General features: G+C 35.8%; 1 long non-coding RNA gene across 1 annotated transcript; it reads right to left on the bottom strand.

Moving 5' to 3' along the window:
• Positions 1 to 35,293: 35,293 nt before the first annotated feature.
• LOC109249329 (uncharacterized) lies at positions 35,294 to 59,619 on the bottom strand. Its single transcript, XR_008421673.1, has 3 exons — positions 59,497 to 59,619; positions 52,813 to 53,010; positions 35,294 to 37,351 (listed from the first exon to the last, which is right to left on the bottom strand). It is a non-coding gene; the product is annotated as an uncharacterized LOC109249329 (long non-coding RNA).
• Positions 59,620 to 72,089: the final 12,470 nt, after the last annotated feature.

Below are 72,089 nucleotides of genomic sequence, written 5' to 3'. Positions count from 1 at the left end.
TCCCTTTCATTTTGCAAGCCAATGGCTTTGGGGAAATGTTTTCCCTATGTATTCCCCTGTGTGCTCCCCTCTCTGGCCCTTCTCTTGAGACCACAGCTCCCTATGGACCATGGCACCTGGGATCCGCTTTTCCCTTAAATCTTGTCTCCACACTTCCTACCTTCTTTGAGGTGACCTCTTCTTTCTTCTTAGTTGTGGAGTTTGTACTGCCAGTTTTCAGGCCTATTTCTGGGGTATTTAGAATGATTCAATAGTTATCTAGCTGTGTTCAGGGATGAGAACCTACAGTCATTCTACTTTGCCTCCATCTTTCATAAATGTGAACATAGAGTAAGAAAAGTAAAAAGTACTAAAATTTAGTTCCTTTGGTTTCCTAAAATCTCTTTGAATTTAATATTAGGTAAAGATATAATAAATATGGCAAGCTTAAGCTTCTTTTTTAACCTGATTAAAAACCTTTGGAGTGGTTCAATCAGTACAAGGAAAAAGTTTAATAAGGTGTTTTTATTTTTTCCATAGACCTACTTAATTTTAATTGTGCACTAATGTGTTGAATAACAAGACCTGGAACTTATGAAAAGTAAATTTGAATTTAGCTTGAAAGAAGCTTTTAACACATGAAATATATACTATAATAAATACATAGAATTTTTGAAGCAGTCACTTAAAAAATCATTAATTTACACATGTGGAAATGTGTAAATATGGCTAGCATTACATAGCATGACTATTATTCTTTGAACAACCATGAAGCGATAGGTTCGAAAGAACAGATACTTTGGTGATATATTTAAGCTGATATCCTAATTTTTAACGAAATGAGCCCTATACACTTTGTGAGTGTTTGTGTTTTATTTTTCCTTCCAAGAAAATATTAAAGAAGATGAAAACCAATAGATCATTTCAATATTAACTCTGGTTTGTGAAATATGTAAAAAAATAAACAAGGAATGAATGAAAACTCATTATTTTGTCAGATTTCTCTGACTTCTCTAGATTAGAGTTTTCACGATTGGATGTAGTTTAATAGCCAGATGAATGAGTGAATGTACTCTCCTCCTGAATCAATATAAACGTAATACATAATGCGAACTTTAAGGACTTATTTCTGAATTTTAGGTAGGCTTAGTGGATTAATGTGTGGTGCTTAGTAAAATAGTTAACCCCATTAATTTTCAAGACCAAATAATACATCCTCAAATGTGAATAGCTTAGTAAACATTTTATTTTTATTGATGAAAAAGTGAGTAGGAAAGTGTGTTCTATGTCAGTTTTCACTAGGAAAAATAAATTACTACAAAAAAGGGGGGGGTAATATTTTCAAAGAACATATTGAAACTATAGGGAAGGAAAACCTTTCCCTTCTTCCCTCTTATGTTCCTTTGCCTGCCTAATAATTACATTGATAGAAGCCGGATTAACAGGAAAAAGACAAATTTCATTTATAAAACAAAGAGGTTTGGACTTGGGTAATTAATTAGTGAAGAAGCAGCAAGGTTTGTTTATATAGCTCTCTCAGCCTTGAACTCCTATCTCTGGCAATAAGGGTGCCTTCTACTCTCCAGGCGCCTGAAGGATACTCTTCACATGGAGAATTTGTGTCCTTTTTTCAAGGGGACAAAGGTGGTTCAGAGTGTTCTTCTTGCACTGGTTGTTTCTTAAGTAACTTTAATTCAAAATAATCAATATGCGTATTTTGGAGTGGTGTATTATGACCATCCTCAGAACCATATAGATCTGAAAGATGAAGGATGTCTAAAATAAATTTTATGTATAGTGCAAGATGACAGAACAGCATGGAAGTTTTTTTGTATGTCTCCCGTCCTTGAAATACAGCCAGACCTAAAGCATCCTGCACACCTAGAAAACTGATCTGTGGATTAACACAACAATCTGTACAACCTGAACCACAGAATTCATCAGGTACACAGCACAGAGAGGTGAACTGAGGGAGAGAGAGCCATGGAGGGCAGGGAGCTGATTTTGCGTGTGGAGAGAGGACAGAGACGGGATGGGGGGAGAATATGGGAAAAGCACCCCCCCCCAAAGCAGCTGGAGAGAAAGTGAAAAATTGGAAACAGCTGTAGGGACTGAACTAAAAAGGGAGAAAGGTGAAAGGAGAAGGTTTGAATTCCATTAAGACTATAAATAGGGGAAGCACACAGTCTGAAACTCTGTAGCACAATACCTACCAGAGCTCTGGTGTGAAGGGTGAATCCCCAGGAGCAGAGTGGACTCCGGCAGTCTTCAGGACACGTGGGGAGAGGCGGTTCCACTGCTGGGAGGACACCTGGTAGAAGCTGTGTGGGTCCCCCAAAAGCAAGGCCACAGTGGACATGGGAGAACAACTACATTGGCTGGTGCTGGGAAAAGGTCATTAAGGATGAAGCATGGTGTCAGATATGTGTTGTGATTTTCCTTAATCCCTGAAATGCTGCTGCTACACTATCTCATAAACTTTTTCTGGGGGTACTGGCATCTAGCCACAGTCTTTGGGCATCAGCAGCAGCACAGACCCGCAAAAGTTCCTGGGTGTGGCCGGCACCTAGCCATTGCTCGCTGAGACCCTCCTGCAGAGGGGAAGAACAGGCCAAAGCCACAGTCCCTCTGAAGTAAGTCGGGAAAAACAGCTGCATCTGAGACAAAAATCAGGAGGGAGGTGCTGCCTGGAGCTTGGTCACAAACTGTGTAAAAACGGGGAGTGGATGGAAGCTGAAGACAAATGATGGGTGCCTGATCATGATTGCTGATCGGAGAAAACAAACTTCCATTACTAGAGACTGGTAGCCAGGTGACACCATTTTCTCTACTCCCACACATGTGCATATGCACCTACGAGTGCCACTACAATTCACCCCAGTAAGCTAAGCAGCACCATCTAGTAGAGGATGGGGCTGCTACACTAAGACCCGCCTAACCAGGCCAACCTTGCTCTTCAGGAACACAAGTCTCACTGCCTGCTTAGTTTATGGACTATAATGCACTTCATAGTTTGAATTCTAGGCGCAAATGAAGTAATTTCATGAGTATTTCAGTCTGTTTGCTGGTCCATCTATTCAATTTTCTTTCTTTTCTTTTCTATTTGTTTTTCTTTTTTCTCTTTTCTATTTTGTTTCTTTTTCTTGAATACAGAAGGAGAAAAAAATCATTTTATTTTCAATTTTTATTAAAAATATTTTCCTTATTTTTTTCAATTGTACTTTTTTACTTTTGTGTAATTTTTTTTCAAATTTATTTTACTTCTATCATTTCATTTTAGTCTATTTCAGTGTATTCATTTTTTCAAATGATTTCTTTTTTTTTCTTCTTCCCCATTTTTTCTCTAATCTATCAAGCCCCTTACAACACCCAGACCAAAACACACTTAGTACCTAGGATCATTTATTCAATTTTTTCTATGCGTGTGTTTTTGATTTTTAAATTTTAATATTTTTTAATTTATTTGATTTTATTTTTTTTACCTCATTAATTCCTTTTCTCCCTTCAAAATGACAAAATGAAGGAATTCAGCCCCAAAGAAAGAGATGGAAGAAACAACAGGCAGGAACTTAACCAATACAGATACAAGCAAGATGTCTGAACCAGAATTTACAATCACAATAATAAGAACACTAGCTGGAATAGAAAATAGTTTAGCATCCCTTTCTGCAGAGATAAAAGAAGTAAAAGCTAGTCAGGACAAAATAAAAAATGTTATAACTGAGCTGCAATCTCAAATGCATGCCATGGCAGCAAGGATGGATGAGGCAGAACAGAGAATAAGTGATACATAGGACCAACTTATGGAGAATAATGAAGCAGAGAGAAAGAGGGAGATTAAGGCAAAAGAGCACAATTTAAGAATTAGAGAAATCAGTGACTCATTAAAAAGGAACAGCATCAGAATCATAGGAGTCCCAGAAGAGGAAGAGAGAGAAATAGGGGTAGAAGGGTTATGTGAGCAAATCATAACAGAAAACTTTCCTAACCTGGGGAAACACAACAGACATCAAAATCGAGGAAGCACAGAGGACTCCCATTAGATTCAACAAAAACCGACCATCAACAAGGCATATCATAGTCAAATTCACAAAATACTCAGGCAAGGAGGGAATCATTGAAGCAGCAAGGGAAAAAAGTCCTTAACCTACAAGGGAAGACAGATCAGATCAGGTTTGCAGCAGACCTATCCACAGAAACTTGGCAGGCCAGAAAGGAAGGGCAGGATGTGTTCAATGTGCTGGATCAGAAAAAATGCAGCCAAGAATTCTTTACCCATCAAGGCTGTCATTCAGAAGAGAAGGAGAGGTAAAAAGTTTCCGAGGAAAACAAAAATTAAAGCAGTTTGTGACCACTAAGCCAGCCCTGCAAGAAATTTTAAGGGGGACTCTCTGAGGGTAGAAAAGATGAAAACAAACAAACAAACAAATAAAGACCAAAAGCAACAATGATAAGAAAGGACCAGAGAACCCCACCAGAAACTCCAACTCTACAATCATCATAATGGCAATAAATTCATATCTTTCAGTACTCACTCTAAATATCAATGGACTAATTGCTCCAATCAAAAGACATAGGGTAACAGAATGGATAAGAAAACAATATCCATCTATATGCTGTTTAAAAGAGACCCACTTTAGACCTAAAGACACCTTCAGATTGAAAATAAGGGGATGGAGAACCATCTATTATGCTAATGGTTAACAAAAGAAAGCTAGAGTAGCCATACATATATCAGACACTCTAGACTTTAAAATAAAGACTGTATCAAGAGATGAAGAAGGGTATTATATCATAGTTAAGGGGTCTATCCACCAAGAAGACCTAACAGTTATAAACGCTTATGCACCAAATGTGAGAGCACACAAATATATAAATCAATTTATCACAAACATAAAGAAACACATTGATGGCAATACCATAAGAATGGAGGACTTCAACACCCCACTCACAGCAGTGGACACATCATCCAATCAAAAAATCAACAATGAAACAATGAATGTGAATGACACACTGGACCAGATGGAATTAACAGATATATTCAGAACATTCCATCCTAAAGCAGTGGAATAACCATTCTTCTCCAGTGCACATGGGGAACGTTCTCCAGAATAGACCACATACTTGGAAAAAAATCAGCCCTCAACAAGTACAAAAGGATCATACCATGCATATTTTCAAATCAGAACTCTATGAAACTCAAAATCAACTACAAGAAAAAAATTGAGGGGTAGGTCCTGGGTGGCTCAGTCAGTTAAACATCCGACTTCAGCTCAGGTCATGATCTCGCGGTCTGTGAGTTCAAGCCCCGCATCGGGTTCTGTGCTGACTGCTCAGAGCCTGGAGCCTGTTTCGGATTCTGTGTCTCCCTCTCTCTCTGACCCTCCCCCATTCATGCTCTGTCTCTCTCTGTCTCAAAAATAAATAAACATTAAAAAATTTTTTTTTAAAAATTGGAAAGGTAACAAATACTTGGAGACTAAAGTATGAATGGGCTAACCAACAAGTTAAAAAGGAAATTAAAAAGTTCATGGAGGCCAATGAAAATGATAACACCACAACCCAAAACCTCTGGGATTCAGGAAACGTGGTCATAAGAGGAAAGTACATAGCAATCCAGGTCTTCCTCAAGAAGGAAGAAAGGTTTCAGATACACAATCTAACCTTATGCCTTAAAGAGTTGGAAAAAAAAAAAACAGCAAATAAAACCCAAAACCAGAAGAAGACAGGCAATAATAAAGATTAGAGCAGAAATTAATGTTATGGAAATGAAATAAAAACAGTAGAACAAATCAATGAAACCAGAAGCTGGTTCTTTGAAAGAATTAACAAAATTGATAAGCCCCTAACCAGTTTGATCAAAAATAAAAAGGAAAGGACCCAAATAAATAAAATCAAGAATGAAAGAGGAGAAATCACAACCAATACAGCATAAATAAAAACAATAATAAGAGAATATTATGGACAATTATACGCCAATAAAATGGGCAATCTGGAAGAAATGAACAAATTCCAAGAAACACATACACTACCAAACTGAAACTGGAAGACATAGAAAATTTGAACAGACCTATAACCAGTAAAGAAATCAAATTAGTAATCAAAAATCTCCCCCAAAAAACAAGAGTCCAGGACCAGATGACTTTCCAGGGCAATACTACCAAACATTTAAAGAAGAGTTAACACCTATTCTCTTGAAGCTGTTCCAAAAAATAGAAATGGAAGGAAAACTTGCAAACTCTTTCTATGAAGCCAGCATTACCTTGATTCCAAAACCAGACAGAGACCCCACTAAAAAGGAGAACTATAGACCAATTTCCCTGATGAACATGGATGCAAAAATCCTCAGCAAGATATTAGCCAACCGGCTCCAACAATACATTAAAGAAATTATTCACCACGACCAAGTGGGATTTATACCTGGGATGCAGGGCTGGTTCAATATCCGCAAAACAATTAACGTGATTCATCACATCAATAAAAGAAAGGACAAGAACCATATGATCCTCTCAATAGATGCAGAGAAAGCTTTTGACAAAATACAGCATCGTTTTTTGATAAAAACCCTCAAAAAGTAGGGATAGAAGGAGCATATCTTGAGATCAATAAAGCCATATATGTGCAACCCAACGCTAATATCATCTTCAACGGGGAAAAACTGAGAGCTTTTACCCTAAGGTCAGGAACAAGACAGGGGTGTCCACTCTTGCCACTCTTATTCAACATAGTATTGGAAGTCTTAGCCTCTACCATCAGACAACACAAAGAAATAAAAGCCTTCCAAATGAGCCAGGAGGAGGTCAAACTTCCACTCTTCAGAGATGACATGATACTCTATATGGAAAACCTAAAAGATTCCACCAAAAAACTGCTAGAATTGATTCATGAATTCAGCAAAGCTGCAGGATATAAAATCAATGCACAGAAATCGGTTACATTCTATATATCAACAATGAAGCAACAAAAAGATAAATCAAGGAATCAATCCCATTTACAGTTGCACCAAAAATGATAAATACCTAGGAATAAATCTAACCAAAGAGGTGAAAAATCTATACACTGAAAACTATAGAAAGCTAATGAAAGAAATTGAAGAAGACACAAAAAGATGTAAAAATATTTAATGCTCCTGGATAGGAAGAGCAAATATTGTTAAAATGTCAATACTACCCAAAGCAATCTACATATTCAATGCAATCCCTATCAATATAACCCCAGCATTCTTCACAGAGCTGGAAAAAATAATCCTAAAATTTATATGGAACCAGAAAAGACCCCGAATAGCCACAGAAATCTTGAAAAAGAAAACCAAAGCAAGAGCATTACAATCCTGGACTTCAAGCTATACTACAAAGCTGTAATCATCAAGACAGTGTGGTACTGGCCTAAAAACAGACACTCAGATCAATGAAATAGAATAGAGAACCCAGAAATGGACCCACAAATGTGTCGCCAACTAATCCTTGACAAAGCAGGAAAGAGTATCCAATGGAATAAAGACAGTCTCTTCATCAAGAGGTGCTGGGAAAACTAGACAGAGACATGCAGAAAAATGATCCTAGACCACTTTCTTACACCATGCACAAAAATAAACTCAAAATAGATGAAAGACCTAAATGGAAGACAGGAAGTCATCAAAATCCTAGAAGAGAAAGTAGGCAAAAACCTCTTTGATCTTGGCCGCAGCTATTTCTTACTCAACACATCTCCGTAGGCAAGGGAAACAAAAGCAAAAATGAACTACTGGGACCTCATCAAAATAAAAAGCTTCTGCACAGCGAAGGAAACAATCAGCAAAACTAAAAGGCAACCGACAGAATGGGGGAAGATATTTGCAAATGACATACCAGATAAAGGGTTAGTATCCAAAATCTATAAAGAACTTAGCAAGCTCAACATCCAAAAAACAAATAAACCAGTGAAGAAATGGGCAAAAGACATGAGTAGACACTTCTCCAAAGAAGACATCCAGATGGCCAACAGACACATGAAAAATGCTCAACATCACTCATCATCAAGGAAATACAAATCAATACAAACCACAATGAGATACCACCTCGCATCTCTCAGAATGGCTAACATGAACAACAGATGTTGGCAAGGATGTGGAGAAAGAGGATCCCTTTTGCATTGCTGCTGGGATTGCAAGCTGGTGCAGCCACTCTAGAAAACAGTACAGAGGTTCCTCAAAAAACTAAAAATAGAACTACTCTACAACTCAGCAATTGCACTACTAGGCATTTATCCATGGAATACAGGTATGCTGTTTCGAAGGGGCACTTCATGTTTATAGCAGCACTATCAACAATAGCCAAAGTATGGAAAGAGCCCAAATGTCCATCGATGGATGAATGGATGAAGAAGATGTGGTGTATATATACAATGGAGTATTACTTGGCAATCAAAAATAATAAAATCTTGCCATTTGCAACTACATGGATGGAACTAGATGGTATTATGCTAAGAGAAATTAGTCAGAGAAAGACAAGTATCATATGACTTCATTCATATGAGAACTTTAAGACACAGAACAGATGAACATAAGGGTGGGGAAGCAAAAATAATATAAAAACAGGGATGGGGACAAAACATAAGGGACTCTTAAATATGGAGGACAAAAAGAGGGTTATTGGAGGGGTTGTGGGAGGGAGAGTGGGCTAAAATGGGTAAGGAGCAGTAAGGAATCTACTCCTGAAATCATTGTTGGACTATAAGCTAACTAATTTGGATGTAAATTAAAGAAATGAAATGAAATGAATTTTATGTATTGCATGGAAATTTGGGTAATGGGGAAAAAAGTTCATTTTTATGAATTTTAACCTAGAGTTTTGTTATAGCAGTGACTCAGATCCTATGGATAGTGGCACCTGGGAGAACAGTTGATTCATTCATTGTTTCATTGAATATATATGATAAACAGCACAATTGTGTTGATAAAGTTTTGACATTGAGCTGCTCATCTGTTTTTGTAGGAAACAGATAAAAACATAGTTTTCCACAACATTGCCTAGGGGAAGTGCAACATCCAGTCATGGAGAGACAAATTCCTATAGAAACTGAAAGTCCAGCAGAAAGTTTTCTGATGCTGAGACCTGCAGTACTGGTGAAAATGGCCAAGCGAAGACTTGTGTGTGTGTGTGTGTGTGTGTGTGTGTGTGTGTGTGTTTGAGTTGTGTGACAGAGAAAGAGTTGACCTGAGCTGCAAGTTTTCAAAAGTGTTCTTTTTTGCTGAGGCACAGAATTATAGAGTAGGGTGAAAACTATTGTAAGAGTCCATGAACCTACATATATGTGCACCAACTACCCATAGAACAAACAATGTCTTTGGATCTTTTATATTTTCAAGTCTATATAATAAAATGTAAGTTTTAATGCTGAAATCAGAATTTCAAGTAGACACTAAAAGTTTAATGACTATGAGGGATAAGAACACATCATTTTGAAGGTAAGAATCTTTCTCTGTGTTGAAAATGTGGAGAATCTCTGATGGATAACATCAATCTGGTAAATTTAAAAATGTACTGGCAAGTTTAAATTTAAATCTAATAAATTTAAAAATGTACTGTAGTATCATTAACCGTTTTCCTAGGTTGTCTAAAAACCCCGACCATATCAAAGAACATGGTAAAATATACTTTTACACAAATTTGGACCATTTTCTACAGGTTAAGGAGTCCAAATATGTTAGATGGATATGTTATATATGTTAATATGTATATATTAGTAACTATGATATCAACATAATTAACAGTATTCTTTGAAATTCATTTTTATTTTCATATTTATGGACAAAATTATATTTATAGGATCAATCACAGCAAAGATAACGTGAATAGAGCATGGTGGTGGATAAGGTATCTAAAGAAGTGGAATTCAACATTTGTTTGGAAAAGATAAAATAGCATAACCATCTCTGGTGACTGAAGAAGGTAGAAGACAAATATGTTTTAGATGAGAAACCAAACCTGAGAAACTTGGACCATCAGGGTGGGCTGATTTTAAAGAAAGATCCCTGCCTGAGTTCCTGACAAATAGATAACAGAAAGGAAAAGAAAAATTGAAATGCGAACCAAGTTTCTGAATATGAGGAGAACTGCAGGAGGCATTTCCATCACAAAGCCATGTGTAGCAGGACCACTGGGAGGTGAATTTCAGCATTTGGGACATGAAGTTAGAAGACACTGAAAGAGGAATGGCAGGTAAAAAGTATTGGTATAGATGGACTCCTTTGACAGCCGTACTCCCTCACATTTTATTATTATTCTTTTCTTCTTCGGTGGATACCTTGGCCTGATTCACATGCTACCAGCTTTGCCTGCCCTTTCTCTGGGCTACTTGCTGCATGTTTCAGGACCACTTCAAAATAGTAAGCTTCAAACAATGGCTTTGGTGGGGCTAGTCTTCTAAGGGTTTTGTTGACACATATTGTAATCAGCTAAGCAATTTTAAGCCACACTGGGGAGAAAAAGTCATTGAGTACCCTGAAAAACTCCTTCCTGCATGGATCCTGCAGGGATCATAATAAGGAAGAGCATAGTGGTTTTTTTTTTTCCTTTCTTTGAGTAAGTTTTGGGTGAGCAGTTGTTAAAAATTAAAAGTTAACAATTGAGAATCTTGGAGTGAATTGAAAGGCCCCTTCTCAGTCAAGTAAGAACTAATCTGAAAGCCCATAGGGCCACTCATTATATACACATTTGCTTGTAGCACATCTTGGGAGACTTTACTTGCTATCCAGTGTAATAAAGTCAGAGATTATACAACATGCAATTGTGACTGACATGTGAAAATGTCTGCTGACCTCATTTTTGCAAGGTCCTAAATGACCCTTTTTAATGGTGTTGTTGTCCTGACATATCTGGGGTCCCAGCTTTGCTCAGGATGCAGCACATCTCTTGTGACTACTGAAGCTAGTAATAAGCAAAATATTCCCAGGTGGGACCAGAGATGCAGATCTAATCGTTTGAGAAGTATATTCCTCTCTTTGGTATGATTTTAATCTCTACCTTCTATGCAAAATCAGATTTATTTTAGGAAATAATAAGGATGTGGATTGCTCTGTGATTTGCAGTTTTCAAATTTAGGGAAGACAGTGATACTTGCATAGCCAAAGGGAAACAGTTTTGTCCTTCACATCCAGTATTATAAGTTGACATTTTTAAACATTATTTATAACCCCAAGATTTTTTTAAAGTGACTTTTTCAGTTATTACAAGAATTGAAGATTATTTCTCCATTAGAAAGACAATAGATTTATGCAGAACTATGGAGGGGCTGGATGAAAAGGAGGCCAATCATTGTCAGGTAATTAAAGGACTGGTAGCACCAAACTATGTCAATTAGATGGGTTTATTTATATTTTTATTTTATTTTAGAGAGAGAGCAATCAGGGGAGGGACAGAGAAAGAGGGAGACAGAAGATCTGAAGCAGGCTCCTCAGTGACAGCCACAAGCCCGATGCAGGGTTTGAACTCACAAACTGCGAGATCATGACCTGAACCTAAGTTGGACACTTAACCGACTGGGCCACGCAGGTGCCCCTTGATTAGATGGATTTTAACATAATTTTGGAACATAAACATTGATAACTTGACAATTTTCATTTAAGTGTTGTATTTTAATAAGTGCAAAGAAAATAAATATCATTGAAGTTTGGTTATGAATATACTCATAAAATTTGTTACTGCTGTTGTCTTACAGAAAACCGAGACATATTTTTAATATCCAAGAGTTTAAGCATTCTCCAAATTGTCTTGGGTTTTTTGAGGTCTTTCTAAATGGTCTTTATCCATCAATCCATGGCAAAGCTACACCTCTCAGTCTCAACCACATTTTCATCAGCTTGCAGGATGAAGTCATAACAGCCCTTGCATTGAAGAGTCTGGAGCAATAGTGACATCAATCCCATATTTCCTTCCAACTATTTTCATTGTTAAAAAAAAAAATAGCTGAAGGTTAAAAGGTGGCCATGCAATCTCTGAAGAACTCCATGTTAACAGCAGAGCAGAGTGGCATGCCATTTATGAACTGTGAGCCACGTAAGCATCAATACTCAGGGGTGTTGATGTCAACTGGGCTAAAGAGAGCCAGTTACTGCAAAACTGAGAAGTCAAGGGGTGCCTGGCCTGGGTGGCTCAGTCAGTTAAGCATCTGGCTTGGGCTCAGGTCATGAATGTACAATATGTGAGTTTGAGCCCCACATCAGGCTCTGTGCTGACAGCTCAGAGTCTGGAGCCTGCTTTGGATTCTGTGTCTCCCTCTTTCTCTGTCCCTCCCTTGCTCATGCTCTCTTTCTCTCTCTCTCTCTCAAAAATTAATAAACACTTAAAAAATAACTGAGAAGTCAAGTAAAAAAATTTAAAGTAAAAGGTGTATTCAGTTTTGTTCTCCCATCACTACTGCAGCCACTACTTTGCATTTATATAGGCCTTTTTACAGTATTTGTGATAATTTCATCACCATTAAGTAACCCTATCAGACTTTTGTAATTTTAGTCCACCATTCTTGTTTAACTTCGGGATAGAATACTTTTCAAAACATCTTCACTCTTGGGGTGCCTGGGTGGCTAAGTTGATTAAGCCTCCAGCTTTGGCTCAGGTTATAATCTCACGGTTCGTGGGCTCGAGCCCCGCATCAGGCTCTGTGCAGACAGCTCAGAGCCTGAAGCCTGCTTCAGATTCTGTGTCTCCCTCTCTCTCTGCCCCTTCCCCGTTTGTGCCCTGCCTGTCTCTCTCTCAAAAAAACATTAAAAACAAAAACAAAAATTTCACTCTTTTCAGTTTGCTTCTTTGTAGAAGGTTTTGGAAGGATATAGTAAGCAGACACAATTAATAACAGGTGATTACAAATTAAAATAGCATACATACAGCAAATTATTCCCTTCACTTAAGAGTGAGAACTAGAAAACTTTATTTTTGGTGTTATAAAATTCTTCAACAACCTAGGAATTTTCCAATCAATGTTATGATATCATATAGAATGAATAATCCAGTTTTATTTCACTCAGAAAATTCAGCATAATGTATCAATTTGCTATAATAGAAAAATATGATATCATTGAAGTTGAGTTGCCCTGAGTTTGGAATAAGAATATTAAGAGTAACAGGAGACACTTTAACCAGAGTAATGGTTAGCTATGTTTATTCTGCACGCCAGTGTGAAATTATTTCCTTTGGGATGTCTAGTATGTAACAAAGTTTGGTGGTTCTAATTTTTTCTGTATGATTACTCATTTAATCGTTAACAATGGTTTGAAGAAGAATGTCTCACTTTGATTTGGACCGTGCCATATAAAGCAGAGTTCTAAACAGAAACATCTCAGCATTTCAGTCAGAACTCCAATCAAACAGTGTAGAAAGATTACTTTAAAACAGCTTTATTCCTCAAATCCTTCATTCTTACCAATGTTTTTTCACATCAAAATCCATCCATATCAATATTATCGAAGGCTATGTTTTTAGGCATATAAATGAGTGTAGAATTTTTATATTTTATGCCATATTACTAAAATTCTAGGAGATTGCAAAACTTTTGGATAGTTCTTGAAATTCAACATATTTTTTTTTCTGAAACCCAACTTGAAAATTGTATATGTCATCACATTTTCTAGCTTTTGTACTCCAAAAGGTATTTATATCACTGTGAAAGTCAAAATTAAAAAGAAAAAAAAAGATAGAAAAAATCCCATTTATTAAGTACCTGTATATTCTTAATATTGCATTAAATATTGTATATATTTAAATGTTCAAATATAAATTATATATGCACAATTTAAATTATAATATATATGCATAATTTCAAATTTGATTCTCAGAAATATGTACTGAACTTAGTAAAACCTTTTCATCTTAGGCATAAAAAATTGCAGTTGAGAATGGCAAAATTATACAGCTGAGATCCTGAAGTATGAGTATTGCTTCTGCCTTTAATGTGAGAGAATAAAGGCTCAGAGAAGTTAAGTGACTTCCCCAAAAGGTCATACAGGTTTAGAACTGAAATTAGAAGTCTCCATCCTACCACACCACCCTGCTTACAAGAAATAAGAAAGTAAGACTTTTATTTATTGACAGCCAATTCTGAATCATTACTGGTCATCACAAAACTCTGTGAACTAAATGTCCTTTATCCTGTGTTTTGTTTAATTTGCTTTTTTTTTCTTTTCAAAGACGGACAGTGATATCTAGAAAAGTTAAATTACTTTACCTAAGGTCAAACAACCAAAACTTCAGATTTGTCTTCAATCCCTATTCTATACGCTTCTCAACTCACTCAATGCCTACTTCAGCAAATAGGACAACATCATGTATTTAGCATTCGCTATTGAGGAAATACTGGTAATATGCTCAAATATCAATTAACAAAACCTTAACATTTAGAGTCGCAAAGCACACGGCAGTGATTCACCTTTGTTGACTCTTTACAGGAGTTCAGAGAGAAGTGGATTGGGGAATTTTCTCATAGCCTTAATAATTTTTCAGAGAAAATGAGTCCTATTGGGTGTTTTGTTTTGTCTTTCCACTCCACAAAATAAACTGGTCAATATTTTGGTCAACTTATAATGGGAAACCATCAACAACCATATCTTTGGGTAGACAATGAACATATTTTTCTCTATATAAGAAAATTCCATTCATATCATATCCCAATTATTATAAATCTATAAACAAAACATATATGAGCAAACGTAAACAACAATAAAACCTATTAATTCCTTCTCTGAATACGTAATAGGTGCTTAATCGTCCTCATTCACACTCTATTTCATTCTAGGAGCAATACTTACGCGGGGAGAGCAAAGACTCATAACAATGATGTGAGGCATTGCAGCACCCCCAACTAAGTTTTACTCATCCCAAGTATAATTATATTCATCATTATTTTCCCTCTATGGAGGTTTTGTTGTATGATAATATTTGAAATTATATTTACACATACTTTTGTAGGCCAAACTATGTTGACCAAAATATTAAACAGGAATACTATACTTGCCCTATATTCGTCATCAATTGGTTTATACAGGTTACAAAATACTTCCTCCATAATGGCAAAGTCATTTTTCAAGCATAAGTAAAAATGCTTTTCAATTAACTTATTGCTGGTCAGGAGGTTTGAGGGTTATTCTCTAGCTCTCTGCTGGCATCCTCTATCTGAATTCTTTCTTCTACCTTCTTAAAAATTTTCTTGTTTCCAATCTCAACTTAATGATTTTGATACTGTGAGGACTTTCTGAATAAGTTAAGGGCTATAAGGTTGAGAGAAACAATAAAGAAATGTGTAGTCATTCTGCTTGTTTACTAAGGGCAGGGATTTGAATCATCTTAAGAGTCATTCATTTAGCTATGGTACTAGACCACACAAAGTAGCTCGAATTACCAGCGTATTACTCGAAAAGTCTGACCTTTCAAGGTATTATAATTGTGTTCAGTCTTCTATTTTTAGGATGTGCGCTCCTGCAGTTGTTTATAATTCCAAAATATGGATTGCTTAGAAAGAAAATTAAAGACCTTTCTCTCAAGTTTTTTTTTTAAGTTAAAACAAGAAAAACAGAAGTATCTACATATTTTGATGTAGGTTTCTAAGTGTAAACTGTTAAATATTAGTCATGTTATAATTTACAATCATAATAATAATTACTATTTAAAGGCATTGCTCAAAGGTTTTGCTTAGTGTTACAAAACTGCTCTGTGAAACTTTGTGTGTGTGTTTCTGTACGTTTGTGTGTGTTGTATGTATGCAAAACTATATTATGGTACACATACTCTTTGATATGCTCTTTTGCTTAACAGTGTATTATATTTTAGGTGTTTTATATGTGGTTTATTATTCTGCCACAAACTTTTTGATGCCCACACAACATTTTATCATATGTATCAATGGCTTCTCCTGCATAAAAATCATTTGGGAGACTGCTTTAAAAATATAGGTTTTCGGGTGCCTGGATGGCTCACTTGGTTAAGGGTCTGACTCTTGGTTTCGGCTCAGGTCATGATCTCATGGTTTGTGAGTTTGAGCCCCACGTCACGCTCTGAGCTAACAGAGTGGAGCCTGATTAGAACCTTCTCTCCCTCTGTCTCTGACTCTTCCAGGCTTGCTCTCTCATTATCTCAAAAAATAAATTAAAAAAAAAATAAAAATATAGGTTTTCAAGCTTTGCAAGGTGGCAGTATCACAGCTGATGAGGTGTATCCAAGGCATAATTAATTGCTAATCAAAAGTATAGATTTTTGAGATCCACCTCCAGAAACGCTATACATTTATTTTGAGTGAAATAGAAAAATCTATAGTTTTATCAAGCTCCTCAATTGATTTTGGTGGGCAGAATCTGAGGAGAACTCCTAGTATACTGGTACTGATGTGTTTTTAAATACATCTTTTATTTTCAGACACTTAAGCTCTCCAGTTTTTCAAAACTGAAAACTATAATCTTTTGTACACATGACTGGCTGTTCTCCTGAGTTAATTTCTACAAGTGGAATTGTTACACTATTTACTAGGTATTGCTAAATATTACTTCTTTTTTCTGTTACATAATCACCATGTACACTCAGTGACTAAAACAAATGTAAGTGTATGTTAGTTACTTTTAAATACTATTTCAGAGAATTTTTACTGATGTTATATTTATATTTTTACTTTTCCTCAGCATGATAGTTGACCGAATTTCAGTCCACTCAACAAAAAATTAACATTTTAAGATGATTCATACATTTGTGTGTTGTTTTCTGTCATATACATCAAGTGTCTATAAAGTCAGCAATTTCTGACTATGTTGTTTACTGCTATATCTCCAACACCATAAACAGTGTCTGATACATGATAGATATGCAAATCTGTTTGCTAAACAGATTTATAAATTATCTTCCCATACATCCTATGAGTAAATTTAAGAAATTTAAGTCATTACCTCCTGGATTCTTCCTTCTCAAATTCTCTTCTGTCCCATATTCAGTGAATTGGGAAATTCTGTTGCTTTTGTCCCAAACAATGGATTTTATCCTTCACAATGATTTCGCCATTTCTACTTCATGTTTTGAGTCTCCTGAGCATTTGTTTTTTTGTGTGAACAAATTTCTTCAGTCTCTACTTCCAATGCCATCCCATGCGCTACTGTGTAAGCCTTCAAATCTGATACTGAATGGCTGCAGCTTCCTATCTAAGTCTTATTACCAGCTACCCTCTCCTATCCATACATAGTAGGAAGACTCATATCAAACTGTTAGATAGAAACTAGATATGAACAGTGTAAGAAATGCTCCAAGGAAAAGTCCCAAGTTCTAGAGGGGGAAATGATAGACACATAAGCTGGAGGTAAGGAAGATGATAAATAGGCTACACATTAGAAGCAGGGTGGGGCGGGGGGGGGGGTTTGGGGAGGGAGAACAACATCCTGATCTTGTGGCTTCCAAGACCTTGGGGCTGACAGACAAAGAGTCACAGGTGCAAAAAATGGGCTCTCCTCTTCACCTCTGCCCCAGGGTAACCACTAGACTCAGCATAATGCATTTGCATTGCAGTCACAGCACCACCACCACCCCCAGCCTCCCCCCTGACCCAGTGGAGAAAAGCTGCCATGATGTCCCAGTGCAAACCTTTCAAGGTCTAACACTCCACCTCCCAAGCTCTGGGAGGGGTTTCCCAAATGATTGGAAACAGCCTCAGTTAGAGACGATCCCATTGTAGATCCTAGCCCCTCCCAGCCCAGAAAGACCCAATAACATCCAATTCCAAAACAACCTAGGGACAGGTTCCACCTAGTGGAATTTGCTCTCCCACCTTGAGAGTGTACTTTCCCTCAAATAAACTCTTTTGCGCTTACTACTTTTCTTACTGCTATCTTTACTGGAGCATATATCTTCATGTAAATCTTTTCATGGGGAATCCAAGAATGGGGACCTCCATTCACATAATGTAGACTGTTCCACTGGTAGCAAAACTTCTCATGGAGAATTAACCATCTATTTCTCTGTCTTCAAGTTCACTGAACTTTTCTTCTGCCATATCGAAATTTCTATGAAGCCCAGTTAATGACATTATTTAATTTAATTTTTAATTTTTAATTTTTTTCCATGATTTTCATTTCTCTATTTATATTTCTTTTCTATATATTCCTTTGATTGTATATTCTTTTAATTCAACCATATATTTATAACAGCTGATTTACAATGTCTTTATGCTAAATCTCAAACCTGGGCCATCTCATAGTTCTTTCTTTCTTTTTTTAAAAATTTTTTAAAGTTTATTTATTTTTGAGAGAGAGAAAGAGAACCAGTGGGGGAGGGGCAGAAAGAAAGGGATACAGAATCTGAAGCAGGTTTCATGTTCCTAGCTGTCAGCACCTGAGTCCGACTCACAAACCCTGAGTTTATGACCTGAACTGAAGTCTGACGCTTAACTGACAGCCACCCGGGTGCCCCTCTTTGCTTTTTTATTATTTTTTAAAGATTTATTTAAATTTTGGGAGAGTGCAAGTTGGGGAGGGGTGGGGAGAGGGGGACAGAGGATCTGAAGCGGACTCTTGTGCTGACAAGCTGACTGACAGTAGTGAGCCCCATGTGGAGCTTGAATTCACAAACTGGGAGATCACAACCCAAACCCAAATCCAAAATCAAACGCTCAACCAACTGCCCCACCCCACCCCGCTTTCTGTTTTTAAAAATAAATAAAACAAACAAAACAAACAAAACTTATGGCTCTCATTTTTCAGTTTTCTGCATGCCTAATAATGTGTTAATTGTAGTGGACATTATTAATGATACATTATAAGGAATCTATATTATGTTGCTTCCTCCTGAAAATATGCAGGGTTTTTTTTCAAATAATCTTATATAATCTTGGTTTTATGTTTGTTGGATAAATTTGTGGAAAGTCCAATATGTTCCCCCAAAGTCCTGAAAATTGTCAGAACTTAATTTCAAATACCTTCAGGTTGTTTTAGGGTTGGTTTTAGGCTTTTTTTTTTAAGGGTGGCATATAGTAGGTCTTATTCTGGGGCTTGGATTTTACTCCTATGACTCGTGACCTTTCTTGTATATCAGATACATGCAGGAATGTTAATGAGGAGTTAAGATGGTCTCTCTACTCTTGCCTATCAGGACTAATGCTCCCAGGACTACTCGATCCCTAGTGTTTCTGTTTACTTTTTAAAACTGTAGCATTTATTCTGTTGTGAGGTTCCTATAGTCTCACCCTGTAAATATGTAACACAGCTCTCCCTCAATTTCTCATAGAAAGCCACACACAGCATTTAGTGTCGCCTCTCTGCATGACTACTTTTTCTCCCATGCTCAGATCCAACTGATTTGAACTCTGATTTCTACTTCCTTAGCTCAGTAAAGCCACTGTGTTTTTCTTAATTCCTAGTTTAATACTCTGGTGTTGAAAAACAGTCCTTATCCCTAGAGGCGGGGATACCATGGAACTCACTGCGTAAGTTTCTATCTCTCAGGAATAAGTCTTAGATTCCCTATAGTCCAGTTTCTGAAAACAGTTGCTTCATGTTTTTTTTCTCCAGTTTTATGGTTATATGGTGGAAGAGATAGTCTGGTACTCATTACTAGGTCATAATCATGTGAAGCCCTCAAAGAAGCTCATCATTACTTATTTTTATTTAATCATTTAATTTTGTAGCCCATAATAATCTGTCAGTCAACATTTGCTGAAAAAGCGTGTGTGGGAATGTCTGAAAGGAATTTAATAGAAGCATGCTACAAAACCTCTAAGATGCCATTTAAGATTTAAAAATTATGCACATAAACTCTTCAGTATCTCAATGAATTTCCTTCATTGCAATCATAAAATTCCATCGTTAGCCAATTAATTTTTCATATAGCTCGATGACTGAGGTACATAATTTGCTGATAGAGCAGCATAGATCATTATAGCAGCTTGTTTTTTCAACTAAATCATCTGAAACTATCTATTGATGATCCAGTATTACAGTTTAATAAATAAGATTCCTTGCTCCTTTTTGCATATTTTGCTGTTTCAGTAAATTGTTTAATTATTATGCTTGCCAAATTTTACTGACTAAGCTATATACTTTAGCCCTTGATTTTACATATTTTATTGCTCACATTACGTATTTCACAGACTTATCTCATGCATATTCTAGATTGTTGACAATGTTGTATACATTGCCAATTATAAGGGTCAAGTTATCTATTGGATTTTGCTCATTTGCATAATATGTTAAGTGAGCTATATATTTAGTCAAAGTCTGACACCTGCAAAATAATATATATTATACAAATATATATTATTCATAAAGTTTATTAACTTATAGAAAAGTAGTCTTCCTATCATGTCTTTTATTTTATCATTGTACTTTAATATTATTTTGTTTGAAATTATTATGAAAAATAACTTCTTTGTTTAATTGTATTAGGGTCAAAATAATAGGGGAAATAAGCTGAAACATAAAATTCTAATATCTCAAATTATTTTTAATTATTTAGTGGAAAATTTATGTATTTTGTAGGAAACACGTTTCTGTTATTTATAGAAACAAATACTTTGTAAAAAGGACTTGTTAGATCTACTCTAATAAAATACCACTGACAAGGTAACTTAAAGAACAGAAATTTATTTTCTCATAGTTCTGGAGGCTACGTTCAAGATCAAGGTTTCAGCAGGTTTGGTGTCTCCCGAGGTCTCTTTACTTGGCTTTCAGATGGCCACGTTTTCTCTGAATACTCACATGTTCTTTCCTCAGTGTACACACAATCTTCGTGTTTCTCTCTGTGTCCTAATCTCTTCTTATTATAAATACATCAATCAGATTGGATTAGGACTTATCCTAATCATCTCGTTTTTACTTAATTATGACTTTAAAGGCCCTCTCTCCAAAGCTAGTCACAGTCTACATTCTGATGCATTGGAGGTTGGAGTTTCAAATATAAATCTTGCAGAGACACAATTCAGTCCATAACACTAACTTTATGATTAGCTACATGATTTTAATATTTCTTATGTACTTCAGAAGAATAATAGAAAATTATAAAAACTACTTGGCACTAGTTGTAATTATAGATCTTGTAACTATTGTTATATGGATCTATTTGATTATTCCACAACTATTCTCATTTTATAACATGCTATTTGACCCCACACCTAAAAAAATATTTAATGACATTTCAAAAGTGTTTTATATGTAAGTTGTATATTTTATACTATTTAATTCTTATATGAGTGAACTAAAAACCAAGAATGTTAAAGGTAGTTTATTTTTGTTATACCGTACTGGGAATCTCGTATAACTTTATATTCTAGAATTCCTCGAGGTTGTTTCACCTTCACTGTAAAATTAGTTAGAGGAATTTTGGGGAACCTAGTGGCTCAGTCAGTTAAGCCTCCAACTTCAGCACAGGTCATGATTTCGTGGTTTGTGAGTTTGATCCTCGTGTCAGGCTCATGTGCTGACAGCTCAGAGCCTGGAGCCTGCTTCAGATTCTGTGTTTCTCTCTCTCTCTGCCCCTCCCCTGCTCACACACTCTCTCTCTGCCTTTCAAAAATAAATAAACATATAAATAAATACATAAATAAATAAAAAAGTATGTTTTTTTTAGTTAGCTGAAAGAATTTTGATTGTTTGATTTTATAGCTTGAATACTTATATGAAACATTTGTGTGTAATTATTTACATATTCCTTCCCAGATTTTAAGTCTTAGATTTGAAATTAGAAACATGTTAAGAGAAAAATGTGTAAGGTGTGGAAAATACCTCAAGTTTTGGAATAATGAAACTTGTCATTTTAATAATTATAGAACTCTTTAATAATGATAATAAGCGATAGAACTCTTAATGGTAGATTTTAAGATGTCATTTGAGATTCCCATGTACAGGTTTAAATCAATCCATGGAAATTATCTGCAAAATTAGGGTTTGTATATATATGTTTGTTTTTTTCTTCTTTTTGGTGAGTCTCTAGAATTTATCCCATTAGCAAAAAGATTTGGGAAGAAGGATTAAATGCTCCTACCTAAATGTGAAGACAGCTTGTTTCTTTTATTTGAGGGTTATCAGGAAGCTGAAAATTTTGGGAAAAAAATTGCTTATTATAGTTAAATTTGGGGTTGGAGAGGAAGAAGAATAAAGGAAAGAGGATGGTTGCTGCTGGGAAAGTAACAACCCTTCAAGGCCTACAAGTGAGCAGTGTCAACTTCCAAGGTCCTCAAATAAGGCCAATTTCTGAAAAGTGGCCTTATCTGAAGAATAACAAAATTTTCAAAATACAGTATAAATATCATGAACCTCAGGATCTTTGCACATGCTATCTTTACTTCCTAGAATATACTTTTCTCTTTGCATGACTAGATCCTTTTTATCTTTCAGGTCTAAGCATATATTTACCTTCTCAGAGATCTCTCATAGACCAAGTAGGGGCTTGACCCATTGGTCCAACTCTCTTATTATTTTGTACCACATATATGTTTAATTCATGATAGTTTCACAATTAATAACCATTTATTTATATTCTTGTTTACTTATCAATTGAAAGTGATGATAATTAGTACATATTGAGTAATAAGAAAATATTCTATTTTATGAGGATTTGCATCTGGGTTAGCAAATGATATCTGCACTTGCAATCAATTATTTACAACATAACCTGAGATATCTTCCAAAGATATACATCTGATTTTTTCAGTGTCAGTGAAAACTATTTCAGACATTTTGACTAGGCTTTAGAATAAAGGAAACATCCTTGCCTTAGGATACAACACTTACAATTCATAGTCAGATGTTACAACTCTAAAAGTTGAGCCAGCCAGGGCACCTGGGTGGCTCAGTCCATTGAGCATCTGACTTTGGCTGGGTCAAGATCTCCCTGTTTATGGGTTTGAGCCCCATGGTGAGCGGGCTTTGTGCTGACAGCGCAGAGCCAGGAGCCAGCTTCAGGTTTTCTGTCTCCCTCTCTCTCTGCACCTCCCCTGCTCATTCTCTCTCTCTCTCTCTCTTTCTCTCTCTCTCTCTCTCTCAAAATTAAATAAATAATTTAAAAAATTAAAAACAATAAAAATATTAAAGGTTGATTCCCCCAGAGAGCACTAGACCTCTTTTTCCTGTAACCTGTTTATTCTCTGTACTCCAACTGCACCCTATGCATACCTCTAGGATAGCTTTTACTACACTGGAATTTTCTTGGAAGACACCCGTGCTTTTTTGCCTCTTGTTGCTAAGATCTGACACTTCTCATATAATAGTTACTTGTCATGGACTCTGAGGCTAAAGTTCTTTCTTGTCTAGCAAGAGACGGGACACAGGATTAAAAGGGAGAGATGGCTAATGGCCGGGAAAAGACAAGAGCCCAGAATAAGGGTCCTTGCCCCGTTCTTACTAGGATCAGAAGGCTTACAAACATGGAAATGGATATGCACAAAGAGACAATAAATCTGTGAACATTAACTCATGGATGTGAGGGAAAGGGGGTCTTGAAGATATTCTGGATTAGGGGTTTGGGTTCATACAAAACAAAATCCTGGCACCTGGCGGCCAGGCAGAAGGTTGTTTACAGCAGACATGAGGCATGTGTCTGTTTATCTTAGCTAGTCTAGGGAATGAGACAGAGAGAGCAAGCAACCTCAGGGTTAACAAGGCACCTTTTCTTTTGCTAATCAGCTCCTCTCTGGGCAGCTTCACCAGCAGCACAGCAGTCTATAGCTTGGACCAACTTGGTCCTTCCCTCCTATAAAAGCAGATTTCTGCTATTGTTATTTAATTGGGGCAAGTTTTTGCCCTGCATGCCTAATCTTCCTTACCTCATACACCTTTGTATTGGGGGCCTTCCCCCCTCTCTATTCTGGGGACTTTTCCCCTCCCTCTCGGTTCTGGGGGCCCTGGCCCCTTCCTACTTTATCTGGGGTCCTTGCCCCTCCCTACTTTATTCTGGGGGTCTTATCTTGTTTACCCAAGTTTGGGTGAGAGCATCCCAAGGCTTTGTAATTCTTTATACCTTGGTAACCCATTGGTGTAAGTCCAGGGAATTTCTAAGCTTATTCCCCGCAGTTACTCAATCACTTTCTGTAAAATAGATGAATTACTTACACCTATATTTCAAATGTGCTTCAAATACAAATTAACCATCTCACCCCTCACAAATCAGCTTTCTTCCACTCTTGCTATATTAAGGGCATTCTCCTTATCACTTCGAATGGAAATTTTGGAGTCATTTGTAGCTGATTTTTATCTCTCAACCTCCATTCAAACAAAAAGGCAATTATATTTCTAAACGATTTCTCTCATTATCTTGTTCTTCTTATATCTATTTACACTTCTGTAGTGCTACACCATGACAACCAGACATGTCCCCACTACGTCAGGTTGAAATAGATTTGAGAGTTGTGATCTTCATGTTAGTTTATATACTCCCAGGCTTATCACAAATAGCTTTATTTTACAGACCCTCCCCATATTCCCCACCTCCCACTCAATGTGTTTGCATTTGCTGACCTATTCTCCTCCACATCCATTTTATTAAATGTTTAAAAATCAGCTTAATTACTAAGCGCATGAAAATTATCTTTTCTTTCCCAGCTTAATCTTTTCAATTTAATCTCTCTCTTTAATTTAGAATTCTATAGTTGTCTGTTGTATCATTATTGCAATATATTTTGCTTTAGTTTAAGGGCTTTATTTTTTTCCTACTTTTTTTTCATATTTATACTTCCCCTTACAATGTTCTAATGCCATAAGGAAAGGAAATCCAGCATTTTTATCTGTCTGCCTATAAATTGTTGTCCTTGTCCATCATTGTTCGTTGCACATAGTAAGGTCTGAATAATGTTGCTCAAATAGATAAATGAGAATATTTACCTCAGATCTGACATATAGTCCTTTGTAAGAAGAAAGGAATGAAGGGGCACCTGGGTGGCTCAGTCAGTTGAGAGTTGGACTTTGGCTCAGTTCATGATCTTACCATTCCCAAGTTCCAGCACTGTGTCAGGCTGTGTACTGACAGCTCTGAGCCTGGAGCCTGTTTCAGATTCTGTGTCTCCCTTTCACTCTCTTTCTACCCCTCCCCTAATCAAATTCTGTCTCTCTCTCTCAAAAATAAATGAACATTATTTTTTTAAAGGAATGAAAACAGCAGCTATTTCTTTTTATATTTTTTAAGTTTATTTATTTTGAGAGAGAGAGAGAGACAGAGAGAGAACACCAAGAAGGCAGAGTCCAAGGTCGGTCTTGATCTCACAAACTATGAGATCATACCCTGAGCGGAGATCAAGAGCTAGACACTTAACCGACTGAACCACAAAGGAGCCCCTGAAAACAGCAGCTATTCTTCTTCTAACATAAACCCACTCAGTTATAAATATTTCCTGATCTTTATTTAAATAAAAGGCTTTAAATTATTGTCATGCAGATATGTATACTTTGGAACATAAAATGTTAAGTCAAATGACGTAATTCATTGCCAACATTTAAAATTGGTAGACCTTAATTTCCAAAGTCTTTTTAAAAGTAGGAAACATATCTGGCAGTACGGAGCAAATATTCATGTATAGCTGAAATTTGCTGGAGATGAGTGGCAACTGACCTATTTAGCAGAGGCTGCTGTGTTTCAGTTTTCCAGACTTCCAAATGACCTATTTACCTTAATTACATATCTCTCTCTCTCTCTCTCTCTCTCTTTCTCTCTCTCTCTTTGGTTAGGGAGAGATGTCAGTTGGTATAAATATTTAATTGGAACCTTTTCTCTTATATCCTTGACCTATATGCTTTACTAATAAATAATAAGATTTCAGGACTTGCGTTTAGAATCAGCGTTTAAATATATAAGTACACTGGCTATCCCACCCAACTGAACGGATGCAGAAAGAAATTGAAAACAGTGCATATAAGGAAGAAACAGAGAAAGCATGAAATAAGAAAAGAGCACGTGCTTATACATTGAAGAAGAAAAACAACAAACATCAAGAAAATGTCCCATACCCCAAACAAGAGACTTAGCATATATCATTGCATTACTTAATCTTCACTATAACTGTCTAAGAAATATTCTCTAGTTCTTTCCATTGAAAAGACCTGGAACCAGTAACACCGCCCTACCTCTACTGCTCAGGTCTCAATTCTAAATGCCATTTTCCACTAAAAGGAATTAGCGGTCTTTGGAGGAATGGCTGATTCCAAGGCTGGTGCAGGAAAATTTTCCACGCGAAACTGAAATGACTTGATCAGAAAAAGAGGGAGTGTTCACAGAATGATTGTATGTAACACAGGACTCAGAAGCCAGATTGAAGGGTTTCACTGTCTAAATCTAAAGCTATTTCAGTACCCAAACAAGTAATGAGAGTAGCATTATATCATACTGAACAAAATAGGGAAGGTTTAGTCCATATGGGTATCAATTTTGAAATTAACTATTTTAAAGCTCAATATGAAGCAGCATATTAGATGATTAGGTCCCAGCACCCCAAAATTTTTTTGAGTACAAGGGAGACTGATTGGATAAAAACCACAAATCCCACTGTCATAAGATCATCAAAATTAACATCACCATAATGGTGCAGATTAATATAGAACACCATTTAACAAATGCATCATGTAGAACAAATGTTCCTTATGATATTCCTGTGGAATCTAATCAAAAGAGAACACTAGAAAACTCTAAATTACAAAATTTCCAGACAACAATCCTTGAAATTGTCAAGGTCTTAAAAGTCAAGGGAAATTAAGATCCAGCTTTAAATTTAAGCAGACTGAAAAGATACGGAAACTAAATTCAACAGGTGATTTTAAACTGAACCATTTTGCTGTAAAGGACACTGTTGGGACAACTGGTGAAATTTGAAGAATTTGATAAAAAATGATAATTAAATAAAAATAATGACTTCTTGATTTTGATGGTTATACTGAAGTTTGATACAAAAATGTTATTGTTTGTAGAGCATCAGATTGGTAACTTACCTTCAAATGGTACAGGGAAATATACTCATTTCTGTTGTGCTTGAAAATTTTCTGTAAGTTCAAAATTATCTCAAATAATTTAAAAATATATTACATATATATTGCAAGCAAAAAATAATTCTTAGATTAAAATAACACACATATATCTTTATAGAAAGGAAGAATTTCTCTTTAATTGAAACAAAATCACTTGCTGATTTCACACTAGCAAACACAGAGCCATGACCATTGACTTTGTTCTTTCTCTTTCTGGTTTGGGATATAATATATATGAAAAGAGAAAAAAGCTAAGGATGTGTTAAGAGTATTTCTTTATATTTTTCCTAATTAAAAAAAAATGTCACTTAGTTGGATCTCAGTGCAGAGATAAAAAAAAAAAGACTATACTTAATTATTTCAAAACTGTTCTATTGTTTTATGGTGCACATGTGATTTCATGTTTCACACTTCAAGCAAAAGATCTGTTCCACTGAAGTATCTCCCAGAAGTTTGTTCAGGAAACCAGACTTTTGAGAATGAACAGGTAGTTTGTCTTATACTTTTCAGAGCTGACAGAGTAAGCTGTGATATCAAGAGGTAGCACAATACCTTGCAATTATAGGGAGCTAAAGTATTTTGTTGTTGAATCAAATAAATTGATGCAAGTAAAGTGGCAAAAGGCAGACGATGATACAAGGCACAGCCATGAACTTTTCAGCCTGACATATATGAGTTTTACTACTCATTCTCCATCATATTTATATATGAAATCATGGGCAAGTTGACAAACCATTCTGAGTCTTCACTTCATGTTTGGCAAAGCGGAAATATAATATGTCACAGAGCTGTGTTGAGATTAAGTGATATTATAAATGTTAAAGCTGCTGGCACAAGACTGTTTGATTTGTTGCTTTTCCTTTTTAAATGGATATGAATTATTGATTAAATTTCATTTCAATAATCTATTTGACAAATAGACTATACTTCCTCATGAATTACTAGGCTCTGGATCGGTGGGATGCCAAAACTGAAGATTATGTGAAGTGTGTCAGATAAATTATATACAGAATCTTTCTTGGTACTGGTGATTCAAATGCAGGACCTCGATGGCCCCGCCAACTTTGTAATAGGATGGTGCTAAACAAAACTGACAGCTAAATGGGTGCCATGCCAGTGCCAAGAAACGTCATTGCTGCCTTGTCTTACTCTCAGGGAATATACAGCTGATTTTATTTTTCATGGATTCTGTATTTGGAAAATCACCTATCACTAACACTTATAACCCCTAAATTAATACTTACGGTATTTGTGGTCGTTTGTGGCCATTCACAGTGCAGCAAAACCTTGGTCTCTCCCGCTATGTATGTTCCCAGTTGAGATCAAATGAGGCGAAGCTCTCCCTTCTTGTTTGAACTCTTATATTGTAAACAATTGTCTTTTTCATGGTCAATTTGGTGCCACCTTTTTTCCTTATATTTTGTGCTTTCTCTTGATTGTTTTGCTATTCAAAATGGCTCCCAAGGATAGTGAAATATCCCTCTACCTCACTCCTACACAGACACAGATCATTGGATTTAGGGCCTACTTGGATAATTCAGGATGATCTTCTCAAGATACTTAATTTAATTATATTTGTAAAAATTAATTCCAAAATAAGGTAAAATCACAGTTTCAAGGCATTAGTAGATAACCTTTTAAGGACCATCATTCAACCCGTTATCCTATTTCCTGGGGCTCCATTCCATGTGCAAGATATATCCATCCCATCCCAATATCCCCAGAGGTCTCAATTTATAAACTATAAATTATAAACTATAATTTTATTATATTAAGTTAAAAATGTATATAATAATTTCTAGATCAACTGCATAAAAATAAAACTATGTAAACAGCTATATACAAAAAATACTATGTATATATTAAAATTGAGTACTAAAAGAATTTTATCTTACCTTTAAGAAGTCAAGAAAAGGGAAAAGATCAAAATATGGGAGAAAAAAATGTGAAAAAATATTAAAATGAAGAATTTAATCCAACATATCAATAACTACATTGAATGAAAATGGTCTTAATATATCAACTTAAAGACCAAGATTGTCAAATTGGATGAAATGTTAAAATTCAATTATATGTGGTCCAAAAGAAAGTTACTTCTAATATAACAATACACATGTATTAAAATTAAAGTATAAAAATATATATACTATGTAAACACTAATCAAAAAAGCTGGAATGGCTCTATTCATATCAGACAAAGTAGACTTAAAAGCAAAACTATACAATGCAAGAGAATAAGAGGAAAATTACACACTTATATATAAATCTATTAGACAAGGTAACATGACAATCTTAAATTTGGATGCACCTAACAAGGTTTCAAAACACATGAAGCACGAAACTGAAATAACTGAAAGTAAACATATTCACAATTATAGTTGGGGACTTCAACATCCCTTCAGGAACTGATAGAACCACTAGACAAAATCAGTGAGTGTTTTATACTCACTTCGGGATGTAATGTCTATAGCATTGACACAAAAATGATGTAGGGAGAGTCCCATTTATCTGTCCCACACAGATAAATATAAGTGTGTACAATTATGTGTGTATATAAATGTCTGTATTCAGATAGAAAGATAAAGACGAAGTAAGGAAGGAAAGAAGGAAAAAAGAAAACTATAAAAGAAAGGTTTCTGAAAGCATAACTACTAAAATATTAAAAACTCTTAAGTCTAGAAAGTAGCATAATATTCATTTCATTCTCTATAAATTTTTTATTAGTTGAACTTTTTATGATAATCATATATTTACATAAATTCAGAATGGAGAGTAATGTTATTTCCAATTTGAAATGTATGACTGCTGAATTACCCTCTGATGACATTATTTGATACTACCATTCAAGTGTTGAAAGTATTTTCCTATCTTAAATTTTGAATAATAATTATTTTTGCAAAGAAAACAAAAAATTATACTAAATGAACCTTTGAACGAAAAGAGATATATATCACTCATATATTGTTTTATTCTCCCTCCTTGGAAACACATTTATTGATACAAAATTTACCATATAAGTTAAGTGTAGTATCAAGTGTTTTTCTGTGAAACATTTCATCCAATATGAAACATAATAATCTTTAAACAGTATAACATGGTTATTTTAAGCACCGGGTGTTTTTTTTTCCTTGTTTCTACTTTTGTCAATTTCTACAGAAATGAAAGTTAAAAGTTATTCAGTTTCTAAAAAGTTTGTTTTACTGTTGCCCATGATCACTGAACTAGAATGCACGTTTGATTATCAATGAAGATAATGTCTATTGAATAATTAAAGGATTATTAATCATGTCTTATGGACAAAAATGACTTGTTAGATCAGAGGCCAAAAAGAGAAGGTATAATACTAATTACACATAGGATATTTACAGTATTAAACAGCTTAAGAATTGCCAAGAGATAATCATGTTTGCAAATAAGTCCAGTTAAGACCATTGTATGGCAGATACCATTTTTTTAAATTAGTACATTTTATATTACTTGAAATTTTATAAGATTTTCTCCCGACTTAAAGTCAATCACGACGACATGGCTCATGTAACTCTTATGAAAATCAAGACAGGATTGTTCCATCACCTCAAATATCCCATATGCTACTATTTATAACCACAGAAACCCATCCCTTTCTTCAGACATGGCAACCACTAAAATGTCATTATTGGTAGACGCTAATAAGTTTTGTATATATAAAATAAAAAATCTAGAGCAATACTAAATGAGTGATACACTCAAACACGCTATAGATAAATATAATTCTAAAAAAAAAACCATTTAAGCAATCCACTCTAAGGCAAAAAAAAAAAAAATAAGAAGAAGAAATGAACACAGAGAGAACTAAGGAAAATAGGAAACAAAAAATATAAAAGCACACTTCAGCCCTAATATGTCACTAACTAAATTAAATGCAAATGGTCTAAATACATCATCTAAAAGAGACTGTCAGAGTGGGTAAAAAACAACGATTAACCAACTTCATACTATTTGTAAGAAACTCATTTCAGATATAACAGTAGAGGCAAATTGAAAATAAACAGGTATAAAGAGATATATTACACGTATACTACCAAAAGAAAACATGAGCAGCCATAATATTACCAGATAAACTGCAGAGCATAGGCAATTACCAGGAACATAAAGTGGCATTACATAGTGGTAAAAATAAGTCAATCAACTAAGAAGACATAGTGATCCTAAACATGTAAACATCAACCAGAAAATTTCAAAGCACTTAAAGCAAAAACCGAAAGAACTGAAAGAAGAAATTTTTAAAATCCACAATTATGGTTAAGAATATCAAATCATCTCACTCAGGAATTACTTAATAGAATATCAACAAGGATATAAAAGAATTTGACAACACTGCTAGCCAAGAGGATCTAACTTACATTTGTAGAACACTTAGCCCACCAATAGCAGAATTCAGTCTAGAAGTTCCACTGAAACAACTAATAAGATAGATGGCATCATGAATTCCAAACACCACAAAAAACTTAAAAGAGTTGAAAACATACAGACTATAAATCTGAATATAATGAAATCAACTGAGCCATCAATAATAGAAGGATAATGGAAAAATCTCCAAACACCTGGAAATTTAACAATAGACTTCTAAATAATCTTTGGATCAAAGAAAAAGTCTCGGTAGAAATGAAAGAAAAAATTAACTCAATAAAAATTTTAAAAAGTACAACCTGTCAAAATTAGTGATATGTAGTTACTGCAGTGCTGAGAAATGTATAGCACTGAATGTTTAAATTAGAAAGTAACGATGATATCAAATCAAGAATATAAGCTTCTACCTCTAAAAGCTAGGAAAAGAAGAGCAAGGCAAACCCATAGCAAGCAGAAGAAAGGAAATAAGATAAATCAATAAAATTGAGAACAGAAAAATAAGAGTAAAAATTAATCAACTCAAATGGATCATAAGTCCAAATGGAAAAAATTGGCGAATGGGTAAAATGCAGTTCATCCATACAATAAAATATTACTCAGTGAAAAAAGAAACAACTACTAATAAATGGTACACTTATGATGGAGCTCAATGGCCTTACACTGAAAGAACAAGCCAGTCTCAACATGTTACATATTGTTAAGATTTTTATACAGCATTCTTAAAATAACAAAATTAAATTACAGAGAACAGAGCAGTGATTCCTACCTAGGGTTAGGGGTATGATTATAAAGGGGGAGGATAGGTGGGGCAGAGTGTCTTCGGTGAGGTAGAACCGTTCTACATATTAGGTGTGAAGTTTATTATACAAACATTAACATATAAATCTAAACATATTTTAAAAATTCATAGAATTCCTACACCAAAAAGAGGCGCATGTCAACATTACTGAAATCTGAACAAAGTCCAAAGTTTATTTGATTGTATTGATCTAATGTCAATTCCTGGTTCTGGTAATTGTGCTAAGGTTATGTAAGATCTTTATCATTGGAGAAGTTGAGTAAAAAATATACAGGAACTCTCTGAACTGTTTTTTTTTCAACTTTTTAAAATAAAAATGATTCAACACACACACACACACACACACACACACACACACACACACATAAACACCATCCATATGTGTGGATGCAAAGACCCACACACAAAATACTATATGAAGATGAAGGCAGATCCTGGGATGATGCTTCTAGAAGCCAAAGACTATGAATCCCAAAGACTGTCAGCAAACTACCAGAAAATAGGTGAGAGGCATGGAAAAGATTCTCTTTCACACCCCTCAGAAAGAAACAATTCTGCTGACACTTTGGCCTTGGACTTCTAGTCTCCAGAACTGGGAGATGATAAGTTTTCATTGTTCAAGCCACCCAGTTTGTGGTAATTTGTTAAGGCAGCCATAGCAAACTAATACAGACTGAATGAGACGTTTAGAATTTTAGAGTATATACCATATATTCCATGCAAAAAAAACAAAAACCAAAAAACAACCTACACATGTATGTTCTGGTGATGGTAAAACAGAAAATCTTTTAATGATCTGTCTTAGTCTGTTTGGGTTACTGTATCAAAATACCATATACTGGGTGGCTTACCCAACAGAAATGCATTTTCTCACAGCTTCAGTGGCAGGAAATCTGAAATCAGTGACAACATGCTCAGGTTTTGGTGAAAGCTCTTCCTGGCTCTCAGATGATCACCTTCTTGATGTGTCTTCATGTGGCAGAGAGACTGAGAGAGAGCAGGAGAGAGTGCATTGATATGTCTTGTCATCAGGACACTGATCTCAACATGAGGGTCCCAACCTCATGATCTCCATCTAAACCTGATTATCTCCCAGAGACCCCATCACCATATACCCTTACATTGTGGCTAGGACTTCAACATATGAATTTTGGTGGAATCCAAATATTCTGTCCATGGCAGGTCTAATAGGCACAATTGAGTTGAACAGGACTATGTGGAATATTGGAAGACTAAGCAACCGTTTATTAAACTGAAAGAATTTACTCAGCACCACATTAATCCCCAAGGAGATTTTAACAATGTGTGACAGCCATAAACTTGATTCGATCCTTGCTGCCAGGCCAGAATTAATTGGCTCTCATATCTCAACTACCTTCTCAAATATATGTCCTATTATTTAAAGTCCTGAAACAGTTGACCTTTCCAGCCCTCAAGGCCTTTTCTTTCTTGCTCTGTTCTCTCTTATTCCAGGAAATTCTTCCCTGAGCTCATCTTTTTCATGTAAAATCTTGACAAAAGCAGTCAATAGCATCTAACACACACCACTAATGTCCACTTGTAACGTGATCTACTCCCTGAGTTACTGCTGGACAGTTTTATCGGATGTTTTGTCTCTATGTACCACACCCACCATTTTGCCAGCACCATTCTCCATCTACTATGGAGATACCACATATTTAGAAATTTGTTGGAATAGGACCATAACTCTACCTACCAATGTTCATTCATATCAGTCAGCATAGGCTAAGTTCTGCTGTGATAATATAACTCCCAAATCTTGGTGGCTTAACAATAACAACAAAAAGTTTAGTCTCGCACCTACTATATACAAAATGTGGTTGAGGTAAGGGTCTCAGCTTCCGACACTCACGGGCTGTGGCTAATAGAGGCCATTCTGTACCTGTAACATCTGGGACACTAGATCTACTCAGGACAGTTTTTAAAGTCACCGTTAGATCCTAGAGCAAACAAATCATATTCGGCATTTGTTTTCTATTTCCCACAGCACGAAGTAAATACTGGAGAGAATCACTGCTTGATTTAGCAATAAGAAAATAAAAATAAAATAAAAGATAAACATTGAAATCACTCCCTCCCAAAATGAAATCTATACTTAAGTTGCTTATATAGTATTAGATGAAAATATTTGCCTACATTTTTCCAAGAGAGAGTAGCAACTTTACTGTTCCTATTTTTTCTGCTTTGTTTAGACTAAATAAATGTATCTAAAAAGTTTGTCATCAGCGGATAATAAAACCACACATTGATCATCTGTTATTTCCTGATATTACATACTATATAGATGCCCACAGGAATTATACATATATGAAGGAAATAGAGGAGTATTACAACATGACTTCATAAGAGGAATAAAAAGAGAAATATATATACTATTCTCAAATTTCTAAAGACCTTAAATTATTACAAGTTCTGCTTGGTTTCTTAAGAAAATGGAGTACCTATAGAAAGCATGTAATTAATCTGTAATTTCAGGTATGGTTAAACTTAAGGAAAAAATCACTAAGTAAATAAAGGTTATCCTTGAATCATCTTTTCTCATTTTCCTTTGCTGAATACTCTTCTCTCTTTCTGCCCCATCTGTCTAGATTTCCCAGAACTATGACTGCTTGTCCCAGATATAATGTTAGGTATTACTTCCTTGTAGTAAACTGTTGTTTACTTTCTTTCTTTCTTTTTTTAAATTTTATTTATTTTTGAGAGAGAAAAAGGGAGTGCGAAAGTGGGGGAGGAGCGGAGAAAGAGGGAGACTGAGGATCTGAAGCAGGCTCTGTGCTGGATGCTCGGAACCCAATGCAGGGCTCGAACTCTTGGACCGTGAGATTATGACCTGAGCGGAAACCAAGAAACGTTCACTTAATGGACAGAGCCTCTCAGGCACTCCCACTGTTAACTTTCATTACTTCCACCAAAATATGCCAAGAAAAAATTCATAAAATAAAAAAAAAATTCATCACACAAATCCATAAGAATGCAAACAATGACAATGTGATGGCTGTGGAGTTGTTTATGTATTAATTTAAACAAAGACATTCCTATTATTAGAAGCAAATAAGTCAAACACAAAATAAATAAATGTATAAATAAGGTCTCTTAACCCAAATAAGTCATCAGGAGTTATGCATAGAAAAGTAGGGCAGACAATTTTGTCCAAGAAAGGCAGATGATAAGGAAACTGACTTTATTAAATACATATGTTTCAAATCCTGTGTTATGCTACTTTTATATGGATTCTCTCAATTCTGTATAGACATTGTCACCAAATAATAAAAGGGTAAGTAGAAGATTAGAAGTTTGTGTAACATAATTAACAGAGCTAACAAGCTGTATCGGTTGTTGAAAAGTTTTTAAGCTTTTATTTCTATTTTGTCATGCTATCCTTCAACTCCTTTAAAATCATGTTATATAGACAATTAAATAGAGGGCATTTTAGAGCGAGTAACCCAAGATCATATGTACCAATACCCTCTTAAAACTCCAGCTAGTAGGAAAAATATTTTCATATAAAAATTCACATAAGAAAAGCTGAGAAAACATTGTATTCGTTTTCTGTTGCTGTACCAAATTACTAAGCATTTCATCACTTAAAACAACATGAATTTATTTTTCACAGTTTTGTAGATCAGAAGTCCCATGTCCTCAGCTGGTCTCTCTGCTCATGTCTGACAAGGCCAAAATCAAGGTTTCGCCAGAGCTGTATTCCTCTCTGGAGATCCAAGGGGAAAATCTGTTTCCAGGCTCATTCAAGTTGTTGGCATGCAGCATAGGTCCTGTTTACTTGCTGGCTGTCACCCCAGCCCCACCTTAACTTCCAGAGGCCTCCTTCTTGGTAATGGTATATCTCAAAGCCAGCAAGAACAGGTGGAATACTTCTCACAATGTTATATCTCTTCTGCCTCCAGTTCCTCTGAGGCATCTCTCTCTAATCTCAGCAGGGAAAGTGTGTCACTTTCAAGGGCTCCTGTGATTAGACTGGGGCCACCAGATAGCTAAGATAAGTCAACCCATCTCAAATCCCATGGTCTTAATCACATCCGTGAAGTCCTTTTCTGACATATTACATGCAGTAGTCCTCCCCTTTCCACAATTTCAGTTACCCCATCAACCCTGGTCAGGAAGGAGATGATACTTGTGATGTGTTGTCAGAAGGTCAATAGTAGCTTAATGTTACCACACAATGCCAACATCATTTACCCTGCTTCATCTCATCATGGAGACATTTTATCATCACACATCATGACAAGAATAAGAAGGGTGAGTGAGGTACCATAAGACACTTTGAAAGAGACCATATTCACTTAACTTTTATTACTGCTATTTTTATGATTATTCTATTTTGTTATTACTATTGTTAATCTCTTACTATGCCCAATTTATAAAGCAAACTTCATCACATGTGTGTATGTATAGGAAAAAACATAGTATATAATATATATAGCTCAGTGGTATATACATAGTGTTTTCTGACAGGTACTATCAGTGGTTTCAGGCATCCACTGGGGGGTCTTGGAATGTATGTTCTGTCCATAAGGGGTATTATTCAGTCAAACAGAAACAACTTCATTAACAACCTAAAAGTCATAAAGTGGGAACAGGGAGGTTTTTTCACACTGAAAATAAAAAGCCATCATTTAGAATTACTTCAGTCCTCTCTGGGGGCACCTGGGTGGCTCAGTTGGTTAAGCATCTGACTTTGGCTCAGGTAATGATCTCATGATTCTTGAGTTCAAGCCCCTCGTCGGGCTCTGTGCTGACAGCTCTGAGCCTGGAGCCGACTTCAGATTCTGTGTCCCCCTCCCTTACTCACTCTCTGTCTCAAAAATAAACATTTAAAAAAAAAGGATTATTTCAGTCCCTTCTGGATAATAACATAGCATACTATTCTTGTTATCTTTGGATGATTCTTTTGAATTAGTTGTGATTACAACCTGAACTTATATAAGTGAATTCAAAAATAGTTTGGCAATTGCTAAAAATATTCAAAACAGACTTGGCTATATATTATTGCAATGAGTTCTTTAATTTGCTAATTTAAGGTCTGTGTCACAAATATTATAGAAGTTATTTTCTTTTCCTTCCAAGTGTTTTAGCCCTGATTTTCCATCCAACCATTTTAAAGGTAACAATTTGATTAGCAGTGTATTATGATTTCATTAAATGTAAATATTAAACATAATTTCCTTTCAGTCTGCTTGAGAGATGCATATGTCATGAAAGTTATCCATCTTCATTCTATAAATAAAACAGAATAGCACAACTATAATAGAATAAATGCCAGAAGATGTTGCTTTCAAAAACAGTAGATTACTAATTGACCTTTTCTGCATTTACCATACTCTTTATCATTTCAGCAGTTAGCTATCTTTCTGACAAGTGAATTCCTTAAAAATGTGTATGACATTTAACTGGATAGAGTTATTTGTCATTGAATAATTTAATGTCATTTCTTATTGCTTCAATTTAAATGGTTGATCTAATTTTTATTTGCAATGTACCATTTGGATGACTCATATTATATTGGTTAATGTCTAAATACTTTAAAAATTTAGATGAATGTGCTTTTCACTTGTCAACATAATCAAATGGGGCATATGGGATTTAAATTAAACAGTTGATTATATCCCATGATGGAATCCATTTACTTTATCCTCTCCCTTCCATTCTGCTTATTCACATCTCCTCTACATCTTTTCAAGAGTCTATTTTATGTCTCCAGATCTACAATAATCTCAAGAAATCATCATAGCTCCGTGATTGATGAGCTCCTTGCATTAACATCCCCATTTTCTTCTTTTCTTTATTCTAAGGTCCAGGGTGTATGTTTACCTTCTCCTTTGATCTTCTGTATTCAAATTACACCTCCTTTCCTAGATTGCACTGAAAATTAATTTCAGTCTTCTTCATAAAAGCCTTTACATAACACTTTCTTTTTTATTACCTTTTGCTTGCTACAGTATTTGTGGTTCATTAACACTTATACCTATTAATAGGTCACCTATTTATATCTATCGGCTTCTAGCAACATTAACTTCAATACTTTTTAGTAGTTTTTCATATACTTTTCTGAAGATAACATGTATTTTATCACCTTCCTGATGTATATTCCATTAAATACAGTTTTGAAAATTGTAGATAAATTGCCACTGTACTGAATGAGAGAGATAAAGAAAGAGCGGAACTACTAAATAAATCTGATTAATCAGTTTTGTCCTACACAGAGAGTGATGTGGTGAATTATGTCTCTACTAAATGTGATACTAATTCATTTATTTCCTCTTTCCTACTTTGCTTGCATCTAATAACATTCAGGCTAAATATAATCTGTCATGGCTCCATTACATTCGTCTTGGAAGATTGGCTTTCCCTGGCCACTTACTACAACACATCATTGGTTGCTAACATGAGCTTTGTCTTCAATTCCCAAAGCTGACCTTCCATTTTGTCTTTCCTCAGTCTTCAGCCCATCTCTTAGTCTGCGGCACAAGTAATCATATCCTACATTCAGGAAGAATTTTATTCTGGTTTCTCCTCAGAATCTCTGTCGTTCAGCCTCTCATTTCTTTCTTTATATCAGTGAGGCTATATAGTCACACTTATTGAGAAAAATGTTATTTTATAGGGCTTTATCTTCTTCTATAAAGGAATGGAAGTGGCTTGCAAAAAAAAAAAAAAGGTAAGTGTTTTATAAACCACAGATGCAAACAAATAGAAGTAGTCAGTTGGATCACAGGGAAGATAAATTGCTAAGGTCAAGTTGCAAATTTATTTCTGATTTCCTGAAAGTCCATACAAAAGAGAATATTCTATTAATTAGTGGCTATATAGTATAGTGGTTAAAAGTACACATTTGGTTTCCCAAAAATGTTCACTGATAGCCAATAAAGTTTTATCTTTTGTGTCATTAAAAACTCATGGACTTCGGTGGTGCCTGGGTGGCTCAGTCAGTTAAGCATCCAACTCTTTTTTTTTTTTTTTTTTTTTTTTTTTTAGTATACTTGCTGCCAAAGCGAGCACAAGCATCCAACTCTTGATATCTGCTCAGGTCATGATCTAATCGGGAGATCATGAGTTAGAGCTCTGCATCAACCTCTGTTTTGAACGTGGAACCGGCTTAAAAGTCTCTCTCTCCCTCATCCTCTCCCTCTCTTGTGCTCTCTCACTTTCTCTCTCTAAAAAAAAAAAAAAAAAAAAAAAAAAAACTCATGGACTTTGTATATATGATTGGGTAAAATCCATTTCAGTAATTATTCATTTTTATTTTGCTATAATTATCCCATTTTAGGCTGGCAGGAATAACATAAAATTTGGCATTTCTTTATCTTTCCTTGGTAATCGGGGTTTTCTTTGCAAATTTTTGTGTCACGTTTTGTTTTCTTTTTTGTAGACTCTCTTCACACATTAGGAATATCCAATCTTTTTGTGAAATATGGAAATATATTTTTCAGTTTGTCAATTTTTACTTTTGCTTTTGTGTACTTTTCTTAGAATGTCATTTCCTGTAGTAATGCCTTTCTTAGGTTCTATATTGTCAAATTTATCCATCTTTTCTTTAATTCCTTTAGGGGGGATAAAATTATGGGTAGAAAAATTCTCCCTACTCTTAATAAAAGTTGTAAAAACTTTCACTTTGTTATTATTATTTTAATACTTATATATTCGTTTTTAAAACCCTGACGCATTTGAAATTTATCTCAACAGATTTGGTGAGTAATGTATACTATTTTCTTTTTACCACGTGGCTACTTACTGCTTTCAAGACTATTTATTAGTGAAGCATTGGTCATAGCACCAGTTAGATAATAAGATCTAATAGGGTCTGAAACCTTTCTTAAAGGATGCACATATTTCTCTGAGTTGAGAACAATACATGATATCAATTTACCTTTAGTTGGAATACATAGGTCTGGGAACCAAGAGGTAGACAAAATAGTTCTCCCAACCTGTACTCAAAGACCCTTCACATTCATTTTTCCCTTGTTTTTAATTAAAAGTCTTTTAGTTTAGAGAGCTAGTCTAAGGGAGTGGTGTTTCTGTCCAGGTATACAATAGTTGTTCCATTTAGCTGCAAGTTAAGAATGCCATCTAGTCATTTGGGCCCTTTGAGTCTCTGAGCCAAGGGTCAGAGAAGTGTTTGCTCTACTGGCTTGGGTGACCGATCCTTACTATCAAGAGGAGTTAGCGTTTCTGCTACATAATGGGGGGAAGGACATGTGTGAATTCTAGAGAATTCTTTAGGGTATCTTTTGGGATCTTATATCCAAGGTTAAAGTTGGTGGAAAGCTACATCAACTTAATACAGGCAGGAGTACTGAAGCCCAACCTTTTCAGGGAGAATGTTTTTGACTTACCCTATCAAGCACAGATACCTGAGTTGACCTTTTAGATGAAAATAAAGGAAACTGTAGGGGTCAGTGAAAGGAGGAAGACATAAATAATCATGGTAAGATTAGAAGAGCCTCTGCAATGTATAAGCCCCAAGGCCCTATTCAGGCACCACTCACACTGAACTCATATAAAAGGCACATACTTGGAGCACAAAACTAGTCATAGAACACAGTGTCAAAGGAAACTCCTAAACTATGATTTCACAACTTAAAAAGACTGTGATGGGGAACCTGGGTGGCTCAGTCAGTTGAGTGTTCGACTTCAGCTCAGGTCATGACCTCACAGTTCGTGTGTTCGAGCCCCACGTCAGGCTCTGTGCTGACAGATCAGAGTCCGGAGTCTGCTTCGGATTCTGTGTCTCCTTCTGTCTGCTCCTCCCCCACTCATGTTCTGTCTCTCTCTCAAAAATAAGTAAACATTAAAAATTTTTAAAAAGGACTATGATAACGACACACTTATTTCCTTTGTTCAATATGCCATGGTGGTGGCAATAAAATTTAAATTTATAAGCTACAAGATATCAGGTTGAAATTGTACCTGAACCAGAGGAAGAATGATCATCACCAAATGATAAATGCATCTTTTGTAGGAGAGATGGTTGCACTATGTTAGGTAGGGGTATGTTAGTTATTCTCGCCATTTCTGCTGCCTCTGAAGTCTGTTTGTGGAGCTCCCTAATGGGTAAATTGGGGCAGAACCTGGGGAATGGTTCCTTCAAAGACAACTCCAACTCCCAGTAAGTATGCCTTCCAGCGTTGCAAATTCTGGAATGCTCGTCACTATTTTTCCCCGATTCACATGTAGCCAGGATCCTGGATAGAATTCAGATTCCACAAATCAGGTACTCTCATAGGGCATTTGGCTATGAAACACGGTGAAGCATGACGAGCAGGATGTGAAGCATTACTTTGCTGGCAAGGATAGTGGTAGAAGTGGCATGGTTTGCTCTCAACACATGTCAGGAGATTTCACACCTTCCTGCAGGGGTTGTGAAAGCTTTAACTACCTTACAGGGGCAGAGTGACACTGGCGCCTAAAAGCTATTTCTAGAAGCACAGGCTGTAGTCTACTATTCTGGCCTTCCAACAATTTCATGAGAGACCTAATATGTGACAATAAGTACCTGTAAGCTTAAACTACTAATTGCAATTTCTGGTGTGTGCAACTAAATCCGAAGTGAAACAGATAATATTCTTATGAAATTTATACAGCCCTTGCTAAAACCAATTTCTTACAGAGATACTATACCAAGCTTTACAATTAAGCAAAGAAAGGAAATATCACCTATTGAATTCTTATTTTCAAAAAAATAATAAAATATTGTAACTATTAGTAACTGGTATCTATAAAGAATGGCAATACGCAATAGATGCCCATTGAAACCGTGCCATAGTCACAATAAAAAATATTTTTATCAAAGCAAAGAATGTATTATTTATATGGCATATTATTGTTATTTTTCTAGGTGTAATATACTGAATAAGGCTATGCAGCAAGATTTTTGTTATAACTTATTAGTGTCCTTTTTTTCTTTCCCAAGGTCTTATGTTTACTCATTTCCCAAGCAGTCCCTAATTACTTGTTTCTCCCTCCATTGATTCCTAGTAGATATAACAGTTGATTGTATTATGACAACCTGGATAAACCTTGAGGGAATTATCTTAAGTGAAAAAAGTCCAACAGTGAAAGAACAAATACTGTATGATTTCACTTATATGTGTAACCTGAACAAAAACAAAAACAAACCCAAGTTCATAGATGTAGAGAACAGATTGGTGGTTGCCTGTGGGGGAGGTGGAGATGGGTAAAATGAGTAAGGGGGTCAAAAGGTGCAAACTTTCAGGTGTAAGATAATATGCCTTGGATATGTAATGTACAGCATGATGACTATAGTTAATAATACTGTATTGCATATTTGAAAGTTGCTAAGAGAGTAGAAAAGTTCCCATAAGAAAAAAATTCTGTGTGTATGGTGACAGATGTTAACCAGACTCATCGTGATGATTATTTCACAATATAGACGAATATCAAGTCATTATCTTGTACATGTGAAACTCATATAATGTTGTATGTCAATTATACCTCAATAAAAATAAAATAAAATAAAAACTTGGTTGTAAATTTGTACTATTTTTCCCCTTAACTGTTCTTTTATGAATTAGATTTTCCAAATGTAAAAGGCAAAATATTCTTATAAGGAAAAACAAGATCAAGGAACCAAATGTCTCCTAAAAATCATAGATCTTTGCCAGGTATTTATAATACGTTCATTGTACAAGTGGAACATTTTATACAGGCTGTAAAATGGTATTGTATATTAAAGACAACAACAACAACAAACACTTATTTGGGGGGAAATTGTTCATGCTTCCCAGAGATGATATTCAGACTCTATTCACCAGCACTAGCATTTATCCTAGGTACTAAGTGTTATATAAGTTATTATTTTGAATATTACCTTAATCTTTTCCAACTATAACAGAACCTATCTGCTCCAAGACTGAATAAACCTCATTTAAAATGCAGACAGGATGGGGCACCTGGGTGGTTCAGTCGGTTAAGCCTCAGACTTCGGCTCAGGTCATGATCTCACAGTTCGAGATCCACATCAGGCCCTGTGCCTACAGCTCACAGCGTGGAGCCTGCTTCGGATTGTACGTCTCCCTCTCTCTGCCCCTTCCTCACTTGTTCTCTCTCTGTCTCTGTCTCTCTCTCTCTCAAGAAAATAAATAAACATTAATTTTTTTTAAATAAAATGTGGACAGGAGGCCAGAAGGAGGAGCTCTCCCATCCTACCACTCTTGGTCAATTGCCAACCCCAAAAGGAAGAAACCTATTTTATTACTTCAGCAGGAGGATGGTAAAATTTCTCCTTGCCCAACAGGCTCAACCAATAAGAAAACACTGCAACTGAGCCAATGAGAAACTATCACCACCCTAACCTCTCATTTTCCTCCAGTGGACTTTGTTCAAAGCAGCTCCTTCCAATCTCCTCCTTTTCTCTATAAAGTAGCATTCTTCTTTTTTGATCTCCTGACCTGTCTATGGTTTTTCATACTTTAGATGTCCTGAATTGCAACTATTCTGCTATTCTTGAATAAACCCATTTTGGTGGTAAAATAACTGGCTATTTTACTTTTAAGGTTGACACTGCTACCCATGCCAACGCAGCCTAGTATGGCTACTCTTTATGATGTCATTTTTAACAAACTCATACTCCAGAGAAACTTAAATTCTGGAGTTCTCAAATATCCAAAACATTTCAATAGGCAAGGGTTTAAGGAGCTTCTTTTCAATCTTTATATAGGCTATTTTCAATCCTCCTCCAAGATTTCACCCCCTTGTTTACTCCATCAATTTCCAACAACTTAGTTCCCAATGCAGCTGCTGACCCCCCCACCCAGCAACATAAACAAAATAATCTTTAGGTAATATTCAGTAAAGATATCACTGCTGAAATTATGCACCTCTGCTCTTGACAACATAAAGCAGTTCATGACACCATTTACCAAGATTTTGGCCATCGTGTTCTGGTCACTAGCGAGCATGCTATACTCTCCAGTGCCCTAGAGGATATATTTTTATATGGCATTTTGGGTGATGTAAACTCATGACATATCCCAAACTGGCTGAACTTGTCAACACTCCTGGGCCTTGCCTAAGTCTCTTCAGGAATGTCATAGGTGTGGGCAGGTTATTGGCCTGTCTCAGGAACTGAGACCACCAGTCAATGACTTGCTGCACAGAGGGAAAGGAGGAGGATGATACTTTTCCTTTGACCTGAATTGCTATAGCCCTGGTTCTAGGGCTGAATTTCCTTTGACCTGAATTTCCGTTGACCTGAACTGCTATAGCCCTGGCTCTAGGAGGGCAGGGTGCGTACGGAGGTGCATGTCAGCAACACGAACAATAGCAACAGTCATTGGGTCCAGAACAATGCCATGGATCTTGCCACAGATCCCCCTGAGACCCATTCGACTCTCAACTTATTTTTTTGCCTGATGAAAACACCATAGTAGAGAAAAGGTAAAGGGAATTTTATTTATTTATTTATTTTTTTTTTTTTATTTATTTTTGGGACAGAGAGAGACAGAGCATGAACGGGGGAGGGGCAGAGAGAGAGGGAGACACAGAATCGGAAACAGGCTCCAGGCTCCGAGCCATCAGCCCAGAGCCTGACGCGGGGCTCGAACTCACGGACCGCGAGATCATGACCTGGCTGAAGTCGGACGCTTAACCGACTGCGCCACCCAGGCGCCCCGGTAAAGGGAATTTTAAAAGCTGCTAACTGTATATACTGTGAAGTAAGTTTACTATATAACAGCCAGAATTTAATATCACACATTTCTACTTATTTCAACCTCAACATATCACCTCATATCACCTCAACATGATGAGGATACATACATATCATATCACCTCAACATGATGAGGAAAAAAAAGAAAAAAGAAAACACAAAACAAAAATCACCCTACAAATTATCCAAACCATATCTAGCAAGATTAGTAGAGTTATTCATATTGGTTTAATTTATACGCACAAACCCAGAGGAATTCTCCAAAAATTGAGAACTTTTCAGAAACGTTTTCAAAAGGTATATTTTAAACTCTGAAATCTTTTCAAGTAGTTTCCTCCTCCATCCACAATGCAAGATAATGCCTCAGGATTCTACCATGCTGGTCACACTTTAGTTTTTCCTCCTTTAATCTCAAGAATTAAACAAGAGAAAAAACACTGAAGGCAGTGGACACACAAGTAGTCCAGAGAGTATTACTAGATTTACACTACATTTTGATGGACTTTTAGGGTGAAAGGTAAAAATCACAATTATTTTGAGCGAATGGTGAAAAGGCAACACTTAATGTGCAGACTCTGTCTTCCTTACCTCATCTCTGTGATTGTAGTCAAGCCATACACACACCTATGCTATATTGTTTATCTTTAATATGAGCTGAATACTCACACTGACTTCTCCAGAAGTGCTTTGGCGAATAATTAACAGAAAGGCCTCCCTGAAGATTAATGATGTGGCATAGGTTCCCAGCTAAAGCTACATAAACACTGCATAAAAGGAATGCATATAAATCTCTCATACATATTTTATACTGGACAACACAGCCATCTGGGAGGATGCAGGAGATTTATGGCTCCAGTGCCGCTGTTGTATGTAGTTCTCTCAGTGTTTTTCACATCTCAGTAGTTTTGTCTGGGAAGTTGTTTTAACCATAGTTTCTCATCCATTATCATTAGCAAATTTTTAAGCTATGACCTAAGTCATCTGCTTTAGCCATTTATTACATCATTCACTCAAGTTGTGGACAAGTTTTTTTTCTTCCTGCTTTGAAGTCTATCATGATAAAATTTATATAACGGCTTTAAGCTCCAAGTGTTTTATTTATATTCATTCATTAATCTGCTCAGTACTCGGCATATTATTGTTTGTAGTGTTTTCCTGGTTTCAGAATTAGCAGGTAAGTTTATAAAAATGTTACACTTAATAAATATTCTTAATAAAATAGAACTTTACCTCTTTATCTTGCCTTAAAGATTTTACCTTCTCTAAATGGTTCAAGCACAATATTACTATTGGTTACAATTAAAAATAACTCTGGTAATATTTTTTACACTGTATGTATTTTTCTCATTTTCCAAAGAATTTCTATACCCTGAAATGATAGAAATATTTAATGTGCATCTTACTAACTGATTCCTTTTATCACATCACTACTAATAAAACTAAATGCTGAAAGAGATTGACTTAAGATAAATCTAGGAACTGGTATGTAGCTGGTATGTAGTAAGGCCACTGCCAATCCCACTGAAAAAGACATGTATTAGGGATTTTATTATGGTTTGAAAGCATGCCAATTTTCTTATTTGTGTGTCTTTTTAATTTGAGAGGGAAAAGTAAGTGTATGGAAGCCTTTGAGATCTGAATGTAGTTGGGTAAATTGGAAGATATCATTTCACATGTCACCAAGGAATGACTCAACCAAAGGTCAATAATTGATTGTGTTACTCTATCCCAGATAGAACCAGACTTTGTGGAACAAAGATGAATATAAGATAATTCTTAATTTCAAGGGGTTCATGATCTGATAATTCATGTATCCAAATCTTATAACAAAATAGCTCAGTATCAAAAGAGATATGCAAGGAAAGAACTACACATTAGAGTATGATTTTATTTTTCTGTTCCTGTGGGGAAATTGGGAAAAAAAATTTAGATAAGACTTCAAATGACCTTGAAAAAGAATTAGATTTTGGCAGAGAAAAAGCATTCCAGGTTGAAGAATCAGCATGAACATGAACAGAAGATATTGTCTAGAAAGAAATTTGGTCATGGATATCTATTATAGTGCAAACTAAAAAACAAATGTGGATTTATTTCTGCGAAAAATGTGCCTTTATCTTATTTCCTGAATTAAATTAAAAAAAAATTAAAAGTAACAAAAAGCCTACTGAGAAATGTAAGACTTTTTCCCTTATATAAGTCAAAGAATCCAGTCACGAGGTTCTTATATAGCTTTCCAAATATATTCTGTGTACATAAGTATATACATCATTAATTCCTGTTTTAACTTTAATAGTAGCATAAGACATATAATTACCCTTTGTGATTTTAAACATCTCTCTCTGAGATTGTTCTTGACTTACATTCTTCTTAAATCTATATAAAATGAAAGTTGAGTTGACTGGTGTTAGCCAAATAATGAGTTATAGTTTGACTGCAAGGATCTGCGGAATTGAATGTTTGACCAGAAAGTGGAGGCATCTTAGGTAGACTACCATTTAGTAGTGGTGGTAAAAGAGAGAAGCAAAATGAGACAACTGCTTGAAGAGCTATTTTAGAAGGGAGCAAATAATAATAGAACTAGATCTGTTTTGGTCGTAAAAAGATTTCTGTTTAATTCCAAATTCCAATGCTTACTAAGTCTACAAGTGTGGGATAATCACCTTTCTTGAGCTTCAGTTAGTACATTTATACATTGGAGAATAATAATAAGTAATTCACAAAATCCTTGTAACGTTGAAATGAATGTTTATAGGGTATTTTATCATTATGTACTAATTATCCACGGTTTGAAAACCAAATACTATGTTATTGATGCCTCTTAACTATGTATGTGTTATACTGGGTGAGGTTTTATTTTTGTTTTACATATTCAATTATTCATTTAATAGTTTGAGTTATATAAAGTAGAATACAGTGATTAATCATTTCATTGGTGTAATCCTTGACGCTGGAACAAGCAAACTCCAAATCAGTGGCCTCACCAACAGTGTTATTTTTCACTTATTAACCTAGTCCAGTGCAGCCCAATCTTCCTGGTTAGTGGGCGGCTGGCTTACTTCCCCCTAGAGTGACTCAAAGACTCAGGTCCCTCACATCCGGTGACCTCCCAGTCCTACAGGCCTCAGAGTCCTCTGCAACCAGACAGTAGAAACTGTGGAAAAGCTTCATCTACTCCTTAAATGCTCTTGTCAGAAAGGGGTACTTATTATTTCTGTTCACATTTCACATGACTACACATGCATGTGTAAAGCTAGCTGCCTTTCAATGAAAATTCTGCGTTCTGGAAAGAGGACCATAAATTTTGGTCCATAGCTAGCAAATTCAGTCACATTAATCCAATATTGTCATTCACAAATGAGGAAACTTAATACCCAGCGATTGTGAATTCAACTGAGATGGCTATTGTTTTCTCATGGTGTCTCTTTGTTCTAATGGTATTTAGTAATTCAATAGGTAGGACTTCATTAAACTATGAACAGTGTGAAAGGAGAAAATGTTAGATTATTGTATGAGGCACACAATAATGTTGGTCAATATATTTACATTTAATTATAGGATATAGCACTTCATTTTTCCTTTTAAAATCATTATTTAGTATTAAAGATTTATTATAAAATATGACATTGTTAAGAAGATCAATGATTTCGGTGCTGAGTCTTCATTTAGGAATTTGGCACCTTGGTTGCATACATCATGATAATGAAAAAGCATTATTCTGTTTTATGCTGCCTGCAGAATAAACAGTAGAAAAATGGGAACTGCCTGTGCTGCATGAACCAGTGTTTAACTGTGCAGAATACAATTGAAATGGAGGATGCTAAAAATTCTCAAAGCTGTATTTGCAAAACTTATTCCAAAGTTCTTCATTAATCAGCACAAATATTTTTCTAAGTATACATTTGAAGGCCTTTGCATCTACACTCAATTATTGAGGCAGCAGGAAAATTACATTCTTTGCATATAAAGTATTACAAAGTTATTCAAAAAATACTCCATGAAGCTACTCAAAGAAGATGCTGTACTATAGGAAAAATATCCCTCATGCTGATGTGTCAATTATTGAAATTTCATCACTGTATCTAGTGGGATTTTTACCAAGAAGATGAAATTGTTTTAAAATCCTGATTGAATAAATGAAGGAATATTGTATTATATAAACAGAGATATTTATTCAGCCGACCACCAACTGAACACCTACTAGGTGCCAGGCACTGTTATGGATGTTCTGGATACTATGGATACAGCATGGGACAAAACACATGACTTCCCCAGTTGCCCACTTTTCCTTTATTTTATAAACCTGGAACTCTTTCTTTTCTTTCTTTCTTTTTTCTTTCTATTTCTTTCTTTTTTTCTTTCCTTTCCCTTCCTTCTTTTCTTTTTTTTTTTTTTTTTTTTTTTTTTTTTTTTTTTTTTTTTAAAGTACACCAGCAAGCAGGGGAAGGGCAGAGGGAGAGGCAGAGAAAGAATCCTAAGCAAGCTGCACATTGTCAGCACAGAGCCCAATGTGGGGTTTGATCCCACGGATTCTGAGATCATGACGTGAGCCAAAATCAAGAGTTGGATGCTTAACCGACTGAGCCGCCCAGGCACCCCTGGAACACTTCCTTTAAGCAACAAATTGAGAAATACTATACACAATCAGGAAGCTGCCTGTGAGGAATGAATTTGCTTGGGTTGCCTTCTTTGAACATCAGCACTTTCACTAGGTGTGGAGTAAAAATACAAGTGGACAAGATTAATTACAATAGCCAGCAATTCCAACAGAGGGATTGTACTAAATGGTGAGGACCAACTCTACCATACAGAGGAAGAGCCAGCAAAAGGAGAAGAAGCACATTTGTAAGAAAATACCCCTGAACATACCGTGTTTCCAAGCACTAGGACTTTGAGAAATACTTACAGACTTTAAAAAAAAATAAGCCACCGAGTGCCTGGGTGGCTCAGTCGTTTAAGCGGCTGACTGCAGCTCAGGTCATGATCTCATGGTTTCTGAGTTCAAGTCCCACATGGGGTTCTGTGCTGACAGCTCAGAGCCTAGAGCCTACTTCAGATTCTGTGTCTCCCTCTCTGTCTGCCCCTCTCCCACTTGTGCGTTCTCTCTCCCTTGAAAATATGTAAGCATTAAAAAAAAATTAAAAGAATAAGCCACTGTAAGTCTTTTGGTTATGGAAATGTACCAGTGGCCAAATATATAATCCTAAAATTATTTTTTCTTTGAAGAAATTACCTTCTGGCATATCATGGGTAATATATTTAGAGGTTAATGAAGTTGATGCCAGGTTTCTGATAAGAATTTAGTCAAGACATGTGTTACATTTCTGGAAAGTAACCATGGCTTTTTGATTCATGACTTATACACATTTTGGTCATAATTAACAATTATTAGGCAATTTAAAAGTGAAAAATCCCTTAACAAACCTATTCTGGGGACAGGAGTCAGTTTTTAAAGTTGGTAACATAAGGGGCACCTGGGTGGCTCAGTGGGTTAAGTCTCCGACTTCAGCTCGGGTCATGATCTCACGGTTTGTGAGTTTAAGCCCTGCATCGGACTCTGTGCTGACAGCTCAGAGCCTGAAGTCTGCTTCGGATTCTGTGTCTCCCTCTCTCTCTGCCCTTCCACCATTCACGCTTTGTCTCTCTCTGTCTCTGAAAAATGAATAAACCTTAAAATAAATAAATAAATAAATGTTTAAAAAGGTGGTAACATGAGTCAATATATTTTAGTGATTGAAAGACATAGTTCGAAAGATAATAGAATTCCTATAAAGCTCATGATAAGTTAAGTGTAAAACACTTCTGACTATGTCTTGGCTTATACTTGATACATACAATAGAAAAATCTTCTATGAGTGAAAAGTTCATAAATATTTTTCATTCATATGTTATGCTATTACTTATACATTGCATTCCATTGCTTGCTGGTAAAGGGTAAGTTTATATACCTGTGTGGATAACAAACACAAGTGCTATTTAATTATGAGATGATATTACACATATTGAAATATATCCATTTTGTCTGATTTGTGGGTCTATTTTAACAAGGACTTAGCATATTATGTTTTGATTCTTACTTTTCTATATCAGCATCAACATTCTGCATCACTTGAAAACATCACTAATAAAAGAAAAAAGGGAAATACTATATGATTAATAGGTGATATAGTTTGCAATTTGTATCCTTTTTATTTAAAGTGTTATCCACAAATTAGCATGATCAACATCACCTGGGAGTGTATTAAAATCAGAATTTGCATTTTCAAAGATCCCCAAATGACTGTATGACCATTATAATTTGAGAGGACTGTCTCGTCTATGCGATAACTTTCCTTCTGTTTCCTCAATGCTATCAGGACCTATATTTTGTTCACATTTTGAGTGGTCATGTTAACCATGATCCCTTCCTAGCCCTGGGCAAACAAAGGTTGATTAGACTAAGCCACACGTGATCATTTAACTTCCTTTTTCTCTGACTGTTTAAGTAGAGGCATGTAATGCAACCTTAAAAAAAGCACTGTAGAAAACTTTTGGGGGGCTTATAGAAAAAAATGTCATCACTCTCAAAAAGGTGTGCAAAACAAGAACATGTCTCCTCGTAGATTCTGGATATTTTCATTCCACAAATAACATCTGCAATGACCACAACCCTCTTGAGACCTTTAGGAGAGGACAAAGGAAGAGCAGAGAAGTTGAGCTATAGTCTGTAACACCTAGATTTCTGTTATCCAGCACAGGAAACCCTCTGCTTCCAGTATGCTTGTTAAAGAAATGATAACCCCTTTCTTGATGACCTACTCTCATTTGGTCTCTGTTACTTATATGAACAGATATAGTAACTTAAACTAATCATTTGAGTCAATAGTTAGATTAACCACATTATTTGTCTTTAAATCTGCACCTACTAAATCCACGGATGGGATCGCTTTTGTGGATTTGTGGTAGTAAATTACAGACAGATAATGACGTCTTTCCAAAGGAATGGCAGGCTCTAAATCAGAAGAGTTACTTGAATTAAGATTGAAACAGAAATTCAACTTGGATTTTCCTATGTGGATTTTTCTGCTGTTTAAAGATTAAATTTATTAGTTTTCTGTATTCCATTCTATCAATTTGGAAAAAGAGCAAAACAGTAGCCCAATTTGGATCATGCTTTTTAAAGTTTTTAGTGATCTCCATAAATCATAATAATTTAATTATTGCCACGTATAACTTCCTACAAAAATCATTTGGGGAAAGCTCAGTTTACGAAAAAAAGCTAAGGCTTACCCTTTACTTTTACTGTACACAACTAAACAGCATTTTTCATTAGATATACATTTCTATTAGATGTATATTCGTTAGATATGTATAGCATAAATTCTCCTAGACAGCACTGGTCTACTATATTGTACAAGGCAAAGCTTTAAACATATATTTTATTCAGGAAAACTTCATAAATTTTCAGCATACTAGGCCATTGCATTTTCACTTAGTGTTTATACGCATATCTCATTCCTTTGGTTAAAATAATGGCTACTTACAAAAGAGTGGCAGATGGTATTTTTCCAAAATTTGCTACAGGATTATTTCTGGTTCCAAACGTTATTTCAGAACATTGCCACTTTCTTTCAAGAGGCGCGGTTTATTTCCTCTTCCTTTGAACCTAAGTGTGCTTGTGACTGCTCCAACCAATAGACTATGGAGGAAATGATGCTCTGTAACTTTTTTTTTTTTTCATTTTAATGGTTACTTATTTTTGAGAGAGAGACAGAGTGTGAGCAAGGGAGGGGAAGAGAGAGGAAGACACAGAATTCGAAGTCAGGCTCTGGGCTTCAGGCTGTCAGCACAGAGCCCAATGCGGGGCTCGAACTCACAAACTGTGAGATCCTGACCTGAGCCGAAGTCAGATGTTTAACCGACTGAGCCACCCAGGTGCCCCTGCTCTTTAACTTCCGAACCAGGTCAGTAGAAGGACATGGCATCTGTTTGACCCTCTCTCTTTCTTACTCTGGAAACTCAACCACTTACTGTAAGAAAGCTCAGGCTACTGGAGAGGCCCCAGGTGGACCCTGGACAACAGCGAACATCAATTGCCAGAAAAGTGAGTCAGCCAGCCTTCAGCTAATTCTAGTCTTCAGCTCAGCCTTCTTATAGTCTGATTGAAACATTTCGGTGTCCAGTCCCTTGGAGTGTGCCTTGACTGAATTCTTGACCCACAGAATCTGTGAATAAAATAAATGGATGTTTTATACCATTAACATTTGAAATTTTATAAATGAATTAAATGTACTCACTCAAATCTTAGAAAGAAATTTCATTCAGTGTGTATGTTAAACTGAAACTTTGCTGGGGCGCCTGGGTGGCTCAGTCGGTTAAGTGGCGGACTTCAGCTCAGGTCAGGATCTCGTGGTCCGTGAGTTCGAGCCCCGCGTCAGGCTCTGGGCTGATGGCTCAGAGCCTGGAGCCTGCTTCCGATTCTGTGTCTCCCTCTCTCTCTGCCCCTCCCCCGTTCATGCTCTGTCTCTCTCTGTCTCAAAAATAAATAAAAAACGTTAAAAAAATTTAAAAAAAAACCTGAAACTTTGCTAATAGTAACTCAATTGGTCAATAGAGATTGGTTGGTCAGTAGATATCAGTGGATGTTAGGTGAAATCAGATTTGAATTCGGATTCTCTGTGTCCTGCTCAAATTGCTTAACTCTCTGAGCTACCTTACCTGAAAACTAGAGATAACTATTCTTTTTTCAGCATGTGATGAGATTATGGTTAAATATAAAGCATATAACCTAATGCATAGAACATAGTAGATAATAAATAAATATGTTTGTTATTGTAGCATATGTTTTGTTTGGATAATTAGAAACTTTATATAAACAATAGTAATTATGAGCTTTTACTTGAGTGCTTATATTGTATTAGGTACTCAGCATGAAGCTTGGTATGTGTTGTCTCAAGTAGTAGTTAATTTATTTAACACATTACATCATTTTGTACATATTTGATTTATGTCTCAGAGACTCATACAGTTAATTGATTCAATAGGTAAGGATGTCTTTGCTCCAAATCCTGTGTCAGTTACTGTTAATAAAAATGAAATTAATAGGACCACCTTTAAAATATAGATGAAAGATCAAAATACAGAATACTAATAGAAAATTGCTATATCTTTCACACAGACAAAAAATTCCAGTTTAAAGAGTATATCTAAATGTTTAGTAATGTAAAAGAGTAGTACTAAATAATAGAACTTACATAATTTCAATGTGGTACAGCCAAGGGCTGCCTTGTGCAAAGAATATGTATTGCATATTCTGTAAACATTTGGGTATAACATATAAAATCGAAAAACAATTGGTTGAGTTTCAATGTGCTACGTGTATTAATATGAGCTCTATTGATAAAGATGCAAAATATTACACTAATGATTCATTATTTCTTGATTTCATATTTGGAAGTGTAAGCTGAGAAAACTAATCATAGGAGCACATGCGTTTTCAAAAACATGTAACCATCTGGAGTATCTTTAGCAGCAGAAGCCAATATTTGTGCTGTTATTTTCATTATAGGCCTTTCAACGAAACTCTCTCCAGACAAGCAAGAAGCCAAGAAAAGAAATTAGTGGCCATTCAAGGACATGGCTCAAAGACAATTCTATTCTATTAGTGTATGTGTAGCTTTTCTTAAAGCTGTGATAAATTCCCCCCCCCCCGCCCCGAATGTGGTTTGTCCAAGAGCAACATCTATTTAGACCATAAAATGGAGGGCGGGGGGGGGGGGGGGAAGGAAAGCTCCATGGTTGATTTAAACAGCCTTCTTAATGTCAGAGAATTTTTAGCTGAAGAAAGACATTGCCTTTATTGCTAGCTTATGTTGAATGAATAATTCAGAATGAAAGCAGTTGCAGCATAATGATAAAATTACATAAATCAGAGTGGCTGTTGGAGCCAAATATCTGCCGAAAAAAAAAAATCACCATTTCCTACTCTTCTGTTTACTTAGATGGTGATTTTGTTTGTGCAGATGTTCCAAAAACTATCATTACATGTGTTTCTTTGTGATATTTATAACCTAATTGAATGCCTGCTCCAAGAAATTTTACTTCTCTATTCAAAGTATCCTTTAGACTGATTTGTTTCTTATTGTCCAGTGGAACCTGTACATTAATGACAGACAGAGTTCAAGGTAAATGACCATTTGAAAAGACCAGAATTGAGAGTGGGAAAAGGGAGGGAATTACTAATTATCAGATGCCTGTTTTACGCCAGGTGGCAGATGGTTTACTTTTTTCTTTTTCCCTCCCAACAGCTTTTTGAGTTACAACAATTATTCTGATATTTCAGATAAAAGTAGCTTAGTATAGTTTCTCATTGTGTAAGATCACACAACTACAAAGTGGTGGAATCACATTTGAATAGTTGGACTCAAACTTCCTGCTTTATCCAATATATAAGAGAATAATAATTAAAGCATCAGTGGCTTCAAGACAAAATATTTGTTAAAAAGAAAAACAGAAATTACAGGGGTCCCTGGGTGGCTCAGTCTATTAAGCATACGACTCATGATTTCAGCTCAGGTCATGATCTCATGGTTCATGAGGTGGAGCCCTGTGTAGGGCTCTGCACTAACCATGAGGAGCCTGCTTGGTTTCTCTTCCTCTCTCCTCTCTCTCTCTCTCTCTGCCTCTCCCCTGCACGTGCTCCCTCTTTCTCAAAATAAATAAATAAACTTAAAAAAACACAGGAATTAGAAACCTTTGAGGCCCAGAGTTTAAAAATAGGATGGACTATAGTACTCCGACAATTTAAGCAAATTTTATTTTAAAAGTCTTGACTTTTGGGGGCGCCAGCAACATGACTTTTTCCCTTATTAAGGCAGAGTCACATTTTAATACGTGGGTTTCTGGACTTACTTGCAACTGAAATCTTAGCCTGAAGCTCCCTGCTTGGAAACGGGCCTCTCCTCTGATGAGATTCATGCTAAACTCCACCACATGCCAAATCAACTTAAGAATAAAAAGTCCTATCTGCACAATTGTCTGAATAGCTTATTGATTCAGATTTTTTTAAATAGTGAGTTCAGCAAAATCAGAAGGGCAACAAAACCAATCATTTCAGCCCAGATGGTTCATTCCCTAGCTGCATGCAGTCACAAATAGAAGAGAGAGCTATCTCCATCAACATAAGGCAGCACATTGTCACTTCCTGTACGCATTACCTATTTCCTTCCCGAGAGGGAAATCAATGCAGCCACTTTTTGCCCGGCATTGCTTGAAATATTCATAGAAATTTATTTTGGAGAAGGTCAATTTTGAGGCATAAATTTTAATATTCTAATTGCTTACTTATAAATTATTTGTGTTTTCTGAATAAAATAATCCTTAAAAATAAAAATAGTATTTTAGCCACTGTTGGTTTTTATAATACCTCAAGCTTTGTGCTGTGCTTTTCTTTTCACAACTCTGTATCAAGGCAAATAATTGCATGACATTATTGAAGCTTTCAGGTTAAAGGAGGGTATTAAAGTTCACCAGGGGCAACATCCACATGAGTGCATTAAACAAAGAATTATCTTGGAAATGATCTCCATTATATATTAATTCAACTTCTATATGGATGCTCCAAGTAAGAAGGTAATTTCTATCTATATAACAAACAGACCCTTTGACTAACTTTTTGAAATTTTTAATTCTTTCCTCATACTTCAATTCTTTCACCTCTATTTACCATTAAAGAGGTCTGTGTCTTCATTTAAATGCAAAAATACACTTGATTTGCTATAAGTTAAAAGTAAGGGCACTTTATTGGAGTTGGAAAATTACCATATTTTTGACCTAATAAATAAAATATTGGCATAAGCCATTTTTATTTATCTATTATAGAGATTATTATTTTATGTAGAGAACACTAACCGTAGAGACTACTTATAGTCTATTAAACATCTGTGTGTCAAAGAGAAAGCTGGAAAATAAGAAACTATTAAGTTTTCACTTAATATATAACATTATTGTAGCTAAAACAGAACTAGACAAAATCATAATTACTGCATCTTCATAAATCTCAACCAATTATTTCATACATAGCTAATATTTAGCAGAAGATGGAAATGACTTTCTGGTAGCTAACATTTTTTTTCAAGCCTCTGTTGTTAAATATTGGTATATTTATCAATAATAGCCTCTTAGCCCAATTCTACATTTTCACCATTAAAGTGCGTTCTCTCTATAATTGAAGTATATTTTATATCACCAGAGGTGCATTTCGATCTGTTATATCAATATAAAACATAAAGGAGCCATTATATAACTTGTTATTTTATACATCCTTGTCTTTTAAAAATGCATAGAAAATAAAGATTTGATGCTGTAAACTTGAGATGCAGTTGCCATGACAACCAAGAAGCACAACACTGCAAACCACTATTCAAATGGGATTCGAACATCAGCAAGAATCTACTACATTATATATTAATAAGTTAGTCCTTTGTTTTGTTTTTAAATAGTATTTATTATCATTTTAGCACAAAAAGTTGGTTTAAGAAAAAGCATGCAGATATACAACAAATGAAATGTTCTAAGGAATTCCATGATTTTTCTAAAATTTATGATTTGCATAAATATGCCACAGTAGGAGATTTTCCTTTGTATAAAATAAAGATGTAAATGAATATAATATTCAGTGAATTAAACAGTTTTGCGATATCTTCCCTAATGTAAATTTCTCTCAGTGCACATGTCTAAATATAACCCCTCTGCAAATCTTCATGGGAATATTTCCAACTATGCTTTGTTCTGTCCACTGGAGTATCCTCATAAGTACATCAATGTACTTCCAAACTGGAGGCCCCTGGGTGGCTCAGTCAGTTAAGCGTCTGATTCTTGATTTTGGCTCAAGTCATGATCTCAGGGTTTGTGGGTTCGAGCCCCGCATCAGGCTGTGTGCAGACAATGCAGAGCCTGCTTTGGATTCTGTCTTCCTCTGTCTTTGCCCCTCCCCCACTCGCATGCACTCTCTCTCTCTTCTCTTAAAAAATAAACTATAAATATGTTTTAAAAATTATATATATAGACATATGTGTGTGTGTGTGTGTGTGTATATATATATATATATATATATTTCCAAACTGAACTCACTAGCTTTCTCTAAACTTACATTCTAGCATATTCCCTGAATTTTGCTACCAGCAACACTATCTTCCCAATCACCCAGGTTCAAATATCAAAGTCATGTTTAACTTTTTCTTTTCTTTGTCAGCATTATTTATTTGATTAACTAATCCTATTGAGTCCACCAGAAGAATGATAATCCGGTGTTCCCCTAATTTAAATATTGGTTCAATATTTGTTTTGTACTGCCAGAAGAAAAATTAAATCTTCTATTAATGAGAGCTTACCTATTTTGATGTTAAACATGCATATTTCATAATGTAGGTCCTATTGTAGAAACATAGAAATGGAAGCCAGAAGAGCAAAAGAGGTCAGAGGGGCAGGTGACAGCAAGACTGGAAAAGCATCTATATTATACTGCTTGGTTTTATCTGAGGTTATGAACAAACAGAGAAGTTTTCCAGAAAAGAAATTACTTAAGAAAATTTTGGAGAAAATAATTCTCATGGAAATACAGAAAATGACTTAAAGGGAGAGATTAGTGGCAGAAAACCAGCTAGAAATCTACTATTATAATTCAGAGAGTAGACAATGAGGATACAAAATAGGGTATTGATATAGTGGTATTTGAAAATACTTAATGAAGTGAAGACTTGTCTTGGCGCTTTAAAGCAAGAAAACACATAAAGGAAAGGAGAGAATTGCGTTTTAGATTCATCTTAAAGATAGTCAGAAATTTCATAGATAAATTGGGGAAATGTAGACTTCTTGATACATAAAAGAGAAACACATAGTGAAAGAATTTAATTAACTTGTGGCACTGGTTTACACACAATAAGATTATTTTTATAAATGAGAAACCTAAAAGAATAGGTAAACTGGAAAAGTAAAAATTTGCTTAGTATCTTTACGAAAGTCAGATTACAGGAGACTTTTCACAAAATTCATTTGCTAAATACACATCGCCTTATTTAGGATTCTGAACTATTTTAATGTAACACAATTTAATGAAATAAATAACTGGTAAACTAATTTCACTAGGCAGTTTTGATAAACTAATCTGAAATGATACTAGTAATATTCACACAAAAATAAGGGACTGTACAAAGGAAATGTGTATTTTATTTATAATTTTAGATTAAACATGGAATTTTGAACACAACTACAGTAGATGAGATTTCAACGGTTTTTGAGATTAAATGAAGAATAACAAGGAAAGGAACAGAGAAAGCTGAATGCCAACTGATTACAGAGGAGGAAGATGGTACAAAGCAAGATAGTTCATATGGCAGAACTGAAAAGAGGGTTGATCAAAATTGTTATAAGGATTATTTATGATAAGCCATGTTCTCCATTGCATTTCTCTAGGTAATATCTTTTCTCCCACCTCCGAAAGCATGTTCTGTGGAAACCACGTTAGAAAGTCTCCAGCTCCAGGAACATTGGGCAGAGATGAAACAAAGGAGAACCTCCTTACCCGAAGCAGAAGAAGGAGAAATCACCTTAACAATACAGTGACTCCTAAGTGTCAAACGTATCTGGGCTGAGAACGTATACCATGCAGGAAGGAAACTTGATCATATTTTTCAGAATAAAAACTAAATCACCTTGAGAATTATCTTTTTAAATTCAGATTTTGGAGTCTTCCAATGGAATGCCAGTTGCTCTGCCATGATTTCAAACACCGGCCCTCAGACTAGAGCTTCTAATTGTCTTTTCATCATTTCTAGAGGAGTAACAGATGGATAGAGGAATATTTCATATTTATATTTTGTATCTATGGAATGATAAATCACAAACTTCTAGCATTCATCCAGGAGTAATTATATGTGACCTGAACCACTGAATGTAACACTCCCCGCCCCCCCCCCCCCCCGGGTTAAATACTTTGAGCAAATTCTGAAAAAGTTATCCAGGACATGTTAGAAAGATCTTAGGTGATCCTACATTGTCTTCAAATAAAACAATTTTTAAATATTGTATGTAATAAAATATCTTATCTCTTTTCAAAAACTCTTCTGAATTTCATCTACAATAATAAAAATCACATTAACGTACTTATACTGTTTCTTATTTTTATAGCAGAAAATTAAGGCCTTAGACTTACCATAAAGCTACAGTAATCAAGATAGCGTGGTACAGGCAAAAGAATAAGCAAATATATTAATGAAAAAAGATTAGAGAGCTCAGAAATAGGCCACCATAAATAGAGTCAACTGATCTTGGACAAAGGAGCAAAGAAAACACAATGGATCAAAGACAGTCTTCTCAACAAAAGGTGTTAACACTGAACATTTATATGCAAAAACAATGACTTTGGACACAGACCTTACACACTTCATAAAAATGAATTCAAAATGTATCATAGGCCAAATGTGAAACACCTAACTATAAAACACCTACAAGATCACAAGGGAGAAAACTCAGATGACTTTGTGACTTTGGGTAGACTGATGCCTTTTTCAAGAAACACTGAAGACATTACCAATGGAACAAAGAGTTGATAATCTGAATGAACTGCCTTAAAATTAAAAACTGTTCTGTAATGACATCAAGAGAACGAGAACACGAGACACAAACTGGAAGGAAACGATTGTACAACACATCTGATAAGGGACTATTACCCAAAATATTCAAAGAGCGGTTAAAACTCAACCATAAGAAGAAAAGCCACCCTATTTAAAATATAGGCCAAAAACCTTAAGAGGTACCTCACCGAAGAAGATACACAGATGCCAAATAAACATGTACAATGCTCTACATCGTACGTCATTAGGGAAATGCAAATAAAACAACAGTGAGATACACCTGTTAGGGCTGCCAAACTCTGAAACACTGACAATGCCAAACAGTGGTGAGGATGTGAAGCAAGAGGAAATATCACACATTGCTGGTGGGGATACGAAATGATGCAGCCACTTTAGAAGGCAGTTTGGCAGGTTCTAACAAAATTAAACATACTCTTACCACAAGATCCAGTAATTGCAATCCTTGGCACTTACCAAAAGAAGTTGAAAACTTATGTCCTCACAAAGACCTGTACATGGATATTTATAGCAGATTGATTCATAGCTGTTAAAATTTATAATCAAACAATATGCCCTTCAGGAGCTGAATGGGTAAACACAGTGTGACACGCCCAGATGATGGAACATTATTCAGCAGTGAAAAGAAATGTGCTATCAAGCCATGAAAAGACATGAGGAAACTTTAAGGGCACATTAAGAAGTGAAAGAAGGCAATTAAAAAAGGCTACAGCACTATGTGACTCTAACTAGAGTCTAGAAAACTCATTTTAGAAAAGGCAAAATAATAGAGACAATAAAAATACCAATGGTTGTTGTAGGGGGAGGGGAGCGATGAATAGGCAGAGTACAGACGACTGTAGAGCATTGAAACTACTCTGTATGATATTATCATTGTATATTTGTCCAAATCCACAGAAAGTATAACTCCGAGAGTGAACCCTAAGACAAACTATGGACTTCTGGTGAGTATGATGTGTCAGTGTAGGCTCATCTTTGATAATAAATGTACTACACTTGTAAGTGATATTGATAATGGGGAGGCTATGCAGGTACAGGGAGCATACGAAAAACCTCTATACTTTCCTCTCAAGTTTCGTTGTAAATGTAAAACTTCTCTAAAATATAGTCATAAAAGACAGAGGGGAAGATGGTGGAGGAGTACGAGCTCCTTAGGCTCACCTTGTCCCACAAATACAGATAGATAACTATCATATCATTCCAAGTACCACAGAAATTGACCTGAAGACTGGAAGAACAACCTCCACAACTAAAGGTAAGGAAGAGGCCACATCAAAGAAGGTAGGAAATGCAGAGACATGGTTTGGGAGAGAAATGGGTCACGGCCACCGCAGTGGGAAGGGAGCGACCATCCTAGAGAAGAGCAAGAGACAGGTTAGCACACAGAGGAGTGCACCAGGGAAATGAATCCCCATAGCAATTGGCTTAGAAACTGAGTGGGGCTGAATTTCCTGTTCCTACAACCAGCAGGGCTTAAACCTTGATGTTCTAAAGATCAGAGGGCTTAGCTGAGGCATTAGAGTTAGTCTTGAGGGAAAGGCAGAGCAAACATCTTACAGACATACAGTGTGGAAACAGTGATCTAAAGAGCAACTGGGGCACACAGTGGGGAGGTTATTTGCTCATCTCAGAGCATGTCCCAGAGAAGAAGCATTCACAGAAAGACCCCTCCAGTTTCAAAGAACTAGCAAGTGCCATTTCCCTCCCACTCCCCTCGGGGACACCTGTGGGAACCAGTGCAGCGCTGACACTTGCTACCTAACTTGTTTACACTAAGCTCTGCACCCCACTCTCTGGTGAAACTGACCTTCTCAGTCACACTCACTTCAGTCCCAGCACAGTGTGTTCCCTTCCTGAGAAGACCAGTCCAAATGTCCACGCACACTGCATCTCCTGACCAGGAAGTTTTGCAGGGCCTTGCTCCCAGTGGTGCTGGTGACAGGTGTCATTTCACAAGTAGACAGAGCACATGTAGTTAATATGCCACATTCAGATCAAGGACCAAACACTGCTACAACAGGCCTCTGCAGATGACTGGCCTGAAGGATAAAGCAGCCAGAACACAAAAGCCAAGCACATGCAATACACATTGGAAACATTCCCTGAAGCACAAGGACCTGGGGAATAGGAGATACTGTACTTCAAAGGCACTAAAGGATATCTTTTCATAAGGCCATTACCCTCAAGAACAGTAGACACGCTGACTTTCCTAACACAGAGAAACAGGCACAGAAACGAGGCGACATGGGAAGACAGAGGAATTTGTCCAAATGAAAGAACAGAAAAAAAGCCATGGCCAAAGACCTAAGTGAAACAGATATAATTAATATGCCTGATAGAGAATTTAAAGTAATGATCATAAAGATACTCACTGGGCTTGAGAAAAGAGTGGACGACATCAATGAGACCCTTTACACAGGGATAAGGAATAATGCAGCAGAGATAAGGGCTCAATAAACAAAATGAGAAACACACTGGTTGGAATGACGGCAGGCTGAAAGAAACAGAGAATGAACTAATGACCTAGAAGAGAGAGTAATGCAAAGTAATCAAGCTGAAAAAAAGAGAAAAAAAATTATTTAAAACGAGAATAGACTTAGGGAACTCAGTGACCACATCAAATGTAATGACATTTGCGTTATAGGAGTCCCAGAAGAAGAATAAGAGAGAAAAGGAGGCAGAAAATTTATCTGAAGAGATAGTAGCTGATAACTTCCCTAATCTGGGGTGGGAAACATATTCAGATCCAGGAGTCACAGAGAACCTCCGACAAAATCAGTAAGAGCAGACTGACACAAAGACATATTACAATTAAATGACAAAATATAGTGGTAGATAAAAAATTGTAAAAGCCACAACACAAAATAAGACAGTTACATGCAAGCGAAATCCCATAAGGCTATTAGATTTTTCAGCAGAAACATTCTAAGCCAGAAGGGAGTAGCATGATTGATTTAAAGTGCTGAATGGGAAAAATCTGCAGCCAAGAATATTCTATCCAGCAAGGCTATCATTCAGATAAGAAGGAGAGACAAACGCAAGCAAAAGGAAAGTATGACCATTAAACCAGCCCTGTAAGAAATATTAAAGGGAACTTTTAGCAAAAAGGAAAGACCAAAAGTGACTGTATGAAGGTACAAAACACAAAAGCAGGATGTAAAATAAGACACCGAAACTAAAATGTGGGGAGGAGAGGAGTAAAGAATGGATTCAAACTTAAACAACCATCAACATAATATAGACAGCTATATGCAGATTATACATATATCTAATGGTAAACACAAATCAAAAAACTCTAATAAATATGCAAAGAATAAAGAGAAAGAAATCCAAATATATCACTGAAGAAAACCAGAAAACCATGAAAAAGGGAAGACAGAAGAAAGAATTAGAGAAGAACTTCAAGAACAACCATGAAAATAAATAACATTTATCAATAATTACTTTGAACACAAACGGACCAAGTGCTCTAATCAAAAGACATAGGGTTGTCAGTGTCTCCTCTCTCCCTGTCCCTCTCCCAATCATGCTCTGTCTCTCTCCCTCTCTCTCTCTCAAAAATAAATAAACTTAAAAAGAAAAAAAGGGGGTGCCTGGGTGGCTCAGGCAGTTAAGAGTCTGACTTCGGCTCAGGTCATTATCTCACAGTTTGTGGGTTTGAGCCCCACATGGGGCTCTGTGCTGATCTGTGTCTCACTCTCTCTCTGACCCTTTCCCCCACTCATGCTCTGTCTCTCTCTTTCTCAAAAATAAATATTTAAAAAAATTTATAAATAAATAAACTTAAAAAAAAAAGCATAGGGTGTCAAAATGGATAAAAAACACAATTCATCTATAGGCTTCTTACAAGAGATTCATTTTAGACCTAAAGACACTTGGAGATTGAAAGTGAGAGGATGGAGAAACATTCATCATGCAAATGGATGTCCAAAGAAAGCCAGAGAAGCAATTCTTATACATGACAAAATAGACTTTAAAACAAAGACCTGTAATAAGTGACAAAGAAGGACATTAGATAATAATAAAGGGGGCAATCCAACAAGAATATATAACAATTGTAAGTATTTATGCACCCAACATGGAAAAACTCAAATACATAAAATAGTTAATAATGAAAAAAAGGAACACTTTGAATAATACAAAAACAGTAGGGGACTTTAACACTCCACTTACATCAAGGGACAGATCATCAAAACAGAAAATAAACAAGGAAACGATCATTTTGAATAATGCACCAGACCAGAAAGATTTAACAGATATATTCAGAACATTCTAACCCCAAACAGCAAAATACACATTCTTTACTCTTATTTTTTAATGTTTATTTTATTTTTGAGAGAGAAAGAGAGCCGGAGTGGGGAGGTACAGAGAGAGAGGGGGATAGAGGATCTGAAGCAGACTCTGTACTGACAGCACAGAGCCCAATGCAGGGCTCGAATTCATGAACCATGAGATCATGACCCGAGACAAGATCAAGAGTCAGGCATTTAACTGACTGAGCCATCCAGGGGCCCCTACATATTTTTTTCAAATCCACATGAAATATTCTCCAGAATAGATAACATGTTAGGCCATAAAACAAGCATCAACAAATTAAAGATCAAATTATAGCACGCATCTTTTCTGACCACAACACTATGAAACTAGAAGTCAACCACAAGAAAAAATTTGGAAAGACCAGAAATACACGGAGGTTAAAGAACGTGCTACTAAACAATGATTGCATTAACTAGAAAATAAAAGAATAAATTGAAATTTACATGAAAACAAATGAAATTGAAAACATAATCGTCCAAAACCTTTGTGATGCAGCAAAAGAGTTTTTAAGAGGGAAGTTTATAGCAATACAAGCCTATCTGAAGAAGGAAGAAGAATTTCGGGGCACCTGGGTGGCTCAGTAAGTTAAACATCCAACTCTTGATTTTGGCTCAGGTCATGATTTTGCAGTTCATGAGTTCGAGTCATACATTGGACTCCACATCATGGAACCTCCTTGGGATTCTCTCTCTCTCCCTCTCTCTTCCTATCCCCATCCCCTCACACACTCTCTCTCTCTCTCAAAATAAATAAATAAATAAACTTTAAAAAGAAGCAAGACAATTTTCAAATAAAGAACATAACCTTATACCTAAAGGAGCTAGAAAAAGAACAACAAACGGAACCTAAAACCAGCAGAAGGAAGGAAAGAATAAATATTAAATCAAAAATGATATAGAAACTAAAAAACAATACAACAGGTCTTTAAAACCAGGAGCTGGGTTTTTTTGAAAAAATAAATAAAATTGATAAATCTCTACCCAGGCTTATCAAAAGAGAGAGAGAGAGAGAGAGAGAGAGAGAGAGGGAGGGAGAAGGGAGGCTCAGTCAGTTAAGCATCCAACTATTGATTTCAGTTCAGGTAATGATCTCATGGTTTGTGAGTTCAAACCCCATATCAGGCTCTGCACTGACAGGGCAGAGCCTGCTTGGGATTCTTTCTCCCTTTCTCTCTGCCCTTTCCCTCTTCGTGCACACATTCACTCATGCTCTTTCCCTAAAATGAATAAACAAACTTCAAAAGAGAGAGAGAGAGAGGACTCAAACAAATAAAATCACAAGTGAGAGAAGAGAAATAACAACCAACAAAAACCACAAAAATAAACACAATTACAAGAGAATATTATGAAAAACTATATGCCAAAAAATTGGATGGATACTTTTCTAGAAACATATAGTCTACCAAAACTGAAATAGGAAGAGATAGAAAACTTGAACAAACCTATTAGCAGCCAAGAAATTGAATCACTAATCAAAACCTCCCAATAAACCAAAGTCCATGACCAGATGGCTTCATAGGCAAATTCTACAAAACATTTAAAAAAGAGTTAATACATATTATTCCCAAACTACTCCAAATAATAGATATTGTAGGAAAACTTTCAAATTCATTCTATAAAGCCAGCATTACTCTGACATCAAATCCGAATAGATGCCACAAAAAAAGAGAACTCTGATGAACATAGATGCAAAAATCCTCAACAATAAATAGCAAACCAAATCCAAAAATACATTTAAAAAAAAAAAACACTCACCATGACCTAGTGGAATTTTTCCTGGGTTGCAAGAGTGGTTCAATATTCACAAGCATGATACATCACATCAGTCAGACAATAAATAAAAACCATATGATCATTTCAATAGATGCAGAAAAAGCATTTGACAATACAATATCCATTCATGATAAAAACCCTCAATAAAGTAACTTTAGAGAAAACATACCCACACATAATATGAAAAAAAAATGATAGCTAACATCATCTTTAATGGTGAAAATATAAGAGCTTTTTCTCTAAGGTTAGGAGTAAGGAAAAGATGCCCAGTCTCACCATCTTTATTCAACATAGTCCTGGGAGCCCTAGCTATAGCAATCAGGTAACAAAAAGAAATAAAAAGCATTCAAATCAGTAAAGAAGTCAAACTTTCACTATTTGCAGGAGACATTACACTATATGTAGAAAATCGGAAAGACTCCACCAAAAACTACCAGAAATGAATTCGGTAAAGTCACAGGATACAAAACCAATGTACAGAAATCTGCTGCATCTCTATGCACCAATAGTGAAGCAGCAGAAAGTGAAAAAAAAAATCCCACCTACAAATGCATCAAAAATAATAAGATACCTAGGAATAAACCTGACCAAAGACGTGAAAGACCTGTACTCTGGAAATTATAAAACACAAAAGAAATTGAAGATGACACAAAGAAATGGAAAGATATTTCATACTCATAGGTTGGAAGAACAAATATTAAAATATCTATTCTTCCCAAAGCAATCTAACATTCAATGTAATCCTTATCAAAATACCAATAGTATTTTTCAGAGAACTAGAACAAATAATCCTAAAATGTGTATGTAATCACTAAAGACACCCAAAAGCCAAAGCAATCTTGAAAAAAAAAGCTGGAGGAATACAGATTTTGAGGTTAGAAGGACTCTCCACTCACTTTTTTTCCTCTGGTTTCTTACCAAGGCCATGAAAGCTGTTTGGTTTTCAGTTCACTCTACTTCCTTTCTCACCACAATTGCCCATTGTTTACTAGTGTGATCAATCCTACTCTCTGTGCTAATTTCTACCTCAAATAGCTGTTGGCTTTCCACTGCTTTTGCCAGTGTCGCTCAAAATCCAATTCCTGAACCACCTGCAACATTATTACCTACGGTGCTTGTTTAAAATGCAATTTCTGAATCCCAGCTTAGATGTGCTCAGATACTTGGAGGTATGGAACTCAAAAATTCATTTTTATTACAAATATTTAATGTGCTTGAATTTTTTAAATTTATGCAAGAAATATAGGCTATTTTCCTATTTCAAAAGACATACGTAAGAAACCGTTATGGTAATTATTCCTCTCTCTCAAGCTAAACAAAGGGAATAAGACTCCAGAAGATATAGACAGTCTTATTTTTTTTAAATGTGGTTATTTATTTATTTTTAGAGAGACAGAGACAGCACGAGTTGGGGAGGGGCACAGAGAGAGAATCCGAAGCAGGCTCCACGCTGCCAGTGCAGAGCCTAATGATGTGGGGCTTGAACCCAGGAAGCTGTGAGACCATGACCTGAGCTGAAACCAAGAGCCCCACACTTAATTGACTGAGCCACCCAGGCACCCCTAGACACTTTCATTTTTTAACCAACATATTTTGTTTCAAAATGTTTAAAATTTTAAACAAGGAGATAATTCTTACATCCATCATTTTAGAAAACCATTGTTACTCCAACATTCTGTTGATGGTCATATTTGCCTTCCTGCCTAGTGTGTGCTCAATGTTAGTATAAATATTGACTATTCATTTCCATAAGCCTCCAAAGTATCAATGTCATTGTAATACTGTTAAGATTCTCCGCCCCCCCTTCATTTGCACTTGTGGTTCTCTCTGTCTGCCATGTCTATTCTTAAATTTCCACATGCCTTCTCCCCTACTTCAATTCAGATATCTATTCATCAAAAGTCACCTAATCACAAAGAACTTCCTGGACACAAAGTTTTCTAGATTCCCTTTAATTTTTTTTTTTTTAATGTTTTATTTATTTTTGAGACAGAGAGAGACAGAGCATGAACGGGGGAGGGACAGAGAGAGACGGAGACACAGAATCAGAAGCAGGCTCCAGGCTCCGAGCCATCAGCCCAGAGCCCGACGCGGGGCTCAAACTCACAGACCGCGAGATCGTGACCCGAGCTGAAGTCGGACGCTTCACCGACTGAGCCACCCAGGCGCCCCTCTAGATTCCCTTTAATCTGGGGTTCTCATATGACCACTTATGGAAAATGATCATGGAAAGGAAAATGACATTAGGGAGATGAGATTGTGTGGTGAAGTATTGTATTCTTCTGATAAAGCTGTGTTAAATTCTACCATTCTACACCCTAGATTAGTAGGCTCAAGGTAATTTGCCTCAAGAACATTTTTTTTTTTTCAAATGTGTAGCATCCAGGCTTGGTTTCATTTTCTTCTATATTACTGTAAACTTCTAAAATTTTCTGGTAAAACCCTTTAACATGGATTTTCTAATTGATGGCTAAAATCTTGACCTATAAAAGAGACAAGCTCATAAAACTCCACGTCCTTTCTACTTTATGATATTAATTATAATTTCTTATCAGTTTTAAATTTAATTCCCTTTTTAAAAAAATAAACTTCACACCCCCCCTTACTCACAAGTGTGTCCTTAACCCTTTATACAGTTTTGGAAAATGAAAGTTTCTTATTTAGTGGCATGAATATATGAGTGAGTGAATGGATAAATGAAATGATTAGTAGTACTATACAAAACAGGTAAAGAATATGTAATTATTTATATAGTCTTATATAAAGTATGTATAATATGTCAAAAGACATATATATAGTGAGATAAGGTCCACTACTGAGGAAAAAAAAAATATCTAAGAGTCATTTCTTTCTGTATGAAGTATGTATAATAATATTTTTTACCTCAAAGACTTATCATAAGAATTAAACAAAATAATGTCTTTAAATCATTTATTAGAGTGTCTGGTATATAGCCACAATACAAATGTAACGATATCAGGACCTATACTTCTCAAGAGGCTAGAATTTTTTTTATCGATGTTAACAACATACAGAAGTACAGAATAAAGCACATTAACCAAATCTATAAATCACAGAAATTATGACCTTTCTTATCATTGTAACAATTATTGCTATTTTTATAGGAAAATGTCCAACCAAATGTAAGAGCTTGCAAATTATAAATAGATATATATCCTTATAACCTCTCCTTCTTTGAAAAAAGTGACAATGCCATAAAAATATATGTCAATACATGGCCATTCTAAAATTGTGTTTCAAGCTCCTAGCAGGTAAGCTTTTAAATCCTATTCTGGTTTATGAAATACACTCCAGCATAAATAAGATATTTTGTTTCAGGCAACTAAATGTATATTATTTTTCTAAAATTTAACAAATCTGTAAAACTATTATTAGATTTGATTTATCAGAACTTAATGGAACAAATATATCTTAGCCATAAGACTGCAGGGTGATAATTATTGTTTTATTAAAACTACCTCTGATATCACTTTGGATATCTGAATATAATACTTACTATTATTGAAAAGCATCCCCCAAAATTGAGTCTTTTTTTCCTTAGTCATTATATATGCATTCATTGCCTTAAAACTAGCACTTTGAATAAAAAATTGTTGTGACTGGGGCGCCTGGGTGGCTCAGTCGGTTAAGCGTCTGACTTCGGCTCAGGTCATGATCTCGCGGTCTGTGAGTTCGAGCCCCGCGTCGGGCTCTGTGCTGACATGCTGACAGCTCAGAGCCTGGAGCCTGCTTCACATTCTGTGTCTCCCTCTCTCTCTGCCCCTTCTCTGCTCATGCTCTGTCTCTCTCTGTCTCAAAAATAAATAAACATTAAAAAAAATTAAAAAAAAATTGTTGTGATACATTAAAATTATTCTGTGTCCATAAGCATGATATCATAGCAGTTGTAGTATTAACGATAATAATATCTACTATATGGATATTACCTACTATGTTCCAGAGATATTTTACATTCATTATCTTATTTAATCCTTGTAAAAATCCATGAATAATATATTACTATCCTCAGCTTACAAAAAGAGAAACTGAATGTTAAAATAATGAAATCAATGGCCCCAGATCACACAGGATTTTGAATAACCAAAGTTCAATTTTAGAAAGGTCCCTAAATAAACTCAAAGGTTGTCAGGGTTTCAGCACATTTATTTTTTGTTGCAAACTTTAAAAAAAAATCTAGGGGCGCCTGGGTGGCTCAGTCGGTTAAGCAGCCGACTTTGGCTCAGGTCACGATCTCGCGGTCTGTGAGTTCGATCCTCGCGTCGGGCTCTGTGCTGACAGCTCAGAGCCTGGAGCCTGTTTCAGATTCTGTCTCCCTCTCTCTCTGACCCTCCCCCGTTCATGCTCTGTCTCTCTCTGTCTCAAAAATAAATAAACGTTAAAAAAAATTTTAATAAAAAAAAATTTTAAAAAAATCTAGAGCATCCTTCAGAATAGGAATACCAATGTCTTTTCTACATATTAAAAGATACTATTTTTTAACATATGAGATTGGCCAGGATTCATATGCACTGTTTCAGAAAGAAGAAGCAGTTATTGTCCTGCATTGTCAATGGAGTCTAAATTATTTAGACTGCAATAGGTAACAATTTGGCAATTTGGCTTAGCAATGTTACTTTTAGTACAATATTTCATTGATTGTAAGATGCACATACTCTTACCATATTTTGTTGATTATAAGATATATTTTAAGATCTCTAAAATTGAAGTGTATCTTATAATTGATGGTGTATATTATTTATATGGTGGTGTTTTTCTCTTTCCTCATGATACCCAAAATAATGGCATTTATTACAATAAGTAGTTAAAATTTCATGCAAAATTTAATAATATGTAGAAAAGCATATCAAAAAACACTGTATAAAAATAATACCATGATTGGGGCACCTGGGTGGCTCAGTCAGTTAGGCATCTGACTCTTGATTTAGGCTCAGACTGTGATCTCACAGTTGGTGAGATCGAGCTCCACACTGGGCTCTGCACTGACAGCACAGAGCCTGCTTGGGATGTTCATCTAGCTGCAAGTTTTACCTTTCAGGTACCCAAATACATATTTTAAAATATTATTTGAAACTATTGGGGTGCCTGAGTGTCTCAGTCAATTAAGTGTCCAACTTCAGCTCAGGTCATGATCTCATTTGTGGAGAGTTCGAGCCCCTCGTCAGGCTGTGGCTGACAACTCAGAGCCTGGACCCTGCTTTGGATTCTGTGTTTCCCTCGCTCTCTGCCTTTCCCCCACTCATGTGCTGTCTCTCTCTCTCTCTCTCTCTCTCTCTCTCTCTCTCTCTCTCTCAAAAATAAATAAAAAATAAAAAATGTAAAAAATACATTATTTGAAACTATTATATCCATAACAACATGCTTCTAATTTAAGCAATTCTTTTTTTTTCTTTTTTTTTAATTTTTTTTTTAACGTTTATATTTTTGAGACAGTGAGAGACAGAGCATGAACAGGGGAGGGGCAGAGAGAGAGGGAGACACAGAATCGGAAACAGGCTCCAGGCTCTGAGCTGTCAGCACAGAGCCCGATGCGGGGCTCGAACTCAC

This window comes from Panthera pardus, unplaced genomic scaffold, assembly GCF_024362965.1.
Source record: "Panthera pardus isolate Hobbes unplaced genomic scaffold, ASM2436296v1 HiC_scaffold_13, whole genome shotgun sequence".
Taxonomy (NCBI): Eukaryota; Metazoa; Chordata; class Mammalia; order Carnivora; family Felidae; genus Panthera; species Panthera pardus.
Note: the sequence above shows the minus strand (reverse complement) of the source record. Positions and strands in the feature narration are given on the sequence as shown.